This window comes from Dendronephthya gigantea, unplaced genomic scaffold, assembly GCF_004324835.1.
Source record: "Dendronephthya gigantea isolate DGI-Jeju-01 unplaced genomic scaffold, DenGig_1.0 000118F, whole genome shotgun sequence".
Taxonomy (NCBI): Eukaryota; Metazoa; Cnidaria; class Anthozoa; order Malacalcyonacea; family Nephtheidae; genus Dendronephthya; species Dendronephthya gigantea.
In genome coordinates this window covers 476,035-548,123 of record NW_021163128.1, presented here as the reverse complement: position 1 = coordinate 548,123, position 72,089 = coordinate 476,035, and the positions used below count along the sequence as shown (strand labels likewise).

General features: G+C 35.1%; 4 protein-coding genes across 4 annotated transcripts; 3 read left to right on the top strand and 1 right to left on the bottom strand.

Moving 5' to 3' along the window:
• Window positions 1–14,230: 14,230 nt before the first annotated feature.
• On the top strand, window positions 14,231–15,028 carry LOC114535459. Its single transcript, XM_028556766.1, has one exon. The coding sequence runs from the start codon at window positions 14,348–14,350 to the stop codon at window positions 15,026–15,028; it is 681 nt and encodes a 226-aa protein (XP_028412567.1). The 5' UTR covers window positions 14,231–14,347.
• A 3,952-nt stretch (window positions 15,029–18,980) lies between these two features.
• Window positions 18,981–24,046, top strand: LOC114535458. Its single transcript, XM_028556765.1, has 4 exons — window positions 18,981–19,279; window positions 19,430–19,466; window positions 19,797–23,866; window positions 24,028–24,046. The coding sequence occupies exons 1-4, from the start codon at window positions 18,981–18,983 to the stop codon at window positions 24,044–24,046; spliced, it is 4,425 nt and encodes a 1,474-aa protein (XP_028412566.1).
• A 17,622-nt stretch (window positions 24,047–41,668) lies between these two features.
• LOC114535457 lies at window positions 41,669–43,456 on the top strand. The gene has a single exon (XM_028556764.1). It carries the CDS (start codon window positions 41,669–41,671, stop codon window positions 43,454–43,456), a length of 1,788 nt encoding a protein of 595 aa, XP_028412565.1.
• Window positions 43,457–67,950: 24,494 nt separating this feature from the next.
• LOC114535456 lies at window positions 67,951–68,723 on the bottom strand. Its single transcript, XM_028556762.1, has 2 exons — window positions 68,486–68,723; window positions 67,951–68,345 (listed from the first exon to the last, which is right to left on the bottom strand). The coding sequence occupies exons 1-2, from the start codon at window positions 68,721–68,723 to the stop codon at window positions 67,951–67,953; spliced, it is 633 nt and encodes a 210-aa protein (XP_028412563.1).
• Between the last annotated feature and the right edge of the window lie 3,366 nt (window positions 68,724–72,089).

Below are 72,089 nucleotides of genomic sequence, written 5' to 3'. Positions count from 1 at the left end.
TGACCCAACCTATGACAAGGACCAAAGTCGGCAGTGAAGTCTTCAACATTTACACTACTTAAATTATCTTTCCATTCAAAAATATCAATAAAATCGTCGCTACTTATCTCACTATCACTCTCGCTATTGCTTTTGCTTTCAATCTCTTCTACTTCGATGTCCGAAAAACCAAAAAAATCTTCTTCTTCGTCTGACTCGCCCGCTATTTCTCGCCACGTAATCGCCGACGTTCCCGCTGCAATTGGCCATGTCTCTTCAACCATTTCGTCAATCAAAAAGCCCTTGAAATCTTCTTCTTCTTCGCTACTATCAAACATACGAAGCGCTTCAGCCATATTTCAATTTTTTTCGCAAAAGCACGGTTTAAAACACTCGTAACTTGGACAATATTACTTGTACAAGCTTGCACGAGGTCTCATTTGAAAGAGCGAATTCGGGGAATTTTATAGGTATCAGTTGTTAGGCAACAAACAATGCATGTTTTTCATATTTGACCAATAGAAATACAGCGTCGCTCAGGCCGCATGAGGGCGCAATGCCACTTACCCACTTGCCAATTCCAGGGTGCATGGGGGCGCAATGCCACTTAATGGGTTAACATTCTAGCACTTCCTGGAATGAGCAAGCACAGAAGTCAGAAGCAAGCATGCTAATCCTTTGCTAATCTGCAAGCAGAAGCGCTAGTGTGACTGCAACCTAAATTAGATGTTGGTAACTATAATAAGTTGAACAAGGGCTTAAACATGCCATCATTTATAGTATGTTTCAACAGAATTTAATTTATTTTATATTTCACATGCATATCCTGGAAATTTAAAGTTGAAAAATATTGCTGTGTGCGCATATACAAGGAAAACGTTGCCTCGTGATACCCCATGTTTGCTGCCGAATTAAAGTATGGCGGACCTTGAAACCTTTTGCTAGTATGTGAAATGTATGATGTCAAGATCTTCAAAACAAAGCATTTTAAGCATTCAAAGAAATTAACGCAAAAGGGACTTCTTGTTCACCATTTACCAAATCAAACTACTAGTCTCGTAGCATGTTTTTTGGATAGAAATTCCTTATTTTTCCGGGTAGGGGTAAAGCACCCCGGTTACCCCCAATGTTGAAACATTGCCGACAATATACTCTAAGCAATTTTACATATAAGATGCAGCAGTATTCAATTTGCGGTAAATGGCAGCAAAATATTGAATTATAAATGAATTTATTTAAACTTGCGAGGGACATACAATTTTCGGTTGCAATTTGTTGAGAACAACAATGTTGTTGGCAATATTAAATTAATGTTGTAACATTAGGGGGGAACTGTACACCCGATTTGACTGTAATTAAACCACACGCCACTAGCTTGAACGCAAATGGTAATATCCCTATTTGGTTTTTAAATAATGATGTATATCATGTTAGGTAAAAATAGCCGCAGGGTATATTTACGTTTTTTACAGGTCCTCTGTCTTTTGGTAATACAAATATTGAAATACAAATATACTATATTTTATTTGCAGCATTTAAACAATGGCTTTTATTAATAATCTTGAAATCAGTGAGTTAAGGAAAACTCTAAAATCTAGAGAAGCTGCTAAAGAAATTTTAGAAAATTTTTTGCTGTTGCATAATTCGTTGGGCAGTAACATTCCTTATCCAAACGTGTACAATCGTCGTGAAGATCCTGTTACAGCCGAGCTGTTACCTGGCGATTTCAAAAGTTGGGTCTCGTTGTCATCTACCGCTGATGGGAACTGTCTTTTTCATTCTGTGTCGATTCTGTTAGCAGGAAATGAAAGCTTGTCTGGTATTTTGCGTTTGCTAACAGTTGCAGAATTATTTGCTTATTCCCATTTTTACAGCATTCATCCTCAGATTAACAAGTTTGTGGAGACTTCCGTTACTCAGCAGCAACAATCACACACATGTTTTTGAGCCATGATTTGGCATAAAAAGTGTATGATGAGTCAAATAACGCGTCTTCGGCTATTGAATGTTTGGCTAAAGATACTGCGAAGCCACTTGTCTTTGCCAGTCAATTTATTATTTTAGTGCTGGCATTGGTAATTGATAGGCCAATATTTTCTGCATACCCTGACATTCATGGCAGTGAGCGAATTAACAAGGCCATTAGTGGTATATGTATGCCACAACAAAGTTTTGTAACAGACAACCCTCAATATATATTACAGCAGAGCCACTGCATATTATGTGGACAAAAGCAGCAGGTTCCCAGCTGGGAAATAATTGCTATCATTGCAATGATACCTATCCAAAAACACCCAGCCTCTTTTTCCAAAGTAGTCAAAAGAGGAATGAAACCGGAACAATCGCTCGATCGTCAGAAAACCTCTGTTTCTCAGCAGCAACAAAAAATTGCAATATTTCCCTCCAAAACAACAACTAAAATATTCAGATCCCAAACAGCAGCAACATATTTCCACTCCTTCTAAATCTCTGCTTCCTCACCAGCAGCCCGGCTCTTCAACTTCTAAACAGCAGCAATGTATTTCCACTCCTTCTAAATCTCCGGTTCCTCACCAACAGCCCGGCTCTTCAACTTCTAAACAGCAGCAACATATTTCAACTCCTTCTAAATCTCCGGTTCCTCACCAGCAGCCTGGCTCTTCAACTTCTAAACAGCAGCAACATATTTCAACTCCTTCTAAATCTCCAGTTCCTCACCAGCAGCCCGGCTCTTCAACTTCTAAACAGCAGCAACATATTTCCACTCCTAAATAAATTTGTGAATACCTTGACACTAAAAGAGACAAAGATACATTAAAAGCTATTCTAACAAAGTTAACAAGTTCAACATTTATGGCAAAACTAGCCAACGTTCAAGATAACGTGCTTTCAGACGCGCCAGAGATCATGTTAATCAGAACATCAAACTTTTTAAACGGATGAAGAATGAAGTAGAAGAAATCGTCGAGTCAAAAGGTGAAGCAAGAAGGCGAAAAAAGCGCAGACTTTTACATAAGATGAAACTCTACAAACTTTGGCATGTTTTCGAAGGAAGAGGGAGGCTTCTGAAATGCGAAGAGTTTGCTGATTAGGCAGCAATCATGGAATACGCATTTGGCGAAGCAGATTGTATCGAAAAGAGTGGACGAGGTTTGGAGAATCATGCAAGGCTAATTGACACTGTGTTATATCGAGCAGCAGACAACAATATGATGATGAAAGACGCAAGGGAAACCATTTTGGCTTTAGCGCCAAAAGAATTAAACATAAGCCTTTCTTCTTGTTTCAATTATACACAAAACTACAAAGAGGGTACATTCCAAGCAAAACGTCATCATTCTGGAAAAGGCATAAATGCATGTATATCCCTTCATAAACCCCCACGTATCTGTGTTCAGAAGTTTGTTGTCAACCTTCGGTGGTCAACACACAATGTAAATTTATCAATGGATTTTGCAAATTTAAAATCCAATAATGTTATGGTCGATTCAAAAGATGCAAAGGCAAAGGTCCAAGCAAATGTGTCACCAGTGCAGAGACCAGGGAAGACATGGCGCAAAATAACTCTTCCAGACCATGATTGGAGTGCCGCTCTTCATACATTCATTACGCCAATGACCCATTTATTCATGGGGACAGAGTTATGCTTAGAAAATACCACTGGTGATGAATGTCAATATACAGTAAAAAGAAGTGGTGCAGCAGCAATATTAAAAAAACCTGTCGTATTTTGAAACAGAAACTGTCCAGAGAGCGTGTAACGAAATCTTTTTACTTTTGGCAAACCCAGCATTAGATGAACACTTCCGTAATCCTGAAACAGGAAAATTAAAGAAGCATTTTATTTTTATTGTTGATAATGGTGCGTCTGAGGCACCTTCGCATCCAATGGTAAAAATGTGGTTAGTGCGCATGGCTATAGTTTTGAAATTGGATTTAATCACCCAAAAGTCTTTTGCAGAGTATCACAGCAAAAGAAATCCCGTTGAGAGAGTTCACACTGTAGAGAATCGTGCATTATCCAATTAAGTTTTCACAAGTAATGGCATTCACAAGGATTATCAGAAAGGTGATTGTCAGCATTTAGAAAACATGGAATTCATGGCGAATAAAGTTGGCAAATGTTTAAAGAAAGCACAATATGGCGGAAAGTCGATATTCGCTGCGCATGGAATAGGCAATGAGGATCATTTTGTTTTTAACGATGAGAAAGAACTTTTAAGTGGTGAAACAGTACCAGCCTAAGCCGATTCGTTTATGGCAGCAGATTGCCTTAACATGGGACTTGCACAAAGACTTTGTTGGAAACTATCGAGATGATTACCAAAGACTGGAAAATACTTTTGATGAAGAAGGTAAGCAGACTTGCGTGGCAAATAAATACACTACAATCATTTTAAACCCGGAGATTTCAGAAGAAGACAAAAAGTTTATAGTTAACCAACCGATCCCAGATTATGTGAGGTGGTTCAAGACTGGTGGAGAACTTCATTATATTCCTTTTGAGAAGATGATGAATTTGGATACAAATGATATTGATGCCACCCAGGAGCTTTCCTTTCTTCCAATATATTGAACATAGCATTAAACTTTTTAAACATGATGTCGATACCATGTTGGTGTACAGAGGACAAGGTCAAAGAATATTTCACAGATTTCTCTGAAAAACTTAACATGTCATATGAAAAGAATAGAGAGAATATTGGCGTCATCAAGGTCTGTACAAAGCTAAAAGCAAAACAGAATTAAAACGCCAATCCCAGGATCACAAACTTTCACCCGAAGGGAAAAAACATGAACTTGTTAAATGCCTGGTGGAAAGTTTGAAACTTCCTTTACCTCCCTGCTTCACCTTTTGACTGCGGTAATAAAGATGAGCTAGCAATAAGAGTTGGCATGTTAGTATCTGGAAGTATTGCTCTCGCTTTCAAAAGAGAACATGATGCCATTAAAGATATTTTCGCGGCAGTGAGAACTTTAATACAGCTACAGAAGAGAATGTATTTTATTGACCCAAAGATTATACACAAACGGAGAAAGTTCAGCACACCTTCAAGTCCAAACTTAAGTACATAACGACCAAGGGATAGTGCATCCATATTCAAAAGAACATCAAAAGCTTTTATTTATTTTTATCATAGAAAACCTTGACAGCATTTTAAAAGAACTAGATGAAGAGGCCGCACTATATGCGCATGGATTTTACGACAACAAAACTTTGAACAACAGAACTTTCCTCGAATCAAACTTGGAGGCAATACGGTCTGTTGGAGCTAATGTGCTTGTTATGTGGAGCAAATAAGAAATCGGTGACTCTGGCTGGAAAACTGGTATGATTTCTGATTTCATAGCAAAAATTCGGATTCCCGTCATGCAATTTTATAAATGTACATTATACACATTTCCTGCCTTCAGTAAAACTTAATTACCGCTTATCCATATATTACGTACACCGCTTATGATTATGTAAATTTAACTATGTTTACAGGATGGTACAGGATGAAAGTCACAGAGTATAACAAGAAAACAGATGTTGTAAAATTAGAGTTCCAGGTTCAAGAAGGTGTATTTTATGACTATGTCGTGAAACATGAGGTTCGAGCCAGCAGATTAAAACTTGCCAAGGATACGCAGCGGATGGTTGACGACTATGAAAATATCTTTCAAATCGGGGCAGGGGTGGAAGCAGATTTACATCCGGGTAGGTGGATTAAAAAAGCAGCAGTAAATTTATTATGCCTGATATAAATCTACATGTGTTAACCGTCTTAATTTGTGCTATATTTGATCGACCTACAAACTTTAAAACTTAGCTTTGTGACGTAATTTGCGGTCAAAGTTGGCCAGTCAGAAATATTTGCCTGTGAACTATTTCACAAAGCAGACTTATCATATAAATATAGGTTTGCATGATGCAGAAGTTCAATCATTTGATAGAGATGATGATGATTTCATCATAATTGATATTGTAATATCTACATATCAGAGGTGGATATATACTATTCCCGTTCTACCTAAACTAATAAATGGCCAACTGCGACTTAAAAAGAAGCTATTTTAATGATGCTAAGAAGAGTTGGAGCATAAAAGTATGATTTCAAACAAGCTGCTTGTTAGGGTGTGGTCATAAAGTACGTGCTACCCGGGGACGGAGAATTTTATCAGTTTTTCAAAAAAATTATTTGATACCGCCCCGTTCAAACTTTGATACGCAACTTTAAAAAATCGATAAGCAACAAACAACAATATATAGGGTGTTTAGAATATAATCCATCACATAAAACAGCCGTTTGAGATGATATATTTCATGTGAACGAGTATTAAGATATTGACACAAAAATCGGATTATTTTATAAAGAAGAAAGAGATTTGACAGCAATAATTCAGCGTCTTTTGCTAGGCATAGCCATTGCCACAACTAGGGTACAGGGTATATATTCATATAAATTTAGTTCTGCCCAACAGATTTCATTAGTAAGTGCAATAGCATGCAAAGGCTTGATAAGATTGATTGATAAGCTTGATTTGAATTGTTAATTATAAAATATTTGTTTAAATTGCATGTTAATATTTATTTTTGTTATAATTGCATTGTTTTATTATTTATTTAAAGAATTTTAATTTTAATTTTGTTCGCTCGAATTTGTGTCCAGGGGAGTTGGAGTGGTAAATCGGCACATATTCAAGCGAAAAAAGTTGTAATGTTCTTTTTTTGAAAAAATAATAAAGCTATTTAATTCGGTTGTCACATGATATGAAGAATTATTAAGCTGTTTGTCATTATGGTAACAACCAACTTGATAATGTGACCGATTGAAATATTTTCGTATGGCTATATGTTCCTGCAAATAATCTTTTTCCCCTATTACCACGGTGCATGCAGTTTACACGGTGCAAGGCCCTATTACACAGTGCAATTTTTCTTGCAGCTTGCAATGAAGCTTTTTGAGAGATTTATATTTGGCAATTTGCAACTACCAAACTTTTGCCTTTATTAATAATATTACACTCTATGGCATTTCTCACACTTACACTTTGAAGACTCTTCAGTAATTTACATCTCTTAAAAGTGAAATTGCAATGCCTGCTGCAAAAAAATGGCACCGTGTAGCAGGGCCTTATTACCATTTGCATTCGCAGGCTAGCTTGCAGCGTGCGATTTCAAAATGCATGTTTGCTGTTTCAAAACTACGTTTTGTCATGCCCCCTGTCTTTTTAGACAATGAAATTGACATGTTTTTGAAGTTCAAACAAACTTCGCTAATATCCAAAAGTAGATTTATTGCACTTGTAACATTTACGGAAAAGTGTTTTATAACAATTACAAATGGAACCTTACTCTGTAAGAAAAGTAAACCTATATAGACGCAGTTTTCTTTTTTCAAATAGCTGTATTCAGTAGTTTTAAAACCGTATTTACGAATAACCTAAAGTGAGAGGGTCGTGACAAAAGGTATGTTTTGAAACGGCTAATGTACGTTTTGAAACCTTAAACTACCCATAGACAATCGAAAAGACAAAATGTCTTTTGTCTTTTGGGTTGTCAATGGTCAAACGTTCATTTTTAATTTGCACGCTGCAAGCTTCAAGGCAGATAGTAATAATTCTTGCCCAGGGAATTTATGTGGCGCTGAATAAACTACATTGATGAAGACATGTTTATTTAAAGCGCCAATAAACAAATATATACAACACAAATTCAAGCACCAAGAGAACAAATTCCGTTTTTTTTCAATTCATTGTCGTACTTGAAGATTTAATAGTAAATTAAATTGAAGAGAAGCGTAAATATGATTTCGTACCGCTAAAAATAAAATAAATTATTTTTATACCTAAGCACAGAGCACAGAATACCTATCAAAAGGAGAACTCTATATTATTTTTTTGTAAGTGTGATTCGTCATGATTTCTCACTTACCAAGTGCATTAAATAGAGCCAATCACCCCGCTGCCAATACTAAAAGTGGCCTCATTTTAGACATTGGCAGGGGGATGATCGCCTCTTTTTCATGCACTTGTTAAGTGACTGACGAATGATTCACTAAGTGAGTTACTGACGAATCACACTTACTACAAGTACTCCTGATAGTATTCTGTGACCTAAGTAACCTTTTTCAGCATCACAATTTTGAAACCTCCCCCGTCTGAAGATGAGATAAAGTCCGTTCTGTGCATATACTCTGTGCAGCAACACATTCCATCAGTGGGGGAGCAACTTTTGGAATGTTAATGATATGCAACATTAGCATGTTGTATTACAAACAGCCAGTTCGGGAACAAAATTATTTTATTTTATGTCGCAAGGCGAAGAGGCTCGAATTGCGAGTGATGAAGATAAGGCTACTAGAAAAAAGCAATATTATTGTGAAAGGAAAGCTTCAAGAATTTATTTAATGAATGAGGACCCAAAATGGCAAGGCTATTTGTTGTTGCTACAGACGCTACTTTCTCGTTTGTCCTACAATTACAAATATATAAAGTTTTAAGTAACAGTTTATTCACAAGCTTCACTTTATATCTTCTTCAAAATATAATAATAATTTCTTCAACATATCATATAAAATAAGCATATTCATCACAGCCGTTCGTTTGAGCGAGAATGAGAAGAAAATAAGAAAATTAAAAAGACACATACGTCAAGTAAAGATTATATAACAAACATAAACAAACATTGTTATGCGCGGTATATATGCGCAGAACAAACTTTACATCATCTTTAAAGACGACTCTTTACATCATGATATTTTATTGAATCTTTGGTTTGCTGCTGGATACATTACAACAAGAAACTATATTGAACTTTCATCTTTATCTGCTGCTGGGTATTACAACAAGAAAGTTTTTTGAAATTTCTTTATTTGCTGCTGGTTATTACAACAAGAAACTTTTTTGAACTTTCATCTTTATTTGCTGCTGGTTATTACAACAAGAAACTTTTTGAACTTTGATCTTTGGCTTCCTGCTGGATGCATTACAGCAAGAAACTTTATTGAACTTTCATCTTTGGCTTGCTGCTGGTTATTACAACAAGAAACTATATGGAACTTTCATCTTTGGTTTGCTACTGGTTATTATGTACAACAAGAAACTTTATTGAACTTTCATCTTTGGTTTGCTGCTGGTTATTACAACAAGAAACTATATTAAACTTTCATCTTTATCTGTTGCTGGTTATTACAACAAGAAACCTTATTGAACTTTCATCTTTATTTGCTACTGGTTTTTACAACACGAAACTTTTTTAAACTTTCATCTTTATCTGATGTTGGTTAATTATTATAACAAGAAACTATATTAAACTGCATCTTCATCTACTGCTGGTTATTACAACAAGAAACTTTATTGAACTTTCAATTTTGACTTGCTACTGGCTATTACGTACAACAAAAAACTTTTTTAAACTTTCATCTTTATCTGCTGTTGGTTATTATAACAAGAACCTATATTGAACTTTCATCTTCTTCATGCTGCTGGTTATTACAACAAGAAACTTTTTTCATCATTACATACTGCTGGTTATTACAACAAGAAACTATATTGAACTTTCACCTTTATCTGCTGCTGGTTATTACAACAAGAAACTATATTAAACTTTCATCTTTATCTCTGCTGCTGGTTATTACAACAAGAAACTTTTTTAATCTTTACATGCTGCTGGTTATTATAACAAGAAACTATATTAAACTTTCATCTATCTGCTGCTGGTTATTACAACAAGAAACTATATTAAACTTTCACCTTTATCTCTGCTGCTGGTTATTACAACAAGAAACTTTTTTCATCTTTACATGCTGCTGGTTATTATAACAATTAAGAAACTTTATTGAACTTTCATCTTTGGCTTGCTGCTGGTTATTACAACAAGAAACTATATTAAACTTTCATCTTTATCTGCTGCTGGTTATCACAACAAGAAACTATATGGAACTTTCATCTTTGGTTTGCTACTGGTTATTACGTACAACAAGAAACTTTATTGAACTTTCATCTTTGGTTTGCTGCTGGTTATTACAACAAGAAACTATATTAAACTTTCATCTTTATCTGTTGCTGGTTATTACAACAAGAAACCTTATTGAACTTTCATCTTTATTTGCTACTGGTTTTTACAACACGAAACTTTTTTAAACTTTCATCTTTATCTGATGTTGGTTAATTATTATAACAAGAAACTATATTAAACTTGCATCTTTATCTACTGCTGGTTATTACAACAAGAAACTTTATTGAACTTTCAATTTTGACTTGCTACTGGCTATTACGTACAACAAAAAACTTTTTTAAACTTTCATCTTTATCTGCTGTTGGTTATTATAACAAGAACCTATATTGAACTTTCATCTTCTTCATGCTGCTGGTTATTACAACAAGAAACTTTTTTCATCATTACATACTGCTGGTTATTACAACAAGAAACTATATTGAACTTTCACCTTTATCTGTTGCTGGTTATTACAACAAGAAACTATATTAAACTTTCATCTTTATCTCTGCTGCTGGTTATTACAACAAGAAACTTTTTTAATCTTTACATGCTGCTGGTTATTATGACAAGAAACTATATTAAACTTTCATCTATCTGCTGCTGGTTATTACAACAAGAAACTATATTAAACTTTCACCTTTATCTCTGCTGCTGGTTATTACAACAAGAAACTTTTTTCATCTGTACATGCTGCTGGTTATTATAACAATTAAGAAACTTTATTGAACTTTCATCTTTGGCTTGCTGCTGGTTGTAATGTACAACAAGAAACTATATTGAACTTTCATCTTTATCTGCTTGTTATTACAACAAGAAACTATATTAAACTTTCATCTTTATCTGGTGCTGGTTATTATAACAAGAAACTATATTAAACTTTCATCTATCTGCTGCTGGTTATTACAACAAGAAACTATATTAAACTTTCATGTTTATCTCTGCTGCTGGTTATTACAACAAGAAACTTTTTTCATCTTTACATGCTGCTGGTTATGATAACAATTAAGAAACTTTATTCAACTTTCATCGTTGGCTTGCTGCTGGTTATCATGTACAACAAGAAACTATATTGAACTTTCATCTTTATCTGGTGTAGGTTATTATAACAAGAAACTATATTGAAATTTCATCTTTATCTGCTGCTTGTTATTACAACAAGAAACTATATTAAACTTTCATCTTTATCTGGTGCTGGTTATTATAACAAGAAACTATATTAAACTTTCATCTATCTGCTGCTGGTTATTACAACAAGAAACTATATTAAACTTTCATGTTTATCTCTGCTGCTGGTTATTACAACAAGAAACTTTTTTCATCTTTACACTTTTTTCATCTTTACATGCTGCTGGTTATTACAACAAGAAACTATATTAAACTTTCATGTTTATCTCTGCTGCTGGTTATTACAACAAGAAACTTTTTTCATCTTTACATGCTGCTGGTTATGATAACAATTAAGAAACTTTATTGAACTTTCATCGTTGGCTTGCTGCTGGTTATCATGTACAACAAGAAACTATATTGAACTTTCATCTTTATCTGGTGTTGGTTATCATAACAAGAAACTATATTGAACTTTCATCTTTATCTGCTGCTGGTTATTACAACAAGAAACTATATTAAACTTTCATCTTTATCTGCTGCTGGTTATTATAACAAGAAACTATATTAAACTTTCATCTATCTGCTGCAGGTTATTACAACAAGAAACTATAATATTAAACTTTCATGTTTATCTCTGCTGCTGGTTATTACAACAAGAAACTTTTTTTCATCTTTACATGCTGTTGGTTATTATAACAATTAAGAAACTTTATTGAACTTTCATCTTTGGCTTGCTGCTGGTTATTTCGTACAACAAGAAACTATATTAAACTTTCATCTTTATCTGGTGCTGGTTGTTAAAACAAGAAACTTTATTGAACTTTCATCTTTGGCTTGCTTCTGGTTATTACGTACAACAAGAAACTTTTTTAAACTTTCATCTTTATCTGATTATTTGTGTTCCCAGATAGAAATTCTAAATTCGAAAGTGGAAGCTCCGGATCATGTTTTTTTCATATTGTGCTTTATTGGTCATACTTGTAACTCCAGAATAAATAATTTTTAATCTGTGTGCTAAGCCAGCTAAGCGGCTTCGACATTTATATTTTTGGGGGGTGAGGTTCTGAGGAAAGTTGGTGTGGCAAGGAAGCCTAAAATCAGGCGCGGATCTAGACTGTATCGAACATGGCTCGAGCCACGGTTGGATTTTCCCATCCAGAATTTTCCCATCTACAATCTAATATTCACACATCATTTAGAAGTACATATTAATTCTTTGAATCACACCAAAACGAAGGAAATATATGTCTAAAACAAATAATGTGAGTAATATCTTATGTAATCGGTGGCCTGTTTTTGATTATGCAATAAGCATAATAAACAATAAAGTTCGACACTTCTCGACTTCGAACTCAGGTGTATTTTATACATAACAGGTTCAATTAGTCTGTTCGCTGCATCCTGGCTGATTCAGGCTGAATCGAATGCATTAATACATAAATCCGTCGAAATTTCTCAAAAGCAAATCTAAGCAAACATATTTTTCCCAAGAGACTAATACTGATAATCTTTACTTAATGTCCTTGTAAGGTAAGACTTTTAGGTTTTAAATCGAACAATAGGCGCTCTCCTTTATACGGAAAACGGCCAGACCGGTTCAGTTGTATTTCGGTACAGACAGATTACTGGTATTTTAAAGTGTTTCAAGAACTCTGCATTCAAGTATATTGTTATTTACATCTGCCTAGCACGAGAAATGCAGTTTCACTGCTATATTCTTAACAAAATACTTTATTTCAATTTTAAATATGACCAGTCTGACCTTTTTGGCCACTTTTTGGTATGTGTCGTTCCGATTTCGCTAAGTGACCATTCTTTGATCTTTTGTGTATTGAAAGCTGGTGTTCCCAAAGCTAAGCCAAGAACAATGGAGTATCGCTCTTACAAGCACTTCGATGCCAATTCATTTAATAGGGACCTTAACAACGTTCCTTGGAATATTGTTGACGACGAAGAAAACATTGATGACGCTCTACACACCTGGAATTGCCTATTTTCTGAGATTGCAGATGAGCATGCACCGATAAAAAAACGTCGTGTGAAGGGAATATCGTCACCATGGATGAATACCAAAATTAGTGAAGCGATGCGAGACCGTGACTACCATCACTGGAAAGCAATTAAAACTAACCTGATCAGTCACTGGAAAATGTATAGAAAACCTAGGAATTACGTCACGCGTGAAATCAAAGCTGCTAAATCAAAACATTATTGTAGCGTAATTGAAGAAGCGAAAGGTGATTCGAAAAAAGTTTGGAAGGCGGTAAATGAAGCTGCTGGTCGTGGTGTTATAACCTCAAGTCCACAATGTATTATTTCAAATGGTGTTCAGCACTTTACGTCAAGGACCATTGCCTCAACTTTGAATTCGTATTTTGTGTCGATTGGGAAAATTCTCGCTGAAAAAATAACACCCACTAATATCTCAAATGAGATTGACACAGATTTGCCAGGTACTTCATTTCATTTGGATGAACTCGATGAATTAACGGTGCTACAACAACTACTTTCCCTAAAAACTAACAAAGCTATTGGCTTAGACAAGATTATGCTAGATTATTGAAATGTGCTGCTTACTCAATATCTCCCTCCATCACTAAACTGTTAAATCGGTCAATCTGATCTAACAGGTTTCCTGAAATATGGAAATGTTCGAAAGTTTCAGCTCTGTTTAAATCAGGAGAAAGGAGTGATCCTACAAATTATCGGCCAATTTCAATATTGCCCACTCTCAGTAAAATCTTGGAAAGAGCTGTAGATCTACAGCTGTATGAATATTTGAATTCAAACAAACTACTTTCCAATACACAATTTGGTTTTAGGCAAAAACGTTCTACAGTAACCGCTTTATCTAACTTCACAGACGAAATCTTACATAATATGGAAAAGGGGAAGTTTTGTGGTACTGTATTTTTGGACTTACGTAAGGCGTTTGATACTGTGAACCATGGTTTATTGCTTAACAAATTATCAAAGCTTGGTGTAACTCCATCTACTCGGCAGTGGTTTCAGTCATATCTCAACAACAGAAAGCAACGAACTGTCCATGACAATGAAGTGTCGGATGCTCTCCCAGTCACCGTTGGCGTCCCCCAGGGCAGTATTTTGGGTCCATTGTTATTTACTATTTATATCAATGATTTGCCAACCACGGTTATTAACTCCAAAATGCTGCTTTATGCTGATGACGCGGTAATTTACTGTCATAATTCAAACCTTCAGGAGCTGGAAAAGGAACTGAATGAAGATCTTTTAATTATTGCCAAATGGTTGAATGATAATAAAAAAACCGAATGTATGCTAATTGGTAGCAGTCGCAAGCTTGCAGGAAACATTCGGACGCTGTCAGTATCTATTTCTAATTATGGAATTAGTAATGTAAATAGTTTTAAGTATTTAGGGGTGTTTTTAAGCAATGATCTTACATGGTCAAAGCATATAGATTACTTAACGTCCAAGATTAATCAAAGGCTTGGGCTTTTAAGAAGAATTAAGTATCTTTTACCTTTTAAAGCACAAGTTCTATTTTATAATGGCTTAGTTCTCCCTCTGTTTGATTATGCAGATGTTGTATGGGGAGATAAAAATAATATTACGCTTATGAATAAGCTGCAGACACTGCAAAAAAAGGCTGGTAAAATCATTTTGGATAAACCACTATATTCATCTGCCTCAGAAGCACTTGGCAAGTTAAATTGGATTACACTAGAGCAAAGAAGATTTTACCATAGATGTCTATTTGTCTATAAGTGCGTAAATGGTTACATATATCATTCTATGGATTTATTAACAGCAGGAGATGTGCATGGTTACAACACGAGAAATAAGGATAAACTCAGACTACCCCATGTTACACGTAATTGGGGTAAGCAGAGAATGTGCTATCAAGCTGTGAACGATTGGAATAGTCTCGAAATAGATATCAGAACTTCGTTAAATATCAAACTTTTTAAACATAAATTGCTGAATAGTTTGTAGTTTTTAGCATAAATTCTATTGTCATAATTTAAATATAACCTAGGTTTGCATGCGATTTAATAATTAACTCAGGTCCTTTTTACTCGGGCTACCTGTGGTAGCCGAGTCTAGGTTTCGCGATTATTACTATTTTTTTTTTTTTCGTGTCGCAGGCTTAGTCTTCCGCGCGGACAGTCGCGTATTACAGTGTATTAATATAGCTCAGTTTCAGTTCACTGGCGCGGAATGAAGCGGAGCAAAGCCAAATTAACTTTTAAGTAATGTGAAAATAATGGGAATTGAGTCGCTGTTACGTTGATTGTGCTGTTTAGTTGCGTCTGCGTCCACGAACAGGTTGGTATTAATCTTTGAGTTTGTGTCAGGAAATTTATTAGTCACGTACTGTACGCTTAGTTTATTTCCGATTTATTTAATTTCATAGCGAAATGGGTGAGCAGGAATCAAACAAAGGTAAGCATGTCAGGTCATAGGTGTGTTTAATTGCACATCGAATTAATATCTTGTGAATGACTCCTATAAACACTATAAAGCAAGTCATTTTCTGTACTGTGCTACATCTTCAATATTATATAGGGATAGTTATACTGTCATAGAGTGTAATACACTGCATTTTTTTAGATGTTAACCGTGGTTTTGTCCACAATTTGAGTCCAGTTAAAAGGTCAAGGAACCAAAATCAATGGTTTGAATTCAACCTTCAAACGAGTCCAAGTAAAGTCAGAAGAGTAGTTGGTTTCAACATTTCCAGCCATTCCACATTAAAAGAACTCGAGGAGTCTAAAACTCCTGTGGTCATAAAAAACACAAAAGAGACGAAGGATAATGACATTATATTTAACCAGCAATCAACTGTCAGAGCTGCACCAGCATTTGATATTGATTTTGATTACTCAACTGCCTTAACTTGCCCAATGTCATCTGTAACTATGCCAAAAACTGCAACAGTTATTGCTCTTAAGGAGGTCCCTCATCTTGAAGCTAATCAGAAAGTGAATGTCACTGCAACTCTCACATTAGGAAAAGATAAGCCTAAAGCAGTTCAATTAAAAGCAACCCAGAAAATAGCATTAATCAAAGAAGATTGCATTCTTGAAGATACAAGTGGATCTGTAATCTTTCACATTTGGGAACCAATGCCACAACAGCTGAGTAATGGAAAAACTTATGAGTTTAGAGATCTTTCTGTCAAGCACTTCCAGGGAGCAAATCATCTAACAACATCTTCAAGCACCACTTTTACTGAAGTAGACCAACAAGTTCAGACTTTGAGTGGACCTGCCCTTCTAGTAAGTCCAGACAAAGAGTTTCACGTGAAAGAGTTCAAGTCGGTAAATAAGCTAAACATCTTTATCTCTTGTGAGATGTGCAGACGTAGAATCTCTGAAATATCAGAAAGGTATGTCAAATGCCATAACTGTGGGGTTCGTCAAAGGGTAGAAAATTGCACTACAGATGCATCAGTTCAGGTTCTTGTCTGTCTATCAGAAAATAAAGAAATATGGCTAACAGCTTTCACTGATGTAGTTACATCCTTACTAGCACCTGGCTCACTTTCTTTACTCAGCCATTCTGATGCAATTGAGGAGTATCTTCTTGACATTACTGACATTAAAATTAGTTATAATGCTAACAAGAATGTCATTACAAAGGTTGCATCATTTGTGCAACCAAAGAAGTAATTAGTAATGATACTTAACTCTGGAACAATCAGGTTAATATTAATTTGATATTAGGGATTTGTAGTTATAGCGTTATCAAAAAAGTTGTACCATTTTGTGTCCAACCTGAGAAGTACTGTGAAACAATTAGGTGATTAATTTGATATTAGATTATTATACTTATAGTTATAGCATTAACAAAATGTTATCACAAAAGTTGCATCATTTGCTGTGAACAATCATGTTAATATTAATTTGATATTAGGGAGTTGTAGTTATAGCGTTATCAAAAAAGTTGTATCATTTTGTGTGCAACCTGAGAAGCAGTGTGAAACAATTATGTTATTTTGATATTAGATAATTATAGTTATAGCATTAGGAAAATGCTATCACAAAAGTTACATCATTTGCTGTGCAAATTTATTAGGGGGGTTGGCATGAGAACGTGAACGACAAAGAGGACATGAGTCGTGAAATTAGCGAATAAATGAGAATATGCGCAGAATCTTCCTCTTTCGTTCCCATGCATCAGGAGTTGAAAACTTGCGGTGACATGCGAGTTGCGTCTCGTTTGATCCGGGCCTAACTCGAACAAAATTCCAAAGTGTTGGATCAGGCCATCCAAACACGGGAAACCATTAACTAATTGTTTTATAAAATAACAACAAAGCGGTGTTTCATTTTAATAAGCAAATTAAATTTCCGCGCACGTGTTTGGCCTGATGCTCTGATCCAAAGACGGGCTTCGACCAATCGCAATTCCAGTCACATGCACAGTGAGTAAAATCGCTACCGGGCTACCTGTGGTTGTCAACAGCTGAGTGACGAATGACGAATCACACTTACGCAAAAAAAACAATGCAGTTGTCCTTCTGATACGTATTCTGTAATCAACATCACAGATTAGTTGTCAACATTGAATTGTTCAAGGCAAAGGTTGCAAGCGTTTATCGATTCAGGAATTTCAATTCGACTTCTTCCATTTCGCAAAGCCATTAATTTTAATTGACAAGGATTTCTCATTTCAAGGTAAGCCATACATTTCCAAGTATTATATTAGATTTTGTGGCACTTCACTCAATTGTGTGTAATTCCACTCGAAAATTAAGACCCTAAGACCCTTTGAAACTCCAAGTATTATACTCAATCTCAAATCCTTAAAAGCGATGATCGCTGACAGTCTGACTCACTATATACAGACTCAAGCTTGCCAGTATATAGTCTTATCAAGGCTAGGGTTTCATAACGTTGCTTCATTTTATATACTTGCAGGTTGAAACGTGAAATTGTGGGTAGTTCAAGTTTTCTCACAGGAACCTGCGTGTTCGCGCTGATCATCATATTCGATCAGACTCTTGCGTTTTTCACGCTCAATATATACTGACAATAGTCAAATCAAAGCAAAATTAAAGCAAAGAAAATCAAACTAGTCATATAATTCTAAAGCAAACCATTAATAAATTAACCTCCAAAATCACAGACAAGCACTTACTCGAATGATTCCTACAATTTAAAAAATGACAGTTACAATTGAACAATACCGAGCAAGAATAGGGACCCATGCCAATTATCTTAAAACAAAAGAAGCTCTCTCTCATGTAGACGGTAACTTTTGGAATTCAATCTTTATGTTATTTTACCTCACTGTTTTTTATTTTCCAACATTGAAGACGTTGGCAAAACAATACAATAGTGCTAATGAATGCAAGTCAGCTATAAAATCAGTAGACTTAAAAAAGCTAAATAATTCACAAAACGCAACCAGTACCCACAAAGACTTAAACCACAGAATGAATTGTTGCAAGTTTAATCTTTGCAGAGATATTGAGACTAACCCAGGTCCTACCTTTATTGACCCTAGTAAAACTATTCATGCACCTTATAGCCAAGGTAATGTTGATGTATTTGGTACAAATGCAGGAAAGCAATGTGTAGCCATGAGTTTGTGTGCTTTGATACATAACTATAAAAACAAATCAATGACATATACTATAAATCACCCAGAACATCTAATTCAGATTATGAACCTTGGAAATGAATTGTATGTTGCATTATCTAGATTATCAAGACAATCATATTTACTGCTAAGTGAGCTACCTAGCATGGTTACTGTCCACAACACAAATTATGAACTTCAGTTTAGTGAAAGTTATTCTGGTGCACTGCATGCAAATACTTTGAATGATAACATCCCATATGTCATGCCATTAGAATATGCTTTACAAGCTTTGCTACAAAATAATTATAATTCATTTCTTTTAACAATAGCATATAGTACTGTATCAATCTTTACTATGCCAAATGGTCTTCTAAAAATATTTGACTCGCATGCAAGAGATTCCTTTGGTATGGCTCATCCTCATGGAACATGCGTTTTGTTGGAAATAAACTCAGTTGTTAACTTGGTAGCATATTTAAAAAATCTACACAAACCAGATGATTTATTTGAGCTAAAAGGTGTTGAAATCGCAACTGCACAATTTGCTCAAGCTACAGACATGCATTGCAACACATCTGAAACAAACTCAAGGTGTTTCTCTCTAAAACATGAAAATGCAACACTCACTCATGATAATTTTAATTCTGAACCATGGTATGCAATATTGTGCTATTCAATTTCTTTTTCCTCTATTATGGCATGCCGTTACTGGAATAATCAGACACTGATTGCTATTGTAGAACATGCGATGCTAATACACCAGCAGACATTCAATGATCAGAACAAACTTGCATGTAAATATAGGATGCAGAATGTAAATATATGTGGTGCTGATGTTGAGGTAGTTTTTAGTTCAATACACCAAGCCACATTGACTACAAACTCTGTTTCTAGTAAACTAGCCCTCAAAACTCTAATATTGGACAACACAAAGGAAAATAGTGGATTTGTGCTGTGGCTTCCAATGTTTTATTTATCCTGCATTTTTCAGCAAAATACCAGGCAAATGCAGTATTTCATGCTGGTATGCAATGAAAACCAAACAATTGATTTATTTGAACAATTTATCAACGTAGATTTATTTATTAATAAATTGTGTAATATCCTCACACAAAAACTTGAATGTGAAAAAACACAGTGCAATATTCAATTCTTGTTTTGTTCTTGTCAGCTAACAAAATCAAAGAGACAAAAAGTATTAAGACAGCATAAGTCAATGAAACAAAAAGAGTTAGTAAACAACAAGAGAAAAAATGATTATGCCAATTTGGAACCTGTTAGAAAAAAGAGGATACTTGAGAAAGCAGCGCTACGCTACAACAACGATCCTGTAAAAAAGAAACTTATTCCCGATACAAACAGGCGGAAGTATAAATCAATGGACCCCATAAAGAAGAAAATTCTTCTTGAAACAGATAGGCAGAAATATAAATCAATGGACCCAATAAAAAAGAAAGCTCTTCTAGAAACAAGTGCGCAAAAATATAAATCAATGGACCCTATAAAAAAAAAAGCTCTTCTTGAATCAAATACAGAGAAATATAAATTGATGGACCCAATAAAAAAAAAAGCTCTCCTTGAAACAAATAAGCAGAAATATAAATCAATGCACCCAATACAAAAGAAAGCTCTTCTAGAAACAAATGCGCAAAAATATAAATCGTTGGACCCAATAAAAAAGAAAGCTCTTCTTGAAACTAATACAGAAAAATATAAATCAAAGCAATGTAAAGTATTAATGGATATACATCAATTGGATGATTATATCGCTACGTTTCACCTTAAAATAAAAGAGGGCCCTTATTATATATGTTCTGTTTGTAATCGATTACTCTACAAAAAGTCAGTGGTGTCATTAAAACAAGATAAATACATAAATTTGCCTGAAACTCTGTTCACTAATGTGGAGTCATTCGATGACAAACAATACATTTGTAAAACATGCCATTCAAAGCTATTAAAAGGGAAAATTCCTTGTCAAGCAATATGTAATAACATGCATGTTGATGCTATACCAGCGGAGCTTGCATCTTTAGAAAAACTCGAACAAATCCTTATTGCACAACGAATAGTTTTTGAGAAGATAATAGTTATGCCAAAAGGACAACAAAAAAAAATTAAGGGGGCAATCTGTAACGTGCCCGTTGAATGCGATAATACTTGTAAAGTTTTACCACGACCACCAGAAAGATCCGGTATCATAATGTTAAAGCTTAAACGTAAACTTGAATTCAGAGGTCATGTTTATTTTCAAGCAGTACGTCCCCAGTTCATTCTTGATGCACTTAAATGGCTTAAGTCAAACAATGAATTATATAGTAATATTACAATTGATATTGAAAATATCAGTGAAAAACTTATGACATTACAACAAGATGACAATACTTCACTTATGAAATCTGACAACAATAAACTGATGTCCTTAACCGCACAAAACTGCAAACAACAGGATACAAATCATGATGATAGCGAGGAAGAAGATGATCCATTGAATAAACATAGGCAAGCAACTAATGAGACATGTTTGCAGTCTGTATTACCAAACTACCCTGTGACAGAAACGAATCAACATTGCTCATTGGGGAATGAAGTGTTCAATATTGCACCTGGAGAAAACCAACACCCTGTATCACTAATGAAAGACCTAAGATGTGAAGAGCTTGCATTTCCAGTGTTATTCCCTGAGGGACAATTTGGCTTCACACATGACAGAGACATTAAATTGTCACCAGTAAAGTATTTCAATGCTCGACTCTTACATTATAGTGGAAGGTTTGCAACAAATCCAGAGTATCTTTTCTTTGCTCAATTCATAATGGAACAAAAAAAAGTATCAGATAGTATTAATATAGCGTTAAAAAAAATCCATGGCCAACCAGTCACTGCATCAGAAGTAAAATCTGATTTAAACAAGTTAAAAGGCTTAATTTTTCAAGATCAAGCATATTTATTTCTTCGGCAAATTCCTGGCAAACCTCCCTATTGGCAAAAATTTATGTATGAAGTAGTAGCCATGGTGAAACAACTTGGGATACCAACATGGTTTATGACATTATCATGTGCCGATCTTAGATGGCCAGAATTGTTTCAAATTATATCTAGAACACAAGGAAAAAATATTACTGATGAGGAAGTTGAAGCTTTATCATACAATGAAAGATGTTCAATGTTAAATCTTAATCCTGTTGTTGTTGCAAAGCATTTTCAACACAGAGTCGAAACATTCTTCACTGAAGTTCTGCTTACTCAAAATAATCCAATTGGTAAAATAATCTATTATGCACTTCGCATTGAATTTCAAATGAGAGGATCTCCTCATTTACATGCACTAATATGGACTGCTGATTGCCCCAAACTTACATCTGACAGCAAGGAAGCTTACATGCAATTTATAGATAACCATGTACAAGCCCATCTTCCAGATGAGAAAAAAGAACCAGAGTTACATGAATTAGTTAAAACTTATCAGAAGCACAATCATTCTAAAACTTGCAGGAAGTACAAAAATATCAGTTGCAGATTTAATTTTGGTCAATTTTTCAGCAAAAGCACAATAGTAGCCGAACCTCTTAATGATGACCTAGATGAAGAGATCAAAAGTAATATACTTGAGAGGCGAAAACAGATTCTGACGTCGGTGAAACAGAAAATAGACGAAGTATTAAACCCATCTAAGCCAGAATATAATGAAACATTAAATGATACAGAGATCCTAAATTTGATAGGTATCACCGAGGATGAATATTATTGGGCTCTATCAATATCACCAGACTCTGATTTTGAGTTGCATCTTAAAAGACCAACAGATAGTTGTTTTATTAACAACTACTTTGTCGCTGGCATTAAGGGATTTGCAGCAAATGTTGACTTGCAACCTGTATTCAATCACTACAAATGCATAACATATGTTTGCTCATATTTCACTAAAGATGAAACTGAATGTTCTCAAGCCATTGCAAATGCAGCAAAAGAAGCGAAAGCTGCTAACATAGATATTAGAGACGGCCTAAAAAAAATCGGTGCTGCTTTTCTCTCTACAAGAGAAGTTAGTTCCCAAGAATGTGTTTACAGATCAATGCCTGAACTTTGGTTGCGAAAAATATTTCCGAAAACAGTTTTTATTAGTACAGACTTTCCAGAGAAACGGATACGTGTTACTAAGACAAAAGCAGAGCTTGATGAGCTGGATGATGAGAGTACAGATATTTTTAAATCAAATATAATTCAGCGTTACAGCATTAGACCAAAATCAATAGCACTAGTTGATAAATTATGTCTAGCAGAATTTGCTGCATATTATTATAAAGATTATATTATTGGCCACAATGAAACAAATGATTCTCAGCCAGATGTTTTAACTGATGACTTCGTTGAAGCACAAAGTGGCACAATAAATTGCCTTCCCCAAAAAATAAAATTAATCAACACTAATGAATACATGAAATGCAGAAAAGTTAAAGCTGTATTAAGGTATCATACACCCAACAAAGAAAAAGAACCAGAATCGTATTTTCACCATTTGCTTATGCTGTATTATCCATGGCGAGATGAAAATAATCTCATGGCTTCAGATCAAACATATACATCTAAGTTCTATGAACCAGATGTTCAAGCCATCATCGAGCACAACAGAGCAATATTTCAACCTGATGCAGATGCTATTAGCAATGCTCTTGAACTATTGAGATGCAATCAGAACAATATTCATTCATTTTATTCAATAAATGATCAAGAAAATGCTGATTTGCAAGGTGAAATGCAAGATGACTCAATACCACATGAATCATTTAATGAACAATTACCTTCCCACCTTGATGTAGCACCACAATCTAATCAGAATTCTTCCTCTGGAGTTATTAGTTCTTGCAACCAACCACAAGAGATCTCTGACGATATATTACGTCAAACCGTAAGATCTTTAAATTTTGAGCAACGTCATGCATATGATATATTTCTCAAATGGTGTAGGAATACAATGAAAAACATGAACAGCATAAAACCTTATAAAATAGAACCAATCTATCTTTTCTTGACTGGCGGTGGAGGTGCAGGAAAAAGTCACTTGATTAAAACAATATACCATACAGCATTCAAGACATTTAGACACCCTCCTATCAACCCTGAATCTCCAACAGTTATTCTGGTGGCACCAACAGGTGTAGCTGCAATAAACATTGATGGAACAACAATAAATACTGCTCTGGCTATACCTAAAGAAACTGGTGATAATGTACCTCCAATGTCAGACCAAAAGAAAACGCAATTAAGGCTTTCACTATCTGACCTAAAGCTAATAATAATAGATGAAATTTCCATGGTTGGAAACACCACCTTACTAAATATCCACCAAAGATTAAAAGAAATATTTGGTACCAAAAGTTCTCTGTTATTTGCTGGCATAGCTATTATAGTTGTGGGTGATCTATGCCAACTTCCAACAATACGTAAGAGATTTGTATTTGACAATTACAAGAATGATTCTTATAATTTATCCCACCCATGGAAGATGTTTCAAATGATAGAACTAACGAAAATAATGCGACAGAAAGATGACCAAACATTCGTTGAACTTCTCAACAGAATACGAACTGCTACGCAAACAGACGATGACATTAAGGTAATCCAGTCAAGATCAATAACTAAATCTGACCCTAATTATCCATCAGATGCACTTCATATATGGGCTGAAAATGCTCCTGTTAATGAACATAATAAAAACAAACTTGAAGAAGTAGCTGGACCTTTATTCACTTTAAGAGCTAAAGATCAGTACCCAACAAATGTAAGAAAACAAGATATTGACAAAGTATTAGCAAGAGGACGCTCTGAAACTGGCGGACTTGATTATGAAATTCTTATTAAAGAAGGTGCAAGAGTAATGCTTACAACTAATATTAGTATTTCAGATAGACTAATCAATGGACAAATGGGAACTGTAGTTAAAATTGACGTCAATCAAAATACTCGAAAACCAACTGTAGTATATATCAAATTTGATGACCAAAATGCAGGTAAAGACTTAACTTACACTCATGGGAACCAATTTGCAAGAGAAAGCAGCATAGTCCCCATTGAGCCTGTATTGGCAAAAATCAAAATAAGACCAGGTAAAGCATCTTCACCAGAAATACATAGATTACAATTCCCTCTTACACTTGCATGGGCATGTACTGTACATAAGGTACAAGGTCTGACACTTGAAAAGGTTGTGATCAGTTCTGACTTGATAAAACAGAGAGCATTTAACTATGGACAAATTTATGTCGCATTAAGCCGTGCAACTTCCTTACAAGGTCTATACATTTTAGGAAAAATTGAGAGTAAACATATTAAAGTAAATCCTAAAGTTCTTGAGGAATACCAAAGACTACGAAGTAATTGCATAGTTCCACATTTAACAAGCGAATTGCAAAATAATCTTAACACTTTGACCATATCACTTTTAAATATAAGATCTCTCAAAAAACACAGCATCGATATAAAATTTGACTCAAGAATTCTCAATAGTGATGTCATAGCTCTCACTGAGACCCAACTACTGCCCTCGAATTGTGACAATGAAATTGTAAGTAATCTGAGTCCATTAAAGCTTCACCGTCAAGATCATCACACAGATAAATACTCCAGTATGGCACTTTGTACCAAAAATACTGTGGAAATCAGAGAGTGTGAATATCTTCCCTCATTGAATGGACTTAAATTTGACCTAATTAATACAGAATTGCAACAAAAAAGAACTTTTCTTTTACTCTATCGAAAACACACTTCCAACATCCTGCAATATGTACATTGCTTGAGATACATCCTTAATAGTTACACAATCGACCTAATTTTTGGTGACTTTAATATTAACTACTTCAATGACAATCAAGTTCAACCATTAAAATCCTTAATGGAATCGCTCAACTACACTCAAATTGTGACAGAACCAACATTCATTTCTTCAGGTAGCTTATTAGACCATGTCTATGTTAGACCCACAGTATTCCAAATAATTGATAATTATGTAATAAACATATATTATTCTGATCATGATGCTATCAAAATTCTATTACAATACTGCAACTAGAAAATTAGTTACATCTACAATAGTTGTATCCAAATCTTCCTTGTAATTGTTATCAAACAACATTCTACACAGGTACATATTCTGCTCTGAAATTCATCAATCCATATCAATAATTATTAAAACGACACTGCCACATTTATCAAAAGGCCTGGTGATCCATTCGAAATCTTTCAGAAAGACTGCACAAATTCAAGTGAAAAAAACCGGCCTGCATAAAATAAAATCTTATGTAGATAAAATCTTAAATATCCAAAAACCAATCCTACACATGTCATGTGAAAAAACACAAACAAAAAAGTCTTTAATTCTTTTCCTTTCCTACTCATTATTCCCCTTTCCCTCAACTCCCAAAATCTCCAATTGTCTTTCCTGAAATAACGGAGTTGCGCATCACTTCGGATGCCGCACCTATACTCACGTGCACCTCTCCCCCAAGGACATATAATATCTGCATTGCCTCTTAACAATGGAACAATAACAATGGAACAATAAATAAAAGTAAGTAAAATTTAAACTAAGCGCTCATATAACTGACCTTTAACATTCCATAGTTCCCATGCATGTATAATTTAATTGCCTCTTAATTGCCTCTGACTTGTTCTCTCTCTTTCTCTCTCATATTTAGATAAACCTGAAATATCTTGATCAGAAGACAAAGCTATTTAACAGTCACACCTCATCTAAAGCAAGCAATGACCTCTAGAACCAAAAAGAAATGAAACTTGGACCGCTGAACTATCAACCGCCAATTTATTACTCTGGTAATAAATTACTTGAACACTAACATATTTCAAGTAAAGAACCTGTAGAAAGTTTAACCAAGTAACTTTATGACAATGTATCATCTATTTCCCAAACAAAGAGCACATAATATGCCATGCGAAATAAACACAGCCTCTCCAATAACTTCTGTTCATCTGTATTACTTTCACTATGTCACCTTAATCCTGGTTGTCCATGTGTGTAAGTTTTAATGATAATAAAAAAATTCTATCAGTTTCTAAATAATATTTTATTGAGTTGAGCCCCGACTGTATCACATGAAACACATAACCTTATGCTTCAAAAAGCCAGCCAGAACTATTGATTGTCATAAGTGAACACTGAATTTGTGAAAATGCCAATAGCTCAGGAAACATGGAAAATACCTCTTATTTCTTTAGAAAAATACTTATAGCTTCATTACTCAAATCAGGTAACTAAAATTCTATAAAAACCCTGCGCCCCTCACCCATTTGTTTGGAGCAGGCTGATGATACAAGACATACAACCCGAGAAGACACAGCCCTGAACAAGCCTCCCTCCACCTATCCTCAATACATCTAGCAAACCAGCAGTTCTCCTCTCCAATACTAATACATCTCTCAAATATTATCAACGTAACCTTTGTTTCCTTTGAAATCAAACGCTCGCCTATAACTATGTTTCCTTGAACTATTTATTTAGTAATCTATCACGAACAAGTCTAGCTTATAAACAATGAAAATATTTTTTGTCCATTGCCCAGTATCCCGTCTACATAGCCCGAGTTAACGCCTACCCGGCGTCTTGTTGAAAATCATCTTGTATGAAAAAGTTTCCTGAATAAATATTATTATTATTATTATTATTATTATTACTTAATGGAAACGCCCTATGATACAAATTTGCATTTACGCTGTGGTCTGTGAATAATTTGTGTATGCAAAATTCACGTTATGTTCATGAAATATCGGTAAATATACCTTACCCAAAATTTTGAAAATGGTTTTGTGGTTTTATGAAAGTACAGGGATTGTTTCGGACGGTCCATAGCCCATTCGCCATACCCATCCATCCCCCCCAGACCGGAGATGCTAATGGGGGAAAAACATAAATAGTTTATGATTTCTAGCACTGTATTTCTTTACTAAGCTTCGCCCAAATAATTTCCCCAGTTTTAAGGTTTGAGAACACAATATAATATTCTGAAAAAAAGTTAGATTTCTTCACACAGGTTTCATAATATAGATTATTTCCATGTTTTCAGATCATTTTATTCATCCAATAAGCGTAAAAGGGCTCCAGTGAATGTATTTGATGATAGTGATCAAGACAGTGACAATATGCAAGTTGAGAGCTCAGATGATGAAGTATCGGAACCAGAACCAGAAATGCTGGATGAGGTGGTTGATGATGGTCAAGAAGATACAGTGAGTGATTTTGATGAAGACGAGCCATTGAAGGAAAGGCAGAAGGGGACAAAAAATAATTCACATGACAAGGTACTTTTCTGTGTTGATAAAAATTCAAATTATTTTAAATTGAGCACAATAACTAAAAGCGAGGCCAACTTTTTTGAATTTCAGAATAAGAAATTCTCATAGAAAACAAATTCTTGGAACTATCCACAATCATCTAACATTCCCATTGAAAAGCTGAAACCATTGAACAGCAACTTGTCTAATCTCAGTCAACCATTTGAGTTTTTCAAGGAGTTTCTCACCAATGATGTGTTGGAACATGTTACATTTCAAACAAACTTATACAACACACAGCGTGCCACACTTGGTTATAAACGGGTTGTGAGGAAGAGAGGTTCACTTGATACGTCTTACAAAAAAGTAAAGAGTGTGACAAAACATGAGATTCAACAAGTATTTGGTATGGTATTATATATGGGAATGAGACTGTCCAAAGAATTAGAGAAGAATAAGCATCAACTGTTTTTTGACAATCTCTTCTCCAGTCCTGAACTGTTAGTTTACCTCAAGTCTCAAGGCATCTTTGCTGTTGCAACACTTTGATCTGACCGTAGAAAAAGATATGCGAAAAAATTCCTGCAGAAAAAGATATGCGAAAAAAAGGCCGAGGGTGTCTTTCAGAATTTACAGATTTGAAAGCTGGTCTAGTGATCTGTGCATGGTTTGACAACCGTAGGGTGTTGACCATCTCAAACTTCTTGGGGCAGCATCCTGTCTCAAATTGCAAACAATATGATAGGAAGAAAAAGGAGACTGTTTCTGTTCCCCGTCCTGCCTCTGTTGAATTGTACAAAAAGTTTATGGGTGGGGTTGATAAAGCTGACATGTTTCTTTCAATTTATCACACAAAGCACAGAAGCAGTAAGGGGTACCATCGCATTGCATTCCATCTTATATCTCTGGCTGCTGTGAATGCATTTGTAATCTATCATGAGATTGGTGGAAGTGGATCCTTTCTTGATTTCATTGTTGATATATGTCGGTGTTTGCTTGCAGTTGAAATGCAAAATGGTCCTGATGATCAGTCCACCTCGGCCATCAGCATACAAAGGACACTGAAAGCTAATCAAGTGCCAAAGGATGTACGTTTCGACAAATGCAACCATTGGCCTCTTCAGACTAATAAGCCTTAACGGTGCAAAAACATTGGTTGTAGTCGAAGAACCAGGTTTTTGTGCTTGAAATGCCGTGTGTACCTGTGCATAACAGGAACAACATGCTTTTTGAGTTACCATGGTGTATACAGTGAATAACTAAGTACTTTTGTCTGCAATTTTTTAAAAGTTACTGTATGATTTTAGTTATGTTTACAAAATAAAAAGTCCAATGTTCTATTCCATAAATTCCTAATGTCAACATATGTGCACAAAAATTATATCCTAAATGAGCTTACTTATGCCAAAAAAATTGCAAATATGTGTTCATCAAGATGAATTTACATATATACATCATTTTTTCTATTGCTGGTATTGTTCGTTTAGCCTCAGGCCTTAAAGGGTTAAACAGTTAAATACGTTTTAAATTAATGCTAAAAACAATCGCCTTACAGCCCATACCTACAGCTAAGGTGTTTATATAATTTTTTAGATGAAATCTCTTCAATATGCGTATCATGTAAGAGAGAATATAATGGCAGTCACCAGTGCTCTATTTGTAAACTACCTTGCCATGCAATGGAAACCTGTTCGAAAACTCAAGGCGAAGAGGGATATGGAGCATCAGTTGTATGCAACAAATGAGACAAAGTAATCAACCCGGCTCCTTCAACTCTGACGCTGCCACAGGTAGCAAAGTAGAGAAGGTTCCAAGTCAATCTAACAAACTAAAGTGTGATGAAAAAGGTAAAGTGTGATTATGGGGAAAGATAATTTTGCAAACTTTGTAAATTATATATATGTATTCATTCTTGACTCTAAAAGGTATTTTAACAACAACAGTCATACTGTGATAGCTCCTACTTCTGACTTATGGTAATCTATCACGATCAAAATGTATCCTCTTTTCATTTTTTATCCATATATACAGAATTTACTAGCCTGTTTAAACAATTATGTGGTGTGTTTCCACCTGCCAAACCAATAAAGCGAGGGGCTGAAAGTGGTTACAAAAATACTCCATTGGGTGTATGTTTGAGTTGTTTTGGAAAGGGAAGAAAAAAGTTCACGATCGCAAGATACAACTCCTCTGGTGTGACCTCCACCTTGCATACGCCCATAAAAATGAGGAAATCTCTCGAGAGCAAGTCGTATCGGCAGAATCGCCCGCCACTAATGCTGCAATGAAAGTGTATCGCAAAAGGTATAAAAAGGTCTTAAACACATCAGTGTAAGAGTTTTGCTACGCAAAAATATGTTAGCAAGTTTTAAATGCATGATTGTTGATTGTTCATAGACTTTAAGCGTTTAAGGATCTGAGTGACATATTTATGTAGAATTACAGGTTTATCAATATAATCTGCATACACTGAAAATTTATACTTAATTAATTTGAATTTACCAACAGACAAACCCAAAAATTGGGGCACTAACACTGGAAAAGCTACCAGTAAAGACAACAACCTGGATAATAAAGTGATTAAACATGTAGATCCAAACATTGCAGCTAATCAGAACCGAGCATTGTCATCATTTGTTGGTGAACAAAAGGCAAAAATGTATGTAATTATGACTAAATGCCTACCAAGACAGTGAAAAAAATTTGTATTATCTACCAAAATATCTACCAAATATCAAATGTTATTGAATAATTATACTATTCATTTTTCAGGGACGATGCACTTGAAAATAATCCAGATGATACTGCTGTTAATGAGGGCAAAAAGCAAGGAAATCAATTCACTGAAAGCCAATATGATCAGTGAGTTATAATTACTCTGTTACATGTATGAAGCTAGTGAGGTTCTTTAAGCAGCTTACCTAACCTAATCTATGATTTCAGAAAATTGGGAAACAACATAACATCAGCAATAGAAGATGTTGATATAATTTGTGATGACATCATGCCAAAGACCCAAACCACATTAGACCCATTTATGCAGGCAGGAAAGACGAATAACCCTGGCGATTTGAAACATGATTCGGACATCATGACCAGTAAGATCGCTTCGCTGATTTTGCAGAAGATAAATATTTATGACAAATGGCAAAAAGATCCACTTAAAACTACATCAGGAAATGGTGTTTCAACATCAGTAAAAGCTACCAACCTTCTGGGATACATCCAGCAAGCCAAAGATCTCCCAACTGGACGATCCTCGGATTCAATACCGAAAGGTCTTCATTTGGAAGAGGAACTGTATCAGCAGTTGGTTTGTAGAAGCAACGAGAAGCTAAATAATCATGTTTCTACCAAAACGCATATGCACGCTGTTGAGCACATGAAAGGCTTCGAAAAATGCAAAAGAGAAGAAAAACTACTGTTGTTAAAAACCAGTTGCGCACATTAAATCAAAAGCCGCAGCGATTCAACACAGAGCCCGTATAGCTGAGATAGAAGCAGACGTTGGAGACTTTGGACATTCAAGAAAACTTTTTCCAGAAATGCTGAAAGCTTTTTGTACACATATCGACCAAAGAACTGCAGAGTACCTTTCTTCTTCCCTACCAAACACAGGAATGCCGCCTCATTTCTATGTCAACGCTGACAAATCAACAAACCATAGAATAACAAATCAGGTGACAATAGTTTGTCCGATCGTGAATGGGGAAAGACATGCAATACCTTTAGATGCAAAGCAGGTATATATCAACTTGGATGGCACTGGAGGTACAGGAGAGAACCTTGCCCAAGCAATATTGGATTACTTAGACCAGCATATTGGGATGATGGAGAAACGTCTCTTACAAATGCAAGGAAAGGTTCTGGATGGCCAGTGTTTCAACTCGTTGTTTATGAATGCAAATAACACTCCTTTGATAAATCTTTTGGAACTTGAATCGATCTGCAAAGAGGAGTTTTGGTGGCCAATGCAATGGGATCCCGCACACTGGTTGGATAAAGTATTTTCAAAGTACAAAGAAATGGAGTTTGTTGATCGTTTGCTTAAGAGAGCTGCTTTGTATAACCATTTCTTTAGTTAAAACGGAGTTTGAAAAACTCATCAAAGAAGCACACAAATATCTACCCAGTGCTGACGTGTGTCCCAGGCTTCATCTTCGTCTTGAAGAAATCAGAAATATGCGATATGGAAAGAGTGAGTTGGAGCATGGTTGGCTTGTGACCAGTGTAGCAGCAGATGGTAAACCTATTGATTGGAAAGCGCAAGAAGTGCACAATTGCCTATCTGATTTACAAGTTCTAGCACAAAGTCTATGCGATGAGCTTGACCAACGCTTTGAAAGCTGTTATTCAGATCTAAACCGGCTGCTTTACAAATGTCTCAACTTTGGTTTCCTTTTTTAGCCTTGTGCGATACTCGAAAAGACGGGAAACACCCAGTTGACTAGAAGAAATTTTCTGATATTGGAGCAGTAGAATTTCGACAATGTATGGAATTTGTATCACAGTTGCCTCATGTTCAGGATCAAAATATGGAAATGGGAAGCGAGTTTTCATTGGTAGTATATTGGAGGCTCAAGAAAGTTCTGATCAAGATTGTAAGTAGGTTTTGTTCACACTTTCCACAGTTCCTCAAAGCAGTTGACAAACCATCCAACAGAGGAGCAAAAAAATCAAAGATAGTGCCAGTGGTTTGGAAAATAGTGCCATGATAGAAAAATTCTTCAAGTCATCGCCACAAGGGTTTCATCTCACTGAAATGTTTGCGGTTAAATTGAATAATGGAAAAGAAATGGATGTGACCTATTAGTAAGCCATCCACATCCCCAATCGGTAATCCATCTACATTTTTGGGACCAACTGTTTCATCTAATTATGTTGTAATTTTTGTCAAAAAAGTAAGGGATAGAGTAATAAAGAAATCTATAACCTCAATTGTTTCTCATCCAATGTTTTTAAGCCTGGTAAAGACTATGTATTTCCAAAAACAAAAGGTAGATCATTTCGTGATCAGTGGTTGGAAATGTATCCTTGACTCTGCTATTCACCATCCTTAGACAGGGCATTTTGTTTCTCTTGCATTCTCTTTGGTGACCGTTTCAAAGCATGTGTGCAAAAATCTCTAATCTTTTTTCTCAACCTCTTTGTCGATGGAATGATGCTGCAAATTTGTTGAAACGTCATGCAGGTCATGGGCTTGGTTGTGAGATGGAGTGGCATGGTTCAACTTTTCCTGTTTTTACTGCTTTTTGTTCTACTATGTTTGGTGTTTCACAGCCTATTGATGTCATTATTGATGAGAATGTTAAAAAGGAAGTAGAGGCTAATCGAGCTAAGCTAAATTCCATAACAGACACAGTTTTAACTTGCGGTCGTTTTAGGTTTAGCATTCCGTGGTCATCGTGATGATTCACAGTATCCTGAAATTGGAAACTATTTTTCTGGTGGGGTAGGGAATTTTGTAGAGTTACTCAATTTTAGAGAGCAATCTGGTGACATGGTCTTACAGGATCACCTTACTTCCTTTTGAAAAAATCAGACTTGCATATCAAAAACATCTCAAAATAAGCTAATAAATTGCTGTGGCGAGGTCACAACTGATAAGATTATTGCTGACTTGAAGGTGAGTAAATTCTATGCCATTATTGCTGATGAGGCCAGGGATATTTCTAACAAGGAGCAAATGTCCCTTGTGTTACGCTTTGTTGACAAGAAAATTAACGTAAGGGAGGAATTTATTGGCTTTCTTCATTGTTCATGGGGTCTGAAAGGCCAACAACTTGCCAAGACTATTCTTCAAGAACATCTATTCTGGATAAATTAGATGTTCCTATAGCTGATTGTAGAGGTCAGGGATACGATGGTGCTGGTGCTAATGCTGGACATATCAACAGTCTTTCTGCTCATTTACTTTTCACCCATTGTTATAGCCATCATTTAAATATAGCGATTTGTGAATCAATTAGATATTATTGACGTGAAATCAATGTTGAAGCTGGTGAAGAAGGTTTGTGATTTTTTTAACGCGTCACACACACGTCAAATTCCATTCTGCAACATAGCTCGTAAGATGAAGTTGGTAGATGTCTGTCGTACGAGGTGGGTAGTGCGCATTCATGCTTGGATACTTTTCAACTTTTTATTGCCCCTGTGTTTTACACCTTGAGAGAATTGAAGCAAAATTCGAATGGGGAGTATAGTCCTAGCCTTTCTTCTGATGCTTCAGAAACGCTCAATCTTTTGGAAAAGTTTGAGTTTTGAGTTGTTAGCTTTAGTCATTTGTAGAAATGTTCTAGATTCGGACACCTTATAACTTCTTTGAAAAATTTTGTCCTCACTATGAGAAATTCTGTGACAGAATTTCACGATAAATGGTACAATGAAGCTTTGTCTCTTGCAAAGCAGTTAAATACAGACGAATGGAAACCTAGGACAGTTGGTAAACAGACAACTCGTGCAAATACTCCTTATAAGACTGTTTCCGAGTATTATAAGAGAACTTATACCATACCACTTATGTGGTATGAGTGTGAATGTTTATAATGGGCTTTGCATTGTACCATCTAAAAAAAATTGCAGAAGATAACCAGATATTGAAATTTTTATAGGCCACAGCCAAGATAAACAACGATGTTACTAAAATTTAAGTTATGATTTTACTATATTTCTCATCATAGAGATTTTTGGGCCAGGGGAGGGGGGTAAAGGGTTAGAACTGACTGGAATGATATGAGGAACTGAACAATCTCATGTCCATGAAATGTTCCATATAGTCTCCCATTCTAACCAAACTCCTGACATATTGTCAAGGTGTGAAGGTGGGTACACCTAGCACCTTAAAACTAGACGTTCACCTTAAAGACTTCTTTTTAAAGGCTGTCCATGTCGACTAAACACAACTACACGCACACTGTTCTTGTATTTGTTTAGCTTAGGCATGCTGATGAGCCTGATATAGGGCAAAACAGCTAATAAAATTTTCAGTCTAATAAACAAATAATTAAATACAATTTGATGTCCTTTCAAAAATTTTTTGATGGGGGTTTTTTGTTAGGCTGAATCCACCCCCTTGAGTCATTTTTGTTTGTGCCATGTTTTCTGAAAACCCTTTTTAAAAAGAACTAGGTGTCAGTACAATTGTAAGGAATCACACCTCAAAACTTTTTTATCATTTTTTTACTGAAAAAATCCAGTTTGATACTGTACTGCTGTTGAATATTCTAATATCGAATATGCAACAGAATGAACAGATGTTATTCAGAAGATAAAGGAACTATACAGGATATTCTATAGGATATTCTATACAATGAAAAGTGCTTTTAAGAATATGGTGCTATTCAATTTTTGTGTTTCTGGTAAGATGAAAACACATTTCTCGACCAATCAATATTGTGTACTAAAAATGCTATATTTTAAATTTGCATACTACACGAAGGTCACATTCCGTACAACATTCTATAGGATACTGTGTACAGCATATTCTATAGAATATATTATTGGATATTAAATGTTAATTTACAATACAATATTCTATAGGTTCTTTAGATTCTAAAGAATATAACAATGGTAAATGCTATAGAATAAGAAGTCCTATAGAATATTTTATAAGATCTGTAGATTCTATAGAATATGGCAATGGAATATGCTATAAAATACGAAGTTCTATAGAATATTCAATAGGATTTAGAATATGCTATAGCATATTCTATAGAATATATTATTCGAATATGCTATAGCATATTCTATAGGATTCTATAGCACATTTTTGTAAGGGAAGCTAATTCTGTTCCCGTGAAGATAATACAATAGTATTAAGACAGTGATAATTGCATTGTGAAGCAGTTAAAGAATAAAAATTGTCATTTGAAAAAGGAGAATTGATACCATCAGGGCCTATTTTAGTGTGCAGTATTGCACACATTGTGCAGTATTGAATAAAAAGTGTGCAGTATTGAATGAGAAAGTGTGCAGTATTGAAATTTAAAAGTTTGTATTTAATGTGCTAAGGAGCTAGGTAGTTGAAATACAAAGTTAGGGATTCCAAAATGTTTTTACCAGAAAATGAGAAAAGCCACAAACAAAGATTGGCCAAACATAGGCCAAGCTCTAGTAAATAATTAGTATTAGTGTATTACCAGTAATTACGATATTTTCATGTCCACAAAAGGCGAGTACTTCATGTAAGCTTGACCGTAATAGACCTCCAAAATGGCGAATTGTGTTGTTTATGAATTATTTAACAATGAGTGAAACTTGTAGTATATGCAAAGATGTGGAACGGCCAACCTCTCATCGCTGCAATGTATGTAACAACCCAGTGCATAATGTTGTGTGTGCGACACTTCTGTCAGATAATGAACGTGATACAAGAATTTGCAATACGTGCTCATTGACTTTGCCCAAGAAAAAAGTTGCAAAACACCACTTATCTGACTCGACAGAGCCACAAGAAGGCATGTCCAAGAAGACTAAAACAATTCAGCCCACTCTAAGTTTTTTACTGAAAAGAAAAACGAAAGAGAGCAAGGAAATAAAAGAAATTACTGACTTTTCTCCTGAAAACACTAACCTCAACGAAAAAAAAGAACCTAAAAACTCGAAACGAAGTGAATTTCATGATTTTCATACTGATAATACAAATAATGATAGTCAAACATCCAGCTCCAGCACCTCTTTTTCCTTATCGTCATTTTCCAATGTTGACAATGCACTTAGTCTTAGATTACGTCCTTCCACTTCAAAATCCTTTAACACATCAAGTTCTTCAAATGAAGACGAAATCATCAAGGACTCATGTTTCGAATACTTTAAGAGAGACTCAAAGGGGAGGAACTACGTTCTATGCAATTTATGTCAAAAGCAAAAGGCAACAACTAAAGCGTTTAGGAACTCGAAGAGAATTCCAGCGATATGCACTCTGGAAGGAACCATCCCACGGAAAGTGATCCTCATTGGTCACCTGAAAAGTGAAATGCACAAAAAAGCTGTTGAAGCTGAAAAAATATCTCTCTTTAGTTCATCAGAAAAAGTTAAAAAAATGCAATTGGGTAGCGTGATAAACAAATCGAATGCTCAGTTAAAGAATAAAGTGGCCAGGTTAATGATCAACGTGTTTAACGATGCGAAAAAGCTCACCCTTTCAGCGTGGAGCTGGCCTTCAAGAGAAGTTGCAAATATGATGTCAGATGCAGTTGATGTAACACAAGATTTTGAGATATTTCACCCTTCGAATTCTACATTGCAATATGTCACACCTACTCAGCACAAGAATGTTCTTGCTGACAAAACCAGAATCAAAACAAAACTAAAGAACAGCTTAGCGCTATCATTAAGATGTGATTCTTCAGTTGATAGGAGAAGAATCGACAACTGTCATGTTCTTGCAAAGATTATAGATCAAGATGGCAAGCCAGGGGCTCTGTTTTTGGGTCTTAATGAACTGAAATCAAGAGGAACACCAGGGTACGTTCAGGCTGTAAAGGATGCAGTTAGTCTAACATCAAGTTGGTCTGATGTAGCAAGTAAAATGACATCTATTGTAACAGACGGGACAAGTTTGAACACAGGAGATAAAACTAGTCTTTGGGCATCCCTAACGTCGGAGCATGAAGAGTATGGTTTGCCATTGTTAAAAGTTTGGTGTATTGCCGATCGAACTGATCTTGCATGGAAAGCAGTATCGAATAATGTTGCAGAGGTGAAGTTCCTTTTCTCTACAATGGTTGCAATCGCATCCTATTTCCATTCATCAGGAATTCGATCTAGAGAACTTCGTGATGTGGCAAAAGCAAATGGATTTCAGCTTCATGAACTGCCAAAACTTTTTGAGGTACGCTGGAGTGAGTTTAATTCGTCTCTTTTGGATTCCATATTGGCCTCTTGGAGAGCACTGGTAACATATTTTGGAAATATGCATGATGCAGCTGCACAAGGACATCACGCATTTTTGACTAGATTGGAAAATTTGAAGCTGTTGGTTTTTGTAGCTGATTTGCTATTCGTGTTTTCGAGATACCACAAGAAGATTCAGTTGGAAAACTTTAACATTACTGATTTGCCTGACTGGAAGTCAGATGTGATGCGACAGTTTGATGATCTACAGCATTCACCAGTCCTTGGAGGCTGGGAAATGGAGTTTCAAAAACAGTATCAACCAGAAGACAACCTTTTTATGGATATCAAGCTTAAGAGCGCGAGAGAAAGCCGAAGAAAAGAGCATCACCTGTATGTCAGTGAAACTACACGCAATTTCATAACAGTACGATCCGAAATCTTAGAGTCTCTTAAGACATTTTTGGCTCAAAGGCTTTCATTTGATGAGGACCTGCAAAAGTTGCTGAAGTGCTTTATTTCATTTCAAGCAAAAGATGATGATGTTGTGATGGTGCATCAGAAAATTGCTTGTGACCTACGATTGGCGAATATTTCTGAAGAGTATCGTGATGCGGTTCGACTACTTGGATCAAAATCATTGTCCTTACTGCAGAAAGTTGAAATACTTGCGCAGGCTCAAAGTGACTATGGTAGCTTAGCAGTTGTTTTCGCAAGGATTGCAGCCTGTACACCACATTCGGCTGATGTAGAAAGGCTGATTAGCTTGTATAACAAGCTCAAGACATCTGATCGTTCCTGCCTATCAAATGAAACTGTTTTGCATTATCTGTACGTTAACCTGAATATGCCAGTTTTAGCCGAGTTTAACCCAAGGCTGGCAGTAGAATACTGGTGGAAGCAACGTTCGCACCGATCTGTGGAACCAAAAAAGGCTAAAGAACAAGAATGGTTTCTGAAAACCTTCAGTGAAGCATCAGAAAAGATGAAAGAAAAAACAAAAAATGTCTGTGTCAAAAAAAATGAACTCTCACAAAGAAAATTTTAAACAATTGTCATAAATATTTGTTGTGTTATTAAAACAATTTACAGTCAGGTAGATGTTGTCATATTTCATGTTGCCATTCCACAGGGTGTCAAAAGGTACATCCTTTCAAATTTCAGTTAGCCGTAATTCATTGTGGTAATTTGCCCGCGCTTTACTCATTCGTGTCGCATCAGTGCATTACTACAATGGGTTATGGTTGATTTCAATTTGAAAGGTTTACTTCTTTGAGACACCCTGCATGTTATCATTACGTCCATATAAAAGCCTAACAATTCAAAGATGACGTCACAAGATGACGTCACTGGGTGACGTCATGGACATCACTGATGACCCAAGTGTGCAGTATTGAAATTTTCTTAGAATAGGCCCTGGATACCATCTAATATTAATCTAGCTTCAATAAATACGGTTTCTTCACAGCAACTTATTACCTTTAAAGCAAAAAATGTGAACATTCAACCTGAAGTAGCAGTGAAGTAGATGGTGTCCTTCGGAAAGCAAGTGGCATGCTAATTGATCCTTATGGTTCTTTTAAGATTGTCCTTTGGGGAGATGATATTGACAAAGTGAAAGAGGACTCCACGTATCAATTTCAGAATTTAAGAGTAAAGCAGGACAAATTCACCCAAGAAACATGTCAACCCAGCACAACATAATTCTACCATATGTGAAGGCAAACCATTTCAAGAAAAACTGGCAGTCCCTGATCATACCCCTGAAGAATTTATTAGTGAAGGAGAAGTCATTGGAATCAGTCAAACCAGAGTGAATTATTGTTGTGTCAAATGCAGCAAAATCATAGTGATCAATGAAAATGAGAATATTAGTACCTGTAGCAATGTGAAATGCAACTTAAAACAAAAAGTCAATCGTTGCACTTAGCTGTGGTTTTTAAAAGCATTTGTTGAAACTGGCACTAAAACAGTTAATTCAAGTTTCAACCACAATATGATTGTGAAAGCTTTATCATTGTATGATCCAACCACTGATGCTTTCTTATCTTTTCCTTCTTGTAATATAAAGTTTCAAAAAGCACAATGATAGTCTAGATATATCCAAACTTTAAAAATACGAAGTTCCTCAATAGTTATAAAGTGTTATGTTATTATTGTTAGCATTATTTTGTTGGGTGAACAGTTGATTAATAGCTGGTGTTTTAAGAGTATTCAACGATTGTTTATTACCATAGTTAAATGCTTTAATTGTTATTATTGCAACATTGTTTTGTTGGGTGAACAACTGTTTTGATAGTCTATTACCTATAGACCTAAAAACTTTATTGTTCAGACCAGCTGAATTTTCCTTGACATTATTATTTACATTTACAGTTTTTTGGGACAGGACCTTTCTTTCTTTGTTTTGTTGAGTTCCGGTATATAATTGGACTATACAGGCACTAAGTAACTAGTACCGGAGCCCGGGTTCCGGGAGAAAGTGACATGACATTGCCCGGATGAAAGCATGTTTTAGAGAACCTTTTTGTATACTTTTATTTTTGTATTCCGGATTTTTCGTTGAAATTATGTTGATTTTAAATGGTTTTTGGTTGTGTTTTTTTGTACTAATTTCCTCCCACTTCGCATTATTATAAACATGGGTGATGAAGACAATGTTAGTGGCATTGCCATGGGGCAGGCTACTGGGGACTCGCAAACATGTATTTGAAGTAAAAGATCGGTTGTTAAAAGACGAATTACTACAACGTTACGCAAATTGGACGAATTTGTATCGAAATCTGGTAGTAGAACGATGATAAAAGGGTGTGTAAATAACTTATCTGAGTATTTGAAAGAAGCAGAGTTACTCAATAATGGGCTCCTTGCGCTGGTGCATGAAAGTGAGCATGAAGTAGTCTTAAATTAGTATGAAGAACAGCTAGAAAGAGTCAAGGATGCCAAATTGCTGGCTGAAAACCATCTTGAGGGATGCTTACATGAAGTACCTTCAGTTGCAGGTACTTTTCCTGGTATGCAAGTAACACCTTCTCAATTACCATACTTGTATTCAAAGTCTGTAGTGACACACAGTTCAAAAGCAAGTGAGAAGGGTGTAGAAGTGCGTGCTAAAGCATTTGCTGCTGAATTAAAGGCTAAGCAATTAATTGAAGAGCAAGAGAAAAGAAAACAAGAGCTAGAACAACACTTGAGAAAAACTTAGCTATAGCTAAAGAAAGAGCAGAAAGAGCAAAGCTCGAAGTTGATGAAAGACGAAAGGTTCAAGAGGAAACAGATGCATGGAAACAACTGAGAGCAGAAGCTGAGATACTGGAGAGAGAAGATGATAACCCGGAAAGTCTGTCAAATAGACTATGTGACTTTTGAAGGTGAGTCACCTGATGTTGAACAACCTACCGTGTTACCTCAGCCAAGTTCTATGAAGAATATCGCTGAAAATACCTGATCAGTGCATGTTGTGGATATAGAAGATCATGATAAGACACCAGTTAGTCAAGTTAGACAATCACCATCAATCGACAATGGTGCTCCAGGTGTACCAGGGTATAAAAATCTTCCAAGATTGAAATTATCCAGTTTTGAGGGGGACCCACTAAAGTGGCCTGACTGGGCTTCTATGTTCAAGTCTATGGTTGATGATTGCAACATATCCTTAAACGCCAAAATGCAACATCTGCAGAATTCGGTGGCTGGCAAAGCGAAGACAGCAATAGAAGGGTATGGATACGGCGGTGATTCCTATGAGAAAGCATGGTCTGAGTTGAAATCTCGATTTGGTAAACCTGATGCTGGAGCAATTTTCAGTCCCAAGATTTTATCAGCAAGTTGAAGTACATCCAGAGTTTTCACCTCTTTGGAAATGCTAGTGAGTTAGCGTTTTGTTCTGTGGGTTATCTTCGGTTCAAGTACCAAGATGGGACAATGAAGTGTGTGTTTGTGACGGCGAAAACCCGCGTAGCACCGACAAAGAAGTTAAGCATACCAAGACTCGAGTTGCAAGCAGCCGTCCTATGTGTGAGAGTGGCAAGCGTGATTATTAAGGAACATGACTACACGTTTAGTACGTTTAGTGCGGTGCACTTTTGGTTGGACAGTACAACAGTCCTTCACTGGATTCGTGGAACTTCAACACGACACCCATCATTCATCGCAAATCGGATAAGCGAGATTCTGGACGCAACAGAAGTTAACCAGTGGCATTATTGCCCAACTAAGTTAAACCCAGCAGATGACGGTACACGTGGACGTCCAGTTTCATCCCTCACAACAAGTTCTCGTTGGCTTAATGGACCTGAATTTCTGCTGGCTGATGAAAAAGAATGGCCCCACAACGTCACAGTCAAGATGGTCGAAGAAACGCCTTCCGACGATGGTCAAGAAAGTGATAATAATTTTGCAGGCAAAACCACAGCGCAGAGTGAACCTGCACAAGTGGAACTTGTTGATATTACCCGATATTTTTCATACCTTCGCGCGTTGACTGTTATGGCTTACGTTAAATGTTTTCTTCGTAATCATAAAGTGCGAGAATCCGAGAGAGTATTCGGTAATCCATCAGTCGAAGAACTTGAACATGCAAGGAAACAGTTGATTCGTCAAGAACAAACGAAGTCATTCCAGTCTGAAGTCAAGGCCCTTAAACATGGACGTCCTGTCGAAAGACAAAGCAAGTTGGTGTCCTTAGCACCTTTCATGGACGAAGATCGAATAGTATGCGTTGGTGGTCGCATTGGGAAGGCGGCTTTACCCTTCGTTACGCGTCATCCGATTGTTTTGGATTCGATTGGCCATCTGACCAAATTGATTGTATTGGATACTCACAGAGAACTTGGTCACGCTGGAGTGGACAACGTGAGAAACGAGTTGCGACAGAAGTATTGGATTCTTTGTTGTAAAGCCACGGTGAAGAAGATTCTTTACGGTTGCTGGTTGTGCAAATTGCGGCGAATTGTACCACAACCTCCAAAAATAGCTGAATTACCGCGTGATCATTTGTTGGTTAGTCCTCCCTTTACCAAAGTTGGCATGGATTACTTTAGTCCGCTGGAAGTAAAGTATGGAAGAAAGCGTCTAAAGCGTTACATTTGCCTCTTTACTTGTCTTGTAACGCGGGCAGTTCACTTAGAGGTGGCGTTCTCTCTTGAGACGGACTCTTTCATCATGTGTCTGCGAAAGTTTGCAGCTTGGAGAGGAAACCCACAAGTTATATATTCAGACAATGGAACAAACTTCGTAGGGGCAAATCGGGAGCTCAAAGAGTGTGTAGAGAATTTGAATCAAGGACGAATCGCTAAAGAATTGAGTCAGAAAGGTGTTAAATGGGTGTTTAACCCTCCAGCTTCCCCACATATGGGAGGAGCATGGGAGAGACTAGTGCGTTCTTGTAAGAGAACCTTTAAAGCAGTCTTAAAGAATCAAGTATTGACTGATGAAGTGTTGGCAACTGCAATGGCCGAGGTAGAATCGTTGGTGAACAGCAGACCCTTGACTGAAGTTAGTTCGGATGTTGAAGCGATGGAAGCAATTACGCCGAATCAGTTTCTTCTTGGTCGTTCTAGTTTGAATTTACCACCTGCAGTGTTTGTTGACAAGGAGATTTCGGGTCGAAAGCGTTGGAGACAATCGCAAGTTGTAACAAATCATTCATGGGGACGATGGTTAAGAGAATACTTGCCTGGTCTAGTTCAAAGGATGAAGTGGACTCAATAGGTGCCAAATCTTAAGATTGGCGATTTGGTTATTGTAGTGGACTATTCCTCTCCGCGTGGTACTTGGCCGTTGGGAAGAATTATTAAAGTCTATCCTGGTTCAGACAAGGTAGTAAGAAGTGCGGATGTGAAAACCAAGTTTGGAGTGTTCAGAAGACCTACAGCAAAGCTAGCAGCACTCGAAGAGTGATCGTCCTTACGATAATGAGCGATCACGGGGGGAGAATGTTCAGACTAGCTGACTTTTCCTTGACATTATTATTTACATGTACAGTTTTTTGGGACAGGACCTTTCTTTCTTTGTTTTGTTGAGTTCCGGTATATAATTGGACTATACAGGCACTAAGTAACTAGTACCGGAGCCCGGGTTCCGGGAGAAAGTGACATGACATTGCCCGGATGAAAGCATGTTTTAGAGAACCTTTTTGTATATTTTTATTTTTGTATTCTGGATTTTTCGTTGAAATTATGTTGATTTAAATGGTGGCTTTGGTAGCTAGGCATGCGAAAAGTCAAAAATATTGACACTGTTTGCTGATAACTTGAACTAGCGCTCCGCGAAGTCTTGCAAGCAAGTTTGCCAACGTGTTAAGCAGTGTACAGAAATGCTGCTCTCTCATGGAGCAATATTTCCCAATATATTTTGAAGCTAAAAATTATGTCAGAATTTAGAAAATATATCCAAGTACATTTATATTTATTAATTTTGCAGTATTTTGGGGTAGTTTTTCAGTTTTTATCGAAGTTTTGACATGTATGTATGTGATATATTATTGATAATTGGTGATAAAGTTGCCCACCTTAGGATAAATTAATATATGCTAATCACTGAGTAGCGTGTACGCGCGCAGAACACAAGTGTTGGGCTACCTATGCTCTTAGCAGCTGAAAAACCATCTTCCTCTCTTCTGTTGTAATGAGGCACATAAATATGTATATATTAAATATTTACTAAACAACTATAATTATACTTGCATGAACGTAATGTGGGTTTCAATGATGGAGTCATTGATAGATAATCGCGATAATCTATTCCCTTTCACCCCATTGCATTATTGTCACTAGCCCAAGGTGAATCAGCATTATTCAAATCTTCATCATTAAGATCAATCATGCAACAGTATGAAATTATAAAATTTTCCTTCACATTTTTTCCACTATAATTCTCAAGTGCATTGTCATATTCTTTTGCAACAATAAAATTTTTTTCTAGCAAGCTAACTAGAGCTTGAATATTAACATTTCCGAAATGAAAAGGTATATGTTTTCCTTGAATCCTTAAGGGTCAAATGCAAGGAATTAATATTTTTTTAATCTCTGCTCTAATGACGGAGGTGTATAGGACACAGAATCCCCTTCACTTCTCCTTCATCAGTTTCAATCGGCACAACACATAATAACTCTGAGATAAAATAACCCTCAATAAATTCAGTTGAAGAAGAATTATATAATTCACTAAAACTTTTTTTTAAGTGATACTTTTTGTTGTTTTTTCAATCCTAACAAATACTTTAAAGAATCTGACTAAAAGAAATTTAATTCAACCTTGGTTTTTGCAGTATGATCAGCAACAGTTTTAAAATGTTCTATTTCAAGATGTGTGTAAAGACTAAAATAAAATTCATCATCTAATAGACATTCACAACCTCCATTCGCACATAATTATTTACACTATCAATTAGTGATAAAAGAGGCATAACAAAATCACATGTAAAATTTTTCCCCTCCCAGACAATTACTAGGCATTGATGCAGGTGCTCCAACCAGAGATTTCTTTAACACACTCATAAATGAAATTGGGAACTCAACATTTAATAGCATTAAGTTGTTTGAAGGCGAGGTGGGAAATCTGCTACCAGTTGATCTAGTTTCTGGTCAATTTCTATGAAATGATTGGAAAGATCATTTTCCATGCAATCATAAATAAATGTAAAGGTGTGTTGAATTTCAATTAACTTTAAATATTTCATTGCAACTGCTCATAATGTACCACCAGGAATGTAACTGACCCACATTTATCTCCTCAGAAAATAACTTTTTAGCATACAATGAGTCACATAGTGTAATTAAAATTTGTAAAAACGCCTTAGGTATTTGATTAAATTTATCAATTTTATTTTAATAAATTCTTCAAACTTTACAGGTGTTAAAGGTATTTTACCAGCGGTTATTAAAGGCCTATGAGTATGGTGGCCCAAAAGGGCCATAGCATAAATAGCAATAAATCAACGCATCATTATTAAATGCACGCGAACAATTATACACACAAGGCAAACAAATAGTCACAACGCAAATACAAATAGTCACAACGCAAGTAAAAATAGTCACAACGCAAGTAAAAATAGTCACAACGCAAACAAATAGTCACAACACAAATACAAATAGTCACAACGCAAGTAAAAATAGTCACAAGGTAAGTACAATTAGTCACAACGCAAATACAAATAGTCACAATGCAAGTAAAAATAGTCACAACGCAAGTACAAATAGTCACAACGCAAGTAAAAATAGTCACAACGCCGTGTTGAAAGCGAATCCTTCCGTTACTACTACCACCTTTTGGGCAATATTTCCTAGCAAATTTGTTACAATATTTGTTACAAACTCCTGGAAAATTATCGAACGATCAAATATAGTCTGGAAAAGGTTACGAATTGACATATAAATTAACCACTCATTGTGCTAATGTGGTCCTTATACATCCGTACACCTCCCTAGGCTTCTTTAGCCCAGAGTTGCAAAAAAAACTGCGTACGCAGGTACCACACATTAGGAAGGTTTGCTTTGAGTGAGGTTTGTGAGGAAGGTTCAAAGTGAACACCCAAAAACAAATATTTCTTTTGTTCTTTTGTTCGGTGACGTTTTAGGAAGGTTTTCAAAACAGGAGGAAGGTTGAACTCTTTTTATAGGTAGGAAGAGGCCAAAAGGGCCTGAGGGCTATGCCTCTGTTGCTATATAACAACAGTTCCAAGCAAAAGTTCGAAATAGATTTCGGCTCTACATATGTTGCCTAAATGTTATATTAAAGTTTAGTCTTCTAGAATCTAGCCAAACATCTATATGGCCAATCATTTGTGATACACTATAATAGTGGTCACATAAAGTAACTCGCTACAAGCAGTCTACAAGTTATAACATGGGTGACGCTTTGAGAGAGATCATAGAACACTATTTTAATCTTGGATATTCAAATACAGTAATTCAGCAGTTTCTGTCAGCTTACCATAATATTGAGATTTCTATACGCACCCTTAAGCGAATGTTGCATGATTTCCATTTAAAAAGAAATGGTAATTTAACATAGCAAATGTTTGAAAGAACGAGAGTGATAATTGAATGCAAAATCTCAAATGGGTCTGGCGCATCTTTGGGTTACAGGTCAATGTGGCACTTACTTCGACTTAAACACCATATCCATGTACCACGTAGAGCAGTTGCTCAAATTATGAAAGAGGTAAATCCAGATGGAGTGGAGCAAAGAAGAAGGCAGTTATCAAGGAGGCGTTACCTTAATTTTGGACCCAACTTCTGTTGGCATATCGACGGTAATTCATAGAATACACACGTTTGCTGTAATAAGTGCTTTGTAACTTTGGTAGAAATACTTTACTTTACATCTGCAGTACTTGTACCTGACCATTTCTTTTGTAGTGACAAAGATTGCAACGTGAGTTACCGGGAGCATAGGGTGTTGATTGATTAAGAATTGACCAGTGGATGGAAAAGTCTACTTCCTTAAACTTAAGTTGCCATATATATTTAGACAGTTCAGTTTCCTTTTCATATTGATATGAAATATATATATATATATATATATTTCATATATATATTTCATATATATATATATATATATATATATATATATATATATATATAGTGGATCTAGGAAAGGTTGTCCGAAAATATATACATATTTACAAATAGTTGTGACATATGACCACATATTTCCATCACGTGTCGCACTTAATTACGCATGCAAACGCTGCGAACGCTTCGTTAAATCCATAGCTGGCAAAGCGTAAACAATGTAACAACAGGCTATTAGTAAAATATACCTTCATTCATTTTATCTGAGAGCCCGTTTATCAACGAATGTCAGCGTTTTCTAATTGATCGGCGATTTCCGTAAGGTATATTGAACGCGACGACGACGGCTATCAATACAATGGGTCATTGAAAAGAAATGAATATTTAAAGACCCATGATGGGTTTTCGTCTTTGTTCTGTTTACAGCGGGAAAACGTCGTTTTTTACGTCTTGCCTAGACCAACGACAGGCCTGAAGTTCATGCACAACTATATCTTAACACAGTCAAGAATGAGGGTTGTCCTCTTATTGTAAGAAGTGATTGTGGGACTGAGAATGAAACACTTGCTGGTATGCATTGCTATTTTCGAGAGAATGGAAATTATCAATGTGCTGGTTCCAATCCACACATATATGGCACATCTCCAGCAAATCAAAGAATTGAAAGCTGGTGGTCTCACTTTCGAAGAGCAAGAGCAGGGTGGTGGATTGATTTCTTTAAAGATATGGTAGCATATGGTACTTTAGAACTTGGAAATGTTATGCATATGGAGTGCCTTTTGTTTTGTTTTCAGCCCATTCTTTCACATTGGAATACACATTGCATTCGTCATACAAGAAATTATGGTACTGTCAATGGCATTCCAGATGTTATGTTCTATTTACCACAGCAGTTTGCTGCAGATGATTGTAAGCACATGGTTAGTATTCAAAAGATTGACGAAATGGAACAACAAATACCTGCAAATTTGTATCTGGAATCTGAAACATCAGAAAACTACAGAGAATATTTCAATTATGTAATTGAAAATGAAGGTCTTTATCTTCCAAATGATGCAGCTGAGGCTTTTGACTTGTACCAAAAGCTTCTTGAATTTGCATGCCCTGAATAAAATGTCTAATTACTTACAAAGTTAACTTACAACTATAATTTCAGTAATTGTATGATGCTCCAAACTCAGTTATATGTAATGACAAATACGAATGTAAGACAATTCGAAATCAACATGACAATTTTTAATGAAATATAAAATAAAAGAAATTTTAAGTGATAACAATGATATATATATACCCTTGAGAGTTAAATCCATTTTTTGTCTTACTTACCATCTTCAGAAAGTGAGAAATACTTGTAGGCATCAACCTCCTTTTCTTTGAGTATTTGAGACGTACTGAAAGATGGCAGGATTTCTTCAATAAGTCCATCATATGAAATACAGCATTGTTTGGATCAAATATTGCTTCCCATAGCTTAGGGCAGTCTCGCATGGAAGACAAGAATGTGCAACATGTTAAACCCTCTTCCAGCTGCATTAATGATGGAAGTGCATCTGAAAGGTACTCTTTCATACAGATTGACCTAAATTTGAAAATAAAAGTGGATTCACATGTTAATTAATTGGATTGAGCTACATGCTATATATGCTGGTAGCCTGCCAAGATTTAATACTTTCCCAAGGCTGGTGGTAGTGAAATGAACCCATAAATATTTTTGTATGTTTATGTAGACAAATCTTTATTACTTGGCTACATTATAGCACTGTATGACAGAAAATTTTAACATCTTTAGATAAGTAAATTTGCTAACTTACTCTAGAATAGTTGAGACACCTGCTTTAGTTTCTCTTTGAGGAACTCCAGTATACCCAACTTCAGAAAGCACATCTAAGACATTGTCACCTAAAAGTACTTCTCTCAATTTCTCATCATCTAATGCATTTGTTATCTACAATGATATTAGTATACTGAACATTATTAAAAGGATGGTAAAGCTTGGATAATATAACTATAGCATGCAGAGCTAAGAAGCATTGCAATTTCTACTATTTCATTTACCTTTTTGTAGGTGCAATATTTCTGTACCTTATTTACAACTTCCTTGTACTTCTTCAAGTCGTCTGTGGACAAATGTTGTTTTGTGAGGTATCTGTAGACATTCTTATTCAGAAACCAAGGAGATGGTCCACCTTAAAGGATCGACATTACCATGATTTCACCAGCCACATGAAAATCCTGATTGATCAATGAAATTGTTGAGTTCTTCGGCCCCCCATCATCAATTGCTGGTTCACCAATGAAAGTAATTTTAACCAAATCACTAGGGGAAACTTTCCCACTTGACCAATACTGTTTGAAATCTACCCATAAATATTTCCTTCTAAGACTTAAACTTGTAACCTTGCTTGTCATTGTTTTTTCTTTTATTTTAAGTATCATCTCTTTCACATTTTTACAGGAAACTGTGTTTGCAACTGGATCAGGATTTGGATTTGGCAAATCAGAGTCGTCACTGCTTGTATAACCATGATTGACTGACCCCACCCAAATATCACAGCACATGTCAGCATGTTCAGCTATTCTTTCTAGTGAGAAAGAACTGAGGCATGTCGGGCATTCAATATGGTTTCCCACAACATCTTGATTCTCTTCATTGGCATTGCACTGATTTGATGCAGTAACAATAGTATGTGGGTTAATATCTTGAGATGGGGAAACAATATTCTGACATTCACTAGGGTTGCATGAAGTGGATGGGTTCGTTTCATTGGTCGGTAAAGCACTCTCGGAAGCATTTCTATCATTATGGTCATTGTCCTTTTTAATGGAACAATTTTCCGAATCTGTGTCACTATCCCAGCAAGCTGCTTTCATTCTTGTTATTTCTGCTTGGATGAAAGCTGATTTCAACGCAATATAAAGTGTGATTCGGTTATAGTTTTTACCAATGTCCTCCTTGTATTTACTTAGCACAAATTCATCATTTGTGCCCGGAAGGGTAGTTATTTCATTGCCATCTCCATTTAACAAAACATGTTCAAGTTCTCCCAAAATGTTTTTGTTGTGGTTTGAATGTTTCCCTACAGCCTTCTCCAAAATTTCATTTTTTCCAGCAAGTGATGAAACCCTAATAGGTAGGGTTTTCCCGCGGCATTTTTTTAAAATTGCATCACCGTCCAGCTTCATGTACCCAACAGTGATGCTTACCTCTATCTCTGCTTCCTTCTCGGAGGCTTTCACTTTTTCTTTTTCTACGAAAATTTACTTTGACGATCAGTCTCCTTTCGCTTCACGAAATCTTTGAAGCTAATTGTCTTAGTGTCCTGGCCAACTGTTTTACCGCTACTCGAAGCGACTCCAGTTGAACTTTCTCCTTGCCTTGACCCACAGCCTTTAACATCTGACCCAAAAGAATGTCCGCAATTATAACAAAAATTACCATGTGTTATTCTTTTTGTGCCACATTCACCACAAAACATTTTGTAAATGTAGATTTCCACGGATTCAAAAAGAGCACTTTGTCATCCAAACAGCAAAACAAAGAACAAGTAAAAGCATTGATGACGTTGAGCACAGAATACCTGTGAGCAGAAGGACAACTCTAGGATTCTAAGTATGATTCGTCAGATTCATGAAGTACTGAAATCATATGTGTAAATAGAGGTGAATCAGGTGATCTCAGGAAGAAAATAGAGGTGATCCCCTCCCTGCCGATGTCTAAAATGGGGCCATTTTTCAATATTGGCAGGGGGCCATTGCCTCTATTTACAATACTTGCTGAGTCGCACGAATCATGACGAATCACACTAACGAAAAAAACAATTGAGTTATTCTTCTGATAGGTATTCTGTGCAGAAGACGGGCTTAAAGGCCGACGATTTCGCCAATGAATTCGCCAATCTGAGAAAAAGTTTCAGTTTTTAGTAAACTAAACTATGCAAGGAAATTTTGAGAGCTATGGCCTCAGAAACATATCACAAAGTGTTATCCTTAAACGATGTAATTATCAACAATATCAAAACATGATCAAACTTAGTAGCTTTTGAAAACTGAAAGCCCATCTCAGTCCTGCTTAACCCTCCTCAGGCATCCTTACACCTCCTTAGGCCTCCTCAGCCCTCCTAGGTCTCCTGACATCTTAGGCCTCATTAGACCTCCTTAGCCCTCCTTAGGGCTCTTTATACCTTCTTTACACCTCCTTGCCTCCTTTTTAGGCCTGCTTACATCTCCTTAGGCCTGTTAGAGCTTCTTAGCCGTCCTTACAATTCCTCACACCTTCTTAATCTCACTTTAGCCCTCTTTATCCCTCCTTATCCCTCCTTAAGCCGTCTTAGATTTCCTTGCTGAAAAATATTCGTAAGGACGGCACTTTTGCAACTCTAGGCTAAGGAGATGTATGTGTTACAGTGCACCTATTGTGATTAGATAAAGTAACAGTGCACTATTGTACTTAGGAATATGAAAGTCTTGAGCACATGTATATAGGGAGCACGAGGATGAAATAAAAGACACTTAGAAACTGGATCCAAAGTGTGTGTGTCTCAGACAGCTGGTCGGCGTTAGAACATATCGAACTAACGTACATCACGTCATAAATTTTGCGATAACGGAAGTATAATAACAGAAGTCTTACATGAAGTCTTCCTAGAGCTGGTTCATAAAAATGGCGATGAATGATGATACATTTATAAATTTATAAATGTACACGAAAGTGTAAATGTCTTTTACCCTCATACCCAGTATAGGAGTGATCATATACTTATGTAATAGTATCTCTGGCTTTACCTTAATTACGGTTAGGGTTGGGGTTATTGAAAATTTTATGACGTCATGTACGTTAGTTCGATATGATCTAACGCCGACCCAGACAGCTCACCTGTTACATATGGAAGCTCAAGGAAGCCTAAGGAAACCTAGGGAGGTGTACAGATGTATAAGGAGGACACCTCTGTCCACTCCAGAACTTCTGAGCGTTTTACGGTCCCACACCAAGTCTGTTCGATATGACCATATTCCATAGACCATAACCAGAAACGAGGTGTATATATCTATATATAACCACATTAGCACAATGAGTGGTTAATTTATATGTCAATCGTAACCTTTTACACACTATATTTGATCGTTCGATAATTTTCCAGGAGTTTGGAGCAAATTTTATTAACGAATAATGCATTATTGAAGTCAAAAGTTGAACAAAAAATAATGTCTTTCGGATTGGGTGTAGTTCTATCCAGTGAGAACGTGAACCATGGACTCCGTTTAGACTGTTGCAGCAAATGAAAGCCGGCATTTTAAATTTCGAAGAATCAGCTATTAATTTAACCTCTTTTCACACAGTTGAATACCTTAAAGAGAACTTGTTGGCAATTCATAGTATTTAACTGTATTTTAATCAGTACTTTGTAATGCTATACCTGCATTAAAACTGGTTAATATGGTTGGAACTTGTAATCCTATTTTTGGAAAACGCATTTAATTGGAGGATCGAAATTGCCCAAAAGGTGGCAGAAGGAAGAGAAGGATTCGCTTCCAACACGGCGTTGTGACTGTTTTATCTATTTATTAATTTAGTATATTTTGCGTATACATGTAATCAAATATATACAGGCTAGTAACAACAGGGTTATAATACCCTAGCTAAAGTCACTAACCCTCTTATCACACTGACGTTATAGACATAGAACGGACGGACAAACAGACAAACGAGCAGGACACAGAGTTTAGCTTTAACAACAGTATTCAAGGGTTGAAAGAAACGTTCAAGGGTTGAAAGAAAGATTTTAATGGTTGAACTAACTTCAATGTTGAAGATGTGTTGGAGAGTGGTATTGAAGAGAGTAGGAAGATAGCGGTAGAGATCAATGTTGTATTTCCTATAGGTACATGCATGAAGAAACAGTAGATCCTTGATTTCATGCCAGTAAAAGACTGGAAGTAATTCCAGTAAAAGACTGGAAGTAATTTTGTTCGAATCAAACGTTCCTTGTATGGGACAAAGAACCTGGATGTGCCAAGGATATAAGAGGTAGCCCATCATTGAACTCCTTAATGTTCCTCATCTGGTGTATACCCTGTCCAGACCATACCTTGATAGCGTAGTCGATGTGAGGAGGCACAAAAGTCAAGTAAAGCAATCTTTTGGATTCTTAACTAAAGGACTGTGTATTTCTCTTCAACAAATCGAACATCCTGTAAGCCTTTCTAACTGCTGCCGATGTATGCAGATTCCACTTGAGGTCAGACATCACCAGGACACCAGGATCCTTCTGGCTAGTAGTGGATTTTATTACATATCTACCTAATTCATAACCAAGGCACACCTGGAGTTCTCTTCCTGGAGATGGTCAGCGTCTCACACTTCAACTCGTTGAATCTTAGTTTCCATGTCTGAGTCCAGTTGTATAGATGATGCAGGTTAGTTTGAAGAGAGATAGCATCACAACAATCACGTATGGTATGGGAGCACTTTGTGTCATCAGCATATAGAAATAGCGAGGAATTATTGATTGGTACTGATGGAAGATCATTAACATAAATTACGAAGAGAAGTGGACCAAGGATCGAACCCTGCGCCATACCAGATAAAACAGCACAGGAATCAGAAATGTGGCCGTCCACTATAGTTCTCTGGGTATGGCTGGACAGATAGTCAGAGAACCAACCAAGGAGGCTTCCACCAATGCCATAAGATTTAAGTTTATGGACCAGTAGTATGTGGTTGACGCTATCGAAAGCTTTACTAAAGTCAATATATACAACATCAGTTTGCAAACCTTTATCAAGCGCACTACCAAGTTCATAGAGGAAGCAAAGGAATTGGGTCTCAGTTGAACGGCCACTGAGGAAACTATGCTGAGCATCGTGTAATTGCTGCGCCATGTGGGAAATCAGTCTCGTAAAGATGCAACGTTCAAGTACCTTGCTAATAATACACAACAAAGCTTTCGGACGATAGATATTTTGACTTGCGTTGTGACTATTTTTACTTGCGTTGTGACTATTTGTATTTGCGTTGTGGCTATTTTTACTTGCGTTGTGACTATTTGTACTTGCGTTGTGACTATTTTTACTTGCGTTGTGACTATTTTTACTTGCGTTGTGACTATTTGTTTGCGTTGTGACTATTTGTGTATAATTGTTCACGTGCATTTAATAATGAATGCGTTGATTTATTGGTATTTATGCTATGGCCCTTTTGGGCCACCGTATATGAGAGTGTGTTGGAAGATGTTACTTTGAAGGATTGCCCAGATGTTTACAACAAACTTCGCTCCAGGTACGTAAATTATTATTAATTATAACTATTAAAATAGAATTTATCTACTTACAAGTGTAAGGCAGGTGAAATATAAAGTTGCCAACATAGCCCTGTTTAACCCCCCTAACTAAGTTTATGTGTTTGTTTAGCTCTTGGAATGTTCAGATGAAGATCTTGGGAAATTCATAGACAGCAGTCAAGAATGCTTTCTAGGTAAATATCTATTTATTTATTATTGAATTTCTTCATTTATATAGAATGGTTACTATCTCACTAATAGGTAACTTAATGACATCTTCTGGATTTCCCTTCCTCCAAATCACTCCATCAAATAAACGAATGGCATACAAATGCATTTTGACACATGTGATAAAAAAACGTGTTGTTGTTCTAATGATCTGAGAAAAGCTCTTACTGCAGTTACATACTTGAAAACAAGTCTTGTTTCCCTGGCTAATGACTACACATCTATCAGAAAACTTGTTTTCCCTGATGCAGATGGCAACAATGACTTCAACAAAATGATGCAACTTCTTGAATATGATAACAATGAGGATGCTGTAGAAACTTTGACAAAGGAAAACATGAATTGCTACCTTGATCTGCTCTATAGAAGAGGTAAATTATCTGACATACTATTATATCTCTCTGGGTCAGAAATTTATGGGTCATTTAATGCTGTTGACTTTATAAATAAGCTGTAAGCTGTGCCAAAAGAACAAAGGTCAAGCTAAAATTTGAAAATGGAAATTAGAAATTTAGACATGATCAACAAATAAGGGTCTTATTAATTTGCAGGACTCTAAAATATTCTTTTTTTTCAGAAAATTCTGATGAAAGATTAGAAGACCTTTTACAGCTCTGGACTGGATGGCCTGGTTTGCCTTCAATTAATGAGAAATTGAAGGTGTCTTTCCTACCAGTGCAACCCAATATTTTGGCTATGGCAGATGCATGTTTTAATTCCTTAAAGATACCAACATGTCGCAAGTTTAATGAGTTTGTGAAAAACATGGATATTTCTGTGTCTCATGGAAAACATACCTTTGGAAGGTTTTGATATTGTTAAAATGTGTTATACTGCTGCTGAAAGTTTTGAAAATTAGCAGTGTTGTAAATACTCGTTACAATAGTAATGTGTTACTAATTACAAATTACTTTTTGAGTAATTTTGACGGTATTCAATTACTTTCTTTACTAAAGTAATTTGTAACGTAATTAATTACTCTTGGATGGTAATGAGTAATTTTTCTTGAAACAATGTGTACGTTACTTTTTAATTATTTATCATGTCTACAAACTTGAAATACCTTTTAAGTCAGCCGGCAAAATATCAAATATGTGGCGCAAACTTGCCGAATTACTTCATGTATAGATGTAAAAAACAAATACGAAATAAACAAAGTAAATATGTACCCTTTGAAAACATTTATAAGCTTGCAGATAATGAATTATCCTCTTACATGGCTTTGTCTGGACTGTATGTATGTTCATCTTTGCTGTCTGTCATGCTTCATATATCTTTTTTCTTCTTGTTTTATTTTCTTTGCACAAAGTTTATGAAACGCTTTTACAAAAATGTTTACGAATTACGAAAAAACAGTTAAATTGCTGACGTTCTCATTGAAATACAAAACTTTCTGTCTCAGCCAATCAGAAGGTTTGTTGATTACAAGACGTTATCTGCGCATGCGCATAACTTACAAAACCACCCAACAACAACCGTCCATGACCAGGCGGTGTGCGCAATACGACCGCAAAGCATGATGGGGTTTTCGCGACTGGATTGCAATCACCTCTCATTTGCATTTTGCTTCAGCCGAGTGAACCTTAGCAGACAATCACTGTCAAACAGTATAGGCGAAGATAAATATTGTAATTATTCTTCTCGATGGGAATCAATTGCCTTTTTCAAAAGCTAATGAAAATCTTCGACGACGCAGGTATATGCATCTAATTTTTAGTGCAAAGTTTGAGAAACTTTGCAGTATTGTGTGGCAAAAATTCAAAAGAGTCAGTAAGTCAGACAGTCACATGAGTGGCGAAAATTCAAAAGAGTCAGTAAGTCAGACAGTCAGTCAGTCAGTCATAGTGTAAAATTTACGGGGGGTAGGTTGATTTATGCGCATAGTACCTTTTTGAATATGATCAGTAATTTAAAGTTTTTTAATCAGTTCAACTTCCTTCATTTATTAATGCTCAACATCCCTTTTGCTGAGTATTGCTTCAAAACATTCCGGGCGTAAAAATCGAGCAATTCTTTGAAATCTACGCAATTTATCATCTTATGTTATGAATTACAAGCATTCAATTCAACACAAATATAATTTGGAAGGTTTAAATAGAGCTAAGTGGTTAGGACGAAATGATGCTGTGTTGTTTATGTATTGATAGATCTCTTACACGAATATAGATTATGTCGATAGCAAGTGGATACATGATATTCTGCATACAGTACATAATTGATACTATACAAAACGGACATTTTGTGCAATAATCAAATCATTTTCGCGGTATACAGTATTGATTGTAAGTATATTGTTTTGTATCGATTTACGCGTCAATGTACCCACATCATAGACATAATATGCACCGCAGCTTATTTACATTTACAACGCATCTATTTTGGCTATTCTCATGAAATTATGGATAAATTGTTGTCATCATATAAATGTAGTAAATGTAGTCACAGTTGTTTGATGAAGAAAGAGACTAAACTTACAAAATCCGCCCGGTTAGGCCGGTTTACTTGGGCAACTAAAATTATAATTTAATAGTGACAGTATCCGCAGCTAACGTAACTTGAGTACTTTGAGTAATTTTCTTTTCAATAATGTTTAACCTAGTTCATTATATTTTTACTGGCATAAGTCAAAATGTTTATGTTGGGAAAATGTCTGGTTACTTAGGTATTACAGGGCATGAAAACTTTGCACTATCCTTGGATCCCTAGTTAAATATTGGCCTGATTTTCGAGATTCACATTTTTCATGGAGAAGAGCAGTTTCCCTGAAGTGCCTATGAAAGAACACTCAAAATCATTATATGACTTCTTTTGAAGAATTTTTTGACTTTCCTTCTTCTATATTAAACTTTTAAGATATCCAAATAACACAACTAATGACTTTACACTGTATGAGTTTTTAGAAAATACCTGTTGTCTTGCAGAAAAAATACTTGAAATATCTCACAATTACTCTTGACTTGTATACAGTGCATTTGTAAATTCATAACTGGTTAAAAGGCAAACTCTGTTTTTAGTTTATCATGTTGAAATATTGCTTTTTATTTAAACTCATTATGCAGTGTGATGTCATTAGTTGTGTTATTTTGATATCTTACAAAGTTAAATATCTTGAAGAGGAAAGAAGTTAACAAAATTCTACAAAAGAGGACACTTCGTTGCGCAGGCACTTTAAGGTGGCTCAGTACAGTTTTCAAGAATTCAATTGTTCATCACTTTGACATGTTCAAACAACGCATTTTTGTGATTTATTCCAGAGATATTCGGGTTTTTATATATTTTGATGTCTCTACTTTTGAATCGTATTAGTTTTAGTAACAGATCGTCCGTTGCTATGGCGACATACGCGTACAAAATTCACTCCAAAATGACCAATTGCCTCGGATAGTTGGAAAACAAGCACGGTGACCCCCAATTTTTTTTCGTCCATTATTTTACTTGGAAGAAAAACTAACAATTGGCAAAATATAAAAAAATTCTATAATACCAAATTTTTGAAAAATGTAAAAATGACATTTTTTTCAATAATTTTTTTTTGCTATTATAGAATTTTTTTATATTTTGCTAATTGTTAGTTTTCCTTCCAAGTAAAATATTGGACGAAAAAAAAATTGGGGGTCACCGTGCTTGTTTTCCAACTATCCCAGGCAATTTGCCATTTTGGAGTGAATTTTGTACACGTATGTTGCCATAGCAACGGATGATTTGTTACTAAAACTAATACGATTCAAAAGTAGAAACATCAAAATATATAAAACCCCCAATATCTCTAGAATAAATCACAAAAATGCGTTGTTTGAACGTGTCAAAGTGATGAACGATGGAATTTTTGAAAACTGTATCCAGCCACCTTAATATTTTAAGCACTAAATACCTTATTCCTGGCAGTTTCAGTTTTACTAACAACTGTAATAATTATGTTTACTTCTACTTTTACGTGCGGAATATATTGCAATGTAACTTTTAACAATACCTCGCATGTGCTTTTCTAGTAAATAATTTACCAAGTTTTGATTTTTTTTTTTTTTTTTAATTTATTATTCGCCTATGTACAGTTTTATAATTAAATATTACATATGATTTTATAATAATGTTAGGCTAGAGACCTACTAGAAACCTAGTTAGGCTTTTGAGGCTAGGCCCCTAGTGATGTTACATAAATTTAACTATTTCTAATAATGTCCACTGTAAAATCAGTATAATCACAAAGATGATTACTTACACTAAATACTATTTACAAATAAGGAAGCAGGGAGAAAAAATAATTACAGTGCAGACTGCAGATATAGCTCAAGAAGTCATAAATTATTGTTGTTTGATATAATATGTTATAGAATGCATTCTGAAGATCTTAGGATGTAACTATGTTTAAATTAGTAACAAATGTTTCTTAACTTGTTTTTTGAAAGCATTGCAAGTTTTTGTTTCTTTAATTTTTGATTCAAATGAATTCCATACATCAGTTCCTTTATTTGAGAGAGTATGTTTTGCGTAGTTTGTTCTATTATACCGCTTAAGAAGTTTTGATGAATTTCGCGTATTATGCTGATGAATTTGATTACTAGTAACAAAAAAAATTTCTAAACCCATCAGGTAGGTTTTTAAGATGGTGATATCGAAACATAAATAAGCCAGTTAAATAGTCATTAATTATGAACATATCTAGGATGCACAATTCTCTAAAAATCTGTTCAGTATGTTCAAGATATGATTTAAATGACATCAATCGTACAATTTTTTTTTGGATATTCATTATTTTTTGAATTCGAGTTTTGTAGGTGATTCCCCATTCTAAGTTGCCATAGATGAGATATGGATACACTAAAGCATAGTAAATTAACTTTATTGCATTTCGGTTTACATAATGATGGATTTTTGCTATTACTCCGGAGCCTCTCGCGATTTTTTTTGTTACTTTTATTATATGATTATTCCAAGTCAAGCATTCATCAATAATTATACCGAGAAAGTTGGTACTTTTAACCTGTTCAATGTTATGGTTATTTATTGCAATTTTAACATCATGCGTAGGTTTCCTATTAGAGGATCTAAAAAGGATAAGTTTGTTTTAGTTATATTTAGAGATAATTTATTGACATTCAGCCATTCAGCTATTTTATTAATTTCAGTTTGTACAACTTCAATAACTGTTTTCAGATTTTTATTGCTATAGAATATATTTGTGTCATCAGCAAATAGTACAAATGAAAGTAGTTTTGTACAATTTTCGATGTCATTCATATAGAGTAAAAAAAGAATAGGTCCGCGAATTGATCCCTGTGAGACCCCAGTTTGAATTAGCATCTCCTTAGACCTAACTTGATTGTATTTGACAATTTGCATTCTATTTGTTAAGTAATCTTGAAACCATTGTTTTGCTACACCATGTATTTGATAGTGTTTAAGTTTTTGTATCAGAATCTTGTGATTAATTGTATCGAATGCTTTTGACAAGTCAAGAAAAATTCCTATTGTAAATTCTCCATGATCAATTGCTTTAGTAAGCTTGTTTGTAAGTTCAATGAGTGCAAGTTCAGTGGATCTATTTTCTCTAAATCCATATTGATGTTGTGTTAATATTTTATTTTTCTCGATATATTTAATTAATCTTTTGTACATTAGTTTTTCCAATATTTTTGAAAAACAAGTTATAACAAATATGGGTCGATAATTTTTAAATTGTTTTTTTTCATTTGCTTTGTAGACAGGTGTAATTAGCGCTTTTTTCAAGTTATCAGGAATTTTCCCACTACTAAAAGTTAAATTGTAAATATATGAGAGAGGTTCAGAAATTTCACCCATAACCATCTGAATAACTTTTGCGCTTATACTATCGTATCCCGGACTCTTATTGGGGTTTAAGCTTTTAATTTCATTTTCCAATTCATATTTGGTTATTGGTTGCAGAAAAAAGCTATTATTATAGTTACCATTTAGATATTGGTCATGGTTTTTATCACATTTGGGGAGTTTTTCTGCTATTTGTGGTCCGATATTCACAAAAGATTCATTGAACTTGTTTGCTATCATTAGTGGGTCATTAATTATCTCTCCAGCACTAGTTCCGATAAATTCCTTAGGTAAGCTATTTTTATTATCATGCTTGTTCATAATTTGGTTTAGTGTTCTCCATAATGATTTTGTATCATATTTATATTTTACTAGTTGATCTTTGTAGTATACCTTTTTTGCTACTTTTATTATTTGGTTTAGCTTGTTTTTGTATCGTTTGTATTTGTTCTCATTTTTTATCATAGGTGATTGTAGGTACTTCTTATATAGCGGGTGTTTTTTTTCACAGACTTAGAGATGCATTTTGTCATCCACGGGCTTTTATTTTTGTCAATACCCTTTTTAACCTTCTTTTTAATCAGCAGAAAGCTACTTTCGTAAATAGTTGAAACTATATTAAAGAATTCATTGTAGGATTCCGTGGAGTTATCCCTACAGAAAACATTTTCCCATGAGGTATTTTTGATTCTGTCAGAAAATATTTTAGTGTTGTAATCATTGATAACTCTTTTATATATTACCTCTTTTATTGGTGTTGTTTTTTTATGTATCAATAGATTTCGTACATGAATGATAGGCAGATGGTCAGAGATATCAGAAAAAATTATTCCATTTGTACTGGAATCTATAGTTTCAATATCGTTTGTAAAAATGTTATCAATAAGTGTGGCCGTGTGTTGCGTGATTCTTGTTGGTCTTAACATAAGTGGTATATATGATGACGTATATAGAATTTCCAAAAATCTATTGGTATAATCACAAGATTCTGATTTTAATAAGTCAATGTTGAAATCCCCTATAAGGTAACATATTTTATTTTCCCTATCTATTTTGCTTATTATTTGATTAATTTTATTCTCAAATTCATCGATTTTACTGTTTGGCGGTCTGTATATTACACCTATTATTATATTTTTACCTGTTGGTACTTTAAGTTCAATAAATATTGATTCAATTATATTTTCAGCGTTTTGGTTTAGATCAGTGCGAGATGTGTATTTAAATTGATTTGAGATGTAAATACCAACACCTCCACCATTTTTAGTAGGTCTGTTTACATTTAAAAATTCGTAATTTTCTAGCTGAAGAAGATCATCATTCATATCATTCAGCCATGTCTCAGTTAAACCAATTATTTGTAGCGGTATTTTGAACGAGTTGATAAGTTGTTTAAGGGAATCTAATTTATTAACTAGGCTTCTAGTATTTAGGTGCATTAAGGAGAGGATATTATTAGATTCTGATACGTTGATTACTTGATTGAAATCATTTGGTAGGTAATATTCACAGTTAATATTGGTTGGGTTGTCCAGGTTTGCATTGTTTTCGGGTAATGCAATATTATTATTTGTATCAAAAGGGTTGAATTTTAGATGCTTCAGTCTATCCATTTTCTCTTCGCTGACATTGTTCCCGTTTAATACATTTAATTCGAAGTCTAGATCATCAATTCTTTGAAATGGTAAATTATTAGCTAAACAATATTGACACAAATCAGTTTTATTGCCGGTTATGTTGAGATCAAACTTTATGCATGTGGACACAGTGTGAAACCAACTGGCACATGAGACACATTCAATTGAGTTTTGTGTTTTTAGTATAGTTTTAGAGCAAGATGAGCATATCTTTTTTTGCTCATTGTCGAGTGTGGTCATTGAAATACTTTCAGAGTGTTAATTTTTAAGAGAAGAGTGCAATATGTAGTAATAAATATATAGTATAGAATACTATAGATTATCAGTGTAGTGTTTCAAGACCTATTATAAATGCGACCCTCTATTATTAATTTATCCCGTACAATTTTGGCCCGTTTACCTTCAGCTTTCGCTTTTTTAAGCTCCGGATACAAGGTTTTCCTAACGCTTTCTATCTCCTCTGGAAATTGTTCAGCTATGCCAATGTTGGCCCCTTTAAGTTTCTTTGCATTAAGTCGCACATGTTCTCTGTCCTGGTGGTAGTTGAATTTTACAACAATTGGTCTAGGCTTCCGGTTATCTTCTCTTTTTCGCCCAATTCTATGCGATCAATCAATTTTAACATTTTCTTTTGCGTTACGCATCTCCAGCTTCGTTTCTAGTAGCTCATGTATTAAATCCGTGGTATTTTCTTGTTCGCTTTCAGGTAAATTAAAAAACAGAAGGTTGTCTCGCATTGATCTCGCCTGGATATCAACCATTTTGTTGCGTAAAATGGTGTTTTCTTGCTCTAATTTTTCAATTTTCTCTGTTGTTACTGATTGATTACTTTTGAGTACTTCATTTTCTTTCTTTAGCTCCAATATTTCAGCGTGCGCATATTCCAAAGAGTGCTTAATTTCTTTCATATCAGTTTCAATACTGTCAAGCTTCTCGAGTTTCTTCATCATCATTTGAAACATCTCTTGGATTTCACTCATTTTAATGGTTTCTCCCTCTTCTTTTACCTCAGTTCGTCTCTCTGGTGTATTAGGTTTTGGAATTTTTGATTTTACAGGCTTATTTGGCGTACAAGGGTTAATATTATTGAAATTTTGCGCGGTACGCTTGGAGGCGTGTTTTTTGTCCGGCATCTGATACCCTTTCACTAATTTTCACGATTCTTTATCTAAAAGATCACAAGAAGCTCCAGGAGTACCATTGTGATCAAAATTAGTGCGGTCACTGCTCCGTTTGTGATACAAAACAACGACATAACCATGGTGATCATGAAGGATGTCCACCTATAATTTGTAAATACCAACAACAAACCAACATGTACGTTTTCAGTCACAAGAAGAGTTTTGGATACCGTACTGATCAAGCACTGTATTCCAAAAAAATATTCCGTATTCCATTTTACTGCATATGTAATTAAGATACACTATATGATGAAAAAGCACATACATTGTTTTACATTGTTCATAAATTGTTTTCTTGTGCTTGGATACCCTGGTGAAACATTCATGCTACAGACATGCAAGTGTGCATCATTTAGAAACTATGACTGTGAGTAGGCGGAACTCATAAGCTCTGAAAGGTACTCCACTTAAAAGAGAAAGTGAATTTTACAATACTAAACTGAACTATCCAAATTGTATTAGTAGATAAATGTTGCTTCACAGTTACCCAGACATATAGTACCATCAAGCTTTAATTTTTAGTGTATCAAAAATAAACAAGTAATTTAAGACACTAAAACAGAAACAGAAACAACAGAAACAATTTATTTGTACCTTAAATCAATTTACATAGTGAAATTACAGTTGCAGAATAATATAGATGATAGGCACAGGCTTCGAAAAATAACCTTAATAGGCTAAAAATGCCAGGAAGCCCAACTTTACAGACATTTTTATATTCGGATCTATGGTCGAAAACTTATATCATTTAAGGTACAAGCACATAGAATATTCAAATCACAACATATAATACACACATAGTACCGCACATGGATCTACACATATATCATGAAATTTACAAAGGTTATACTATTCGAGAGCAAATACAAGAGACAAAGTTATTTAGAAGAGTTTTTAGAAACTAAGGTCAATATTGATTTAAATCGTCATCTTTCAGCTTTTTTTTAAATTTATGATAGGAAAAAGATTTTACCGTTTCTTCTATACTATTCCAAGTTTTAGTTCCCAGGAAACATATATTAAATAAACCATAATTAGTTCTTGCCTTAGGAAGATAATACGATTTTTTCGAGGCCAGTCTTGTACTATAGTTGTGAACTGCGTCTACTGTTATGAAAAATCCGTTGAAAGTAGACGGTAATAGTTCATGATAGAATTTATGCATAAAACATGCAACAAAAATTTTAGGAGGGGTCACTGGAATACTAAAAGGACCAGCAGCCTTTTCAATTCTTAACTTGGAGATTTCGTCTTCAATTTCAATATATGTAACAGGAGAAATGAAAAAGCTACTGGACGGAGGATCTGTTAAATATTGCAGAGGTGACTTTTGAGCGGTAGGAATTGTAGCAGCTAGGGCATTTCCTATGTTAGAGAAATAATCATTGAAAGCATTAGCAATTGCAATAGGATCAGTTATCTCATTTACCCCATCAACAATTTTCACAATTCTCCTATTTTCCTTAGACTGAAAATGAATTATTTGTTTTATACCTTTCCAGACTCTTTTAGTGTCATTTATACTGTGAATAAAATAATTATTATAATATTTTCTTTTACTAATTTTTAATATATTTAATTTATTTCAATACAATTTAAATTTGGAATGATAATCCGTAGCTTCTATGTTAGCTCAGAAGTTTAAGGAAAGCCTAATCATATTATTACCATCAAGTTCGACTGTTACTGCTGATGACTCAAACAGTACTTTTACTTTTATGCCCGTACCAAAAGAATTTGTCTTGATGGAACTGAAACGACTAAAGACTAATAAGGTGATTGGTCTTGATGGTATAAGCGCGCGTTTGCTGAAAGATTCTGCAACTGTAATTTATAAAAGTCTAACGACTTTATATAATCGATCACTTGACTTGAGAATGCATCTTATCCTGCAATATGGAAAAGTGGAAAAGTCGTAGCCTTATTTAAGTCAGGAGACAGCATGGCCTGTAATAATTATCGACCAATTACTATATTACCAACAATGAGCAAGATCTTGGAGCGTGCAGTTCATCGACAGCTTTACGATTATATGGTGGATCACAACATTTTAACATCCAAACAATTTGGTTTTCGCCCAAAATTATCTACCGTGTCAGCCCTTACACATTTCACTGATACTATTTTGCATAATCTTGATAATGGCTGTATGACTGGTGCAGCTTTCCTTGACTTGTCGAAGGCGTTCGACACGGTCGATCATGGTCTATTGATAAAAAAACTCGAGGCAATCGGTGTGAATGTACATGCTATTGAGTGGTTTCGATCCTACCTAGAGAATCGTCAGATGAGAACGTTTGTCGGCAATGCCCAATCTGCGGGCTGTGAAATTTCTGTTGGAGTCCCCCAAGGAAGCATTCTTGGCCCTCTCTTGTTTATCCTGTACATAAACGATCTTCCAACATCCTTGAGTAACTGTGATGTGATGATATATGCTGATGACACTGTAATTTATTATAGTGGAAATTCCGTGAAAGAGATCCAAGATAAGGTTAATGAAGATCTTATCAAGTTAGCATGTTGGTTCAATTCTAACCTCTTCACTCTAAATGTCGCGAAATCTAAATTTATGATGTTTGGAAGTAACCGTTCCAGTAAGTTCCGGGATGTTCACAAAATTACAGTTTATGTCGGAGAAAATCAACTGGAAAGGGTTGAGTCATTCAAATATCTTGGCATTACAATTCACCAACATATGAAGTGGGCTGATCATATTGATGAAATTAGTAAAAAGATAAATCAAAGAATCGGTTTAATACGAAGAATAAAGACCCTTTTACCCGTCTATGCGAGGAGAACCTTGTATATGAGTTTGATAGCTCCGTTATTCGATTATGCTGATACTGTCTGGGGAGACAAAAACAATGACACTCTAATGAAAGCCCTACAAATTCTACAGAACAGAGCAGCAAAGATAATCTTGGATAAGCCAAAGTATAGTTCAGCAACCGAGGCACTTACTCTCCTTAATCTACAACCCTTATTAGAACGTAGAAAGTCCCACCGTCTTACTGCGATGTTTAAGTGTTTAAAGAGTGAGAGTAACTTTCCTGTTGACTTTGTAATGAACAATAATATTCATAGTCATTTTACCAGATCTAGAAATAATATATATTTATCGAAGGTAAAAACTAATTGGGGTAAACAAAGGTTTGTTTACCAGGCTGCATGTGAGTGGAACACTTTACCTGAGAGCATAAGAGACTGTCAGAGTTTACAACTTTTTAAATCTAGGTTATGAACGTTTTACTATTCGCACTTTTTAACTTTTTAACTAGTTTTAATAGATGTAATATAATAATTGTATTTTAGCAGGGCCCTACTGAAAACCGCTTTGGCGATGTAGGCTCACTGGGTAAATACTGTTATAATAATGTTGTGTTATCCAAGGCTTTGATTTCAACTTTATTTCTTTCCTTGATAATTCTTTAACAGGTATATGTTTATCAATTATTTCAGTTAATTTTGAATAAAAAAGATCAAACATTAAGGAAGGATCATTACATGTGCCAACCTGAAGAACTGTATGCCAGTTTACAAGTTGAAAGTCATTTATTAAATCTGATTCATTAAGCTTTGAATAATCTCTCCTATACACATTAACATTTGAAGGAAGAAGAGAGAATTTTTCAATTATGACAAAATTTGGCAAATGATCAGTCAAATCATACACCACATTTCCACTTATAACAAAATGTTCAATTGAGTTAAGAAATATATTATCTATTAATGTTGCAGAATGGTCAGTTATTCTAGTTGGCTGTAAGATTTGTGGATGAAAGAAAAAAGAACCCAGTGTATTTAAGAAGTCATCGGATGCAGTGTGTGATGTTATCCTTAAAATATCAATGTTAAAATCCCCCATGATTAAACAAAGTTTATTCTCCCTATGAATTATATCATTAGTTGAATCAATATATTTCATAAAATTTTCCAAATTACCATTAGGGTGTCTATAAATAACACCACATATATTTGGTTGACCCAAAGTCTGGATTTCAATCCAGAGGCCCTCAAAGTCTAGATCGTTGGCTGTTATATCATTTCTAATCTTAAAATTAAAATTATTTTTAATATAAAAAGCCACTCCTCCAGCATTAGAAAGACTTGGTTTATGAAGGAACTCGTATCCAGTTAGTTGTATATTAGTTAGAGGATCCTGACCTTCTCTCATCTTAATTTCAGAAAGCCCAATTAGAGAAAAGGGAAAATACAATGCAGACAGCATATCTACAAGGCTGTTATGATTAGCTGACAAGCTCCTAATATTACAATTTAATGCCGAAAATGAACCAGGATGAGATAAGCACTCACATATATCATGATTAGAATGAAATCATGTGTAGTATAATAAGCAAAATTTTGATCGGAGGGCATATTTAAATCAATATCAAGATTAGTTGAATGGGGAATATTTGATAGTGGCGATGTTATATTTAAATATGGCAGATTATTAAGCTCTAGTAAAGTATCATGAACACTAGATGTAGACAAAGTACAACGACTACATTTCACATATGAAGCAGAAGACATAGTCATTACTATAAATAGAAATAAAATATAGATAAGTGAGTGTACTTAGCTCGGTAGTTTAGTGAGCTCATCTTTATTCTTGATATGGATAACTGAACTTCCTTCATTCTGTCTTAAATATATCCTGCCATTAGAAGTCCAAATAAATTTGTAATTGAGTTCCTTCTTTGTTCTCAGGCAATGTTTGAATAATTCTTTATTCTTTTCCGTCAAACTTTCGTTAATATAAATAAGATTTGAGATCCTATACCCAAGATCGCAAGTTGTCTTATTCTTTAACTTGTTTCGAGATCGAAAGAAAGCTTCTTTAACATCTCTTCGAGTGAATTTCACAATTATAGCTGGTGTTGACTTGTTTCCCTTATATCTCTTGTTAGTAGGCAAACGGTGACTTACAGATAAATCTTCCTGAGCAATCTCAACACCCATGAGTTTACCAACTTTACAAGCAATATCATTAGTTGACTCTTTAACTACTCTTCAGAGATGGGTGTGCCTTGGATTTCCACGCATTCTCGTTGTGAATATTGTTCAAGTTCATTCAATGAATTTTGTACATGGAATAAGTGGTCTTCAGTACATTGAAGGGCAGATTTTAAAATTTTATTTTCTTCCTGTAATTTAATTCTCTCCTCCTCATGAGTTTTAAACTTCATCATTACCTCCTCGTACTGAGAATTAGCTAATTCAATAAAGCGCATTGCATCTTCAAGCTTAAAGCTCAACTCAGAAATTTTCAGATTCAAAGGTGTTAGTTTCTGGTCCAGTTTCTCGTCTAACATTGTTTTTAATTGCTCTGCAGTAATATTATTAGACATTGTAGATCACAATGATAACAAATAGACAAAGATATTAACAAAAAGTATAATACAAATGACAGAATTTACAAAAATATTTTCAAATTTATAGGAGCAGTAAAATGCACATTCGCCATCTTACTCGACCCAGGCTTGGCGCAAAAAAATCAATGCACTAATTGTTGTGTTTGAATACATTTATATTTGAATATCTGATATATGAATTTAATGGCTTGCTCCTTATGAAGTAAAATACTACCATAAGACTTTAGACTTAATCCCATTAACATGCTGAGGATTTTCATTAAAATGTATGGTGGTAGCAAGCAAGGGAGGGTGTAATATTTTTTTAAGCCTTGCACATTGAAATATATATAAGTTACAGGTGCCAAGTTTCTTCTTTTAAAATATCTAAGACTACCTCCTTTTAGTGGGGAGATCTTACTATCTGTAACACATGGTAAAGGTCCAGAATGTTTTAGGATTGCAACAACCACATTTGCTACACTGGAACACTTTCTGGTATGGTTGATAGTTCCACAATTTTGAATCCTGCAATAACAATGTAGTATGAAGGTCAGGCAGATGTATTATATTAACTTCTAATTAAACTTGAGATGAGCTCACTATCATCCTTTATCCAAATTTAATAATCCAACAATAATAGTAAACATTAGATCATTTATGTGCAGTTTTTCTGTTTCAAACAAACTTACCATCTGGTCACTGCTGCTCTCCCATCTCCTTCGATGCATGTGTTTAGAAAAAACCACCGAAGGTTTAGTTTGTAGAAATTTCGCCCTTGAATGTTTCATTATTAACAATCACGTGCAAAAAATGCAGAGGTGACCCACAATATATCCTCGAATAGAAGTTTTTCAAAAGATTGAATTCCTTGCCTTTTAAAAGACAATTATTTTTTTTAAAGCTCCACTCCTGATGCATCCTCCATTTTAATTTAGTTTCCTTTATACTTCATGTTGTGCAAATGAAATGGATTAAGACCATAACAAAAAATGTAAACAAAGCTTGCACATGCGCAAAAACAACTGAAACCTGGCTTTAAAGGACATTGGCAACGAAAATTTTTATTCGCTATTTTTAAAGTGTTCAACCGTCTAATCATAGATATGGCGTTAATTTGTTCCAAAAATGTTTCGTTTATGAGTTATTTTCACCACAATTCAGCTAAAATTTGGACCTCGTCCGCCATATTGGATCAATTTTTGAAAAAATTATATTTGGCGGAAGTGACGTCATTTGATGGGTTCCCTAAACACATCAATATATTTTACTAGCGTGTTTACTGTGTTTATCGAGATTTTTTGCTTTAAAAAGGGAGTTGCATTTTTTTATGATTGTCATGGAACATATTAATGAAAACCATGCAGTTAGAGGAAGTGTTGCCCTATCAATATGAGCCAGAGGTGCAGGGAAAATCTTGTGATATATATCTAGCGATGATAGCGATGCCAAAAACGGTAGTGATCCATCTTCCTCTGACGAGGATTTCAATTGCGAGTTCGAAAGAGCGAATGCGGGGCGCCTTGAAGAACTTAGTTGGTGTAAATGTGGACATTGCGCATTATTAACAAGGGCTGTAGTGTAGAATGTTATTGCTGCTATGAAAAGCACTAGAGTACGACGAATACGAACATTTCGCAAACTCGCGCTTTGTTATGTGGTGAACTCAAATAATATTTTGTCGTGTCATATGACATGTCCATTTGATTTTCTCATATGATACGGCAATTCCTCCAAAAGGAACAAATAAACCGTTCGTTTGATGCTGTTCGATTAAGTTTAGATTTAGTTGGGGAAAGAATATATTTAATATATATAGATTCTGGTCCTATTTTAATATTATCGCTGCTATTTCGCCGTTTAACAAGATATGATCATTTACGGGTGCATTGACACGTCGCAGTTAATTTGCACAGGATTGAATTTTTAATATATAAAGCACGAATTCCAAAGTGTAAGACAAAGTGAACGTATCATAGGTTTATTTACATTTTTGAACAATTGAACTTCTATGCTTTTTAAAGTACAATGAGCTTCTGAATTTCATGATCGAACAACATTTAGGTTTGCAAGGCATCTAAATGAATATGAAATGTATTGTTTATGTTCAGAGCCTTTATATTGAAGGCTAGCATGTGCGCGGCAAGCCGGAGTTAACGCCAGAAAAGGCGTCTTGTTTATGCTGAAATATAGTAAAATTGTAAACAGGGGAAAATATGCGTGCCTTAGCTTTAGTATAAATCTAAATATAAGTAGAATTCTAAACTTTGGGAGATTGGTTATTAGTTGTGTTGTGTATCGACGTGCACTACGTGTGTAAATATGTGTGTACCTAGTTCATAATCAATGTTCTCTTCGAAATATTTTGAAAAACATGTCCCCGCAATGTTGATGCATCAATTTTGCATAGGTATTTGATTCTGTTCCCCCTCTATACTCTATTTTACCAAATTTTTCAAGTTGCCATATGAGAATACAACAATAGTTTATATCATTTATATATATAATCATATTTCCGAACCCATCAAATGACGTCACAAATGTATGCTAGCATAAATTAGCATAAGGCTCTATTTTCAAAATGGCGGACCACTGATGAACATTTTTAGAAATTTTCTCAAGAACCAAATACGATAGACACACAAAAACATTAAATTAAGTATTTCCTAGATGATTTTAACATATTTGGCAAATAAAAATTTTCGTTGCCAATGTCCTTTAACACCAGAAGATTTTATTTGTCATACAAACATAGAGTAACCTCAGTTAAATGAAGTTGTTTAAATCATTGACTTCAGCGATATCAAAAATTTATATCAGCAAGCTTATTAATAAAACATAAACATCATCTACTTTGCATATCACCATCTTACCCATTAAACCATGTTATTTTTCATATTATCTGGTATCCCTGTATCAATATTAAGAATTAATATCTAGCCAGATACCTGGAAATATAAGCGCCACAAAATCATAATTGAAACATTAATATTCACAGTCTTGAAAGGGCAACAGTGTTCTTCTATATATTATGTTTAGAATGACACACTTATTAGGATAAACTGACAGTCTGAAATAAAACCCAAAATTTCTATATGAATTATGGCATATTACTTTGGAAATGAAAATATATTCTTTAATATATGGTTGTATTTAGTTTTATATTATTAAATACAAAAACTAGAATTATGATGGAGCATATAATTTACATGTCAAGGGAAGAATCTTGCAGCTCTGTTACAATGGGTATAATAAAAAGAATCTATCTGCCGATCTATCTGCTATTATTAAATAAAGTAAGTGGCTTCATTTCCTTTAACACCAGACAATTTTATTTGTCATACAAACATAGAGTAACCTCAG

Excerpts from the sequence above, each read along its gene's own strand:
- LOC114535459 (XM_028556766.1), top strand. The coding sequence starts at position 14,348 with ATGCTAATTGGTAGCAGTCGCAAGCTTGCAGGAAACATTCGGACGCTG.
- LOC114535456 (XM_028556762.1), bottom strand. The coding sequence starts at position 68,723 with ATGTCTAATAATATTACTGCAGAGCAATTAAAAACAATGTTAGACGAG. Across the intron at positions 68,346-68,485 it reads TTTAAAATCTGCCCTTCAAT|TTGGTAAACTCATGGGTGTT; the intron begins GTACTGAAGACC and ends TTGCTTGTAAAG.
- LOC114535458 (XM_028556765.1), top strand. The coding sequence starts at position 18,981 with ATGCCAAATGGTCTTCTAAAAATATTTGACTCGCATGCAAGAGATTCC. Across the intron at positions 19,280-19,429 it reads AATTTTAATTCTGAACCATG|GATGCAGAATGTAAATATAT; the intron begins GTATGCAATATT and ends ATGTAAATATAG. Across the intron at positions 19,467-19,796 it reads TATGTGGTGCTGATGTTGAG|CTAACAAAATCAAAGAGACA; the intron begins GTAGTTTTTAGT and ends TGTTCTTGTCAG.
- LOC114535457 (XM_028556764.1), top strand. The coding sequence starts at position 41,669 with ATGAAGTGTGTGTTTGTGACGGCGAAAACCCGCGTAGCACCGACAAAG.